Source organism: Mizuhopecten yessoensis, unplaced genomic scaffold (assembly GCF_002113885.1).
Source record: "Mizuhopecten yessoensis strain PY_sf001 unplaced genomic scaffold, ASM211388v2 scaffold8065, whole genome shotgun sequence".
Taxonomy (NCBI): Eukaryota; Metazoa; Mollusca; class Bivalvia; order Pectinida; family Pectinidae; genus Mizuhopecten; species Mizuhopecten yessoensis.
In genome coordinates, this window is record NW_018407361.1 from 253,786 (window position 1) to 318,257 (window position 64,472).

The window sequence follows — 64,472 nt, forward strand, 5'->3', positions numbered from 1 at the left end:
TTAGAAAGCCTTTTTATAAGATCGTCCGTCAACAGTCGACATATATTACAGAATTCATGATATGTAAAGATGGTAGATTAGGAAAGCAGAGACAAATACATAATATACATTAGCTTCAGCACAAATGGACAATTTATACCACAACATAAACACAGAAGAATACATTGACACATAGGGTAAACATATATCACAGACTTAACCTAGGGTGAAATGTTAATACGTATTGAACATATACACAACATGATTGACATAAAACATTATAACACATTGTCAAACATTTATTTGTGTTTTTTTTCGTTTTGTTATGGAAATATCTAGCCTGTCTTTTCCTACATAGGTAATGACAGCTTACACGCACTAATATTGGGAAAAATCACAGTGACGTCATCACTTGATACAGCGTTGCCAGGTTCGCGTACACTTCCGAAACATCTGGTCTTGATATCCTTGTACTTTTTGAAAGGTATCGATGTAAATCTTTCATTAGTTCATTTTTTCCCTATTTTTTCCCGCCAAGTGATGAAGACGAATAAATCGCTGTCAATGTCCAAACCCATAGGCCTGGGACGTTTCTTCGTGAGGTTCTATGGTTGACGTTATGGCCCTCCAAATATTGATAACTGAACATGGGGAGAACGAAATATTTTCCGACACTGTTACAGATCTTGTTTGGGTTTCACAGAGACATATATATTACATCTCTGGGTTTCACGACCTGAACACGCGACGGTATGGCGTCGAAACGATATCGAGCGTCTGTAGCAATTTTGACTGAAACTAGCGTTCACATTTTTAAGCATCATCTTCTTTTGGTATTGCCTAACTAACCCCCTTTTCCCATCGCATAACCTCACAAAAATCTCCAACATTTGCCGGATGTTGACAGCAGACGACGTAAACAAAACAGCACGCGGCAAATAGCGCATAAAAAAGTCGTCCGGTCAAGGTTCATCCTCTCGACCAATCAAAACTACGGAAGATCGTATGTCACGTGTGATGTATAATACATATGTATTCAACAGTCTGCATGTTTATACAATGATCTGAGAGTGGAATACACACAGCGTATTGTGATAGAATAATGTGCTATTCTTTACTTGAATGTTATTATCCTACCTTGTTTTGCTGAAAACTTCAGATTGTTGTTCAGGCTATACGTTGACTGCCTGCAATATTGTAGATAACAGGTCATGCCCGCAGCGCGCATTGTCACCCCGTCACATCCCTCTGTCGTTTCACACATTTGGAAGCATTCGTTTTCGTCAGTCACCAGTAATGCTTCTTTGTGACTCCACGAACACGCATCACTCAAATTCGTCACAGGTTCAAAGTCGCATGCGACTCCTATAAAACAGCATGCCACACTTTTAAAACAGCATGCCAAACCTTTAAAACAGCATGCCACACCTATAAAACAGCATGTCACACGTATAAAACATCATGCAACATCTATAAAACATAATGCCACACCTATAAAACATCATGCCACATCTATAAAACAGCATGTCACACCTATAAAACATCATGCCACACCTATAAAACAGAATGCCAACCCTATAAAACAGTATGCCACACCTATAAAACATCATGCCACACCTATAAAACATCATGCAACACTTATAAAACAGCATGCCACACCTATAAAACATCATGCCACATCTATAAAACATCATGCCACACATATAAAACATCATGACACACCTGTTAAACAGCATGCCACACCTTAAAAACAGCATGCCACACCTATAAAACAGCATGTCACACCTATAAAACATCATGTCACACCTATAAAACATCATGCCACACCTATAAAACATCATGCCACACCTATAAAACAGCATGCCACACCTATAAAACATCATGCCACACCTATAAAACATCATGCCACACCTATAAAACATCATGCCACACCTATAAAACATCATGCCACACCTATAAAACATCATGCCACACCTATAAAACATCATGCCACACCTATAAAACATCATGCCACACCTATAAAACATCATGCCACACCTATAAAACATCATGCCACACCTATAAAACATCATGCCACACCTATAAAACATCATGCCACACCTATAAAACATCATGCCACACCTATAAAACATCATGCCACATCTATAAAACATCATGCCACACATATAAAACATCATGCCACACCTATAAAACATCATGCAACACCTATAAAACATCATGACACACCTATAAAACATCATGACACACCTATAAAACATCATGAAGGTATAGATGTTGTCGTGATTGATTGTTTATTATGAACTGGATATGTTAACCTGACAATAAAACAAACAACGCGTCAACACACAGGAATACACTTAGAAAGGGAACACCTCAATGGCAGTACTCACTGTGTTGGGTGCTGTTGTTTCCTGAAATACAAAGCATACACAAAATTAGCCAGTGCAAATTATTCACGGTTTCATATTCTATCAAATTGTCTTTTCAATTGCTCACATTGACAATGAAGATATACATTACTGCTACATTTTCAATCTTTCTGCCATTTATTGAGATGGTGGCCTGTGGGTCGAATATATCGAATGTGTTAGCCAGCAGTATTTTATAGGTAAAGGTACCAATATAAGTAGTAAAGGTACCAATATAAGTTAATGTCCCAATATAAGTAGTAAAGGTATCAATATATGTAAATGTACCAATACACGTAAAGGTAACAATATAAATAGTAAAGGTACCAATATAAGTTAAGGTAACAATATAAGTAGTAAAGTACCAATATAAGTTAAGGTACTAATATCAGTAGTAAAGGTACCAATATAAGTTAAGGTACCAATATAAGTAGTAATGTTACCAATATAAGTAAAGGTTCCAATATAAGTCAAGGTACCAATATAAGTAAAGGCACCACATTCCACACCTATAAAACATCATGCCACACCTATAAAACAGCATGCCACACCTATAAAACAGCATGCCACACCTTTAAAACAGCATGCCACACCTATAAAACAGCATGTCACACCTATAAAACATCATGCCACACCTATAAAACAGCATGCCACACCTTTGAAACAGCATGCCACACCTTTAAAACATCATGACACACCTATAAAACAGCATGTCACACCTATAAAACATCATTCCACACCTATAAAACATCATGCCACACCTATAAAACAGCATGCCACACCTTTAAAACAGCATGCCACACCTATAAAACAGCATGCCACACCTTTAAAACATCATGACACACCTATAAAACATCATGACACACCTATAAAACATCATGAAGGTATAGATGTTTTCGTGATTGATTGTTTATTGCGAACTGGATATGTTAACCTGAAAATAAAACAACCAACGCGTCAACACACAGGAATACACTTAGAAAGGGAACACCTCAATGGCAGTACTCACTGTGTTGGGTGCTGTTGTTTCCTGAAATACAAAGCATACACAAAATTAGCCAGTGCAAATTATTGACGGTTTCATATTCTATCAAATTGACTTTTCAATTGCTCACATTGACAATGAAGAGATACATTACTGCTACATTTTCAATCTTTCTGCCATTTATTGAGATAGTGGCCTGTGGGTCGAATATATCGAATGTGTTAGCCAGCAGTATTTTATAGGTAAAGGGACCAATATAAGTAGTAAAGGTACTAATATAAGTAAAGGTACAAATATAAGTAAAGGTACCAATATCAAGTAAGGGTACCAATATAAGTAAAGGTATCAATATAAGTAAAGGTACCAATATCAAGTAAGGGTACCAATATAAGTAAACGTACCAATATAAGTAAAAGTACCAATATAAGTAGTAAAGTTGCCAATATAAGTAAAGGTACCAATATCAAGTAAGGGTACCAATATAAGTAAAGGTCCCAATATAAATAAAGGTACCAATGTAAGTAAAGGTACCAATATAAGTCAAGATACCAATATAAGTAAAGGTACTAATATAAGTAAAGGTACAAATATAAGTAAAGGTACCAATATCAAGTAAAGGTTCCAGTATAAGTAAAGACACCAATATAAGTAAAAGTACCAGTAGCAAGTAAAGGTACCAATATAAGGTACCAATATAAGTAAAGGTCCCAATATAAATAAAGGTACCAATGTAAGTAAATGTACCAATATAAGTTAATGTACCAATATAAGGAGTAAAGGTACCAATATAAGTTAAGGTACCAATATAAGTAAAGACACCAATATAAGTAAAAGTACCAATATAACTTAAGGTATCAATATAAGTAAAGGTACCAATATAAATAAAGGTACCAATGTAAGTAAAGGTACCAATATAAATAAAGGTCCCAATATATTTTAAGGTACCAATATAAGTAAAGTGCCAATATAACTAAAGGTACCAATAAAAATAAAGGTGCCAATATAACTTAAGGTACCAATATCAGTTTAGGTAACAATATAACTTAAGGTATCAATATAAGTAAAGGTACCAATATTACTAAAGGTACCAATATAAGTAAAAGCACCAATATAAATAGTAAAGGTACCAATATAAGTTAATGTCCCAATATAAGTAGTAAAGGTATCAATATATGTAAATGTACCAATATAAGTAAAGGTACTCATATAAGTAGTAAAGTTACCAATATATGTAAAGGTAACAATATAAGTAAAGGTACCTATATAAGTAGTAAAGTTACTAATGTAAGTAGTACAGTTACCAATTTAAGTAGTAAAGGTACCAATATAAGTTAATGTCCCAATATAAGTAGTAAAGGTATCAATATATGTAAATGTACCAATATAAGTAGAAAAGGTGCCAATATAAGTAGTAAAGTTACAAATATAATTAAAGGTAGCAATATAAGTAAAAGTACCAATAGGAAGTAAAGGTACCAATATAAGGTACCAATATAAGTAAAGTGCCAATATAACTAAAGGTACCAATAAAAATAAAGGTGCCAATATAACTTAAGGTACCAATATAAGTTTAGGTAACAATATAACTTAAGGTATCAATATAAGTAAAGGTACCAATATCAAGTAAGGGTACCAATATAAGTAAAGGTCCCAATATAAATAAAGGTACCAATGTAAGTAAATGTACCAATATAAGTTAATGTACCAATATAAGGAGTAAAGGTACCAATATAAGTTAATGTACCAATATAAGGAGTAAAGGTACCAATATAAGTTAATGTACCAATATAAGGAGTAAAGGTACCAATATAAGTTAAGGTCCCAATATAAGTAAAGGTACCAATATCAAGTAAGGGTACCAATATAAGTAAAGGTATCAATATAAGTAAAGGTACCAGTATCAAGTAAGGGTATCAATATAAGTAGTAAATGTCCCAATATAAGTAAAGGTACCAATATCAAGTAAGGGTACCAATATAAGTAAAGGTACCAATATAAGTAAAAGTACCAATAGCAAGTAAAGGTACCAATATAAGTAAAGGCACCAATATAAGTAAAGGTACCAATATAAGTTAAGGTACCAATATATGTAGTAAAGTACCAATATAAGTTAAGGTACCAATATAAGTAGTAAAGTACCAATATAAGTTAAGGTACCAATATAAGTAGTAAAGGTACCAATATAATTTAAGGTACCAATATAAGTAAAGGTACCAATATAAGTAAAGGTACCAATATAAGTAAGAAGAAGCAGGAGGGTTCAACAGAACATCGTTCGGACAAAACAAATTACTGTTTAAAAGTTACAGTATATGGTGGCTGATACCTAGAAATGACCATGAATTACATTGCTAAGATCCCATCTTATTACGACGTTTCATTTTGTAGACCTTGCTTTATATTTGTTTGTGGATATTTAGGCATATCAACATATTGCGATACTATTCGGCAGGTATCAGTTGTAGACATATTTAAATATAATAAAGACTCATATTGGATCACATGATAATAACTTACCTTGTATTGGTGTTTCACTCGGTAGTACTTTGGCTAAAACAATATACGAATTAAAAGAATTAAAACATGTTTTATTCTGGGAACAACCTATTATACGTTTAATTCATTGGGAAAAAAATGGGAAAAACATATTTATTATTTTTAAATAAAACAATTTGACAAGAAATTTTGCTATTGTGCATCTCTTTTTAGCATTACCTTTAACTTTTTATAAAACAGTTAATATTAGTCTAACCTACAAATAGATGGCTATTCTATATGTTGCTATTTTACCTAAGATATATGATATCACCAAATAACCACTGGATGTGTTTCGACAATGACTTAATGGAAAGAAAACATAATTTCATTTTTAAAACATATATATATATATATATATTTATATGTTGTATTACATTTGCTAAAAAGTAGGTTTCTTCTACAAAGATGTCTCGTTATAGACACGGACTTCTGTAGTGTGAAGACTGACCGCTGCGCCTGGCGACTGAAAGGTAGTCAATCTACATAAATTCTATTATCTGATTATTATAACATCCTTCATTTGATTAAGACGTCAAATAAAATACATGTTAAATCCCGTACACTATTTATTTGTTTACTTATTATATTTTAACGTAAAACAATGAAAACAGTGCTGCATCAAAACAAGCAATAAAACTCGTATTTAATACCGCGATTAGAACGCCAGACATTAATGAAGTCACGCCTGACAACAAGGCTGTGCGCCATTTCGAATTGGCTGCTCAGCGTACTTTTATCATTTTCTTGCTATTTGCAGGTCGTTTCAAAGGTTGATTTCCGTTTTCATGTATTTCGACGTATACTTTAATCGAGTATAACCGACTAGGCCAAGATTTACGGTTTTTACGTGATATTTTTCTAGAAGATTTTCACTCAGACAAATGCATTACTGAGATAAATTTACTTTTTATCAGGAAAAAATAAGAAAGGAATCCGACCATTTAAATTTATATAAAATGGAAATGAACGTCTTTTTTCAAAACCCTTTTTAAAAGATACAGCTAGCAATTCAGTTTTTTGAGTAGCCGTTCTAACTGCAAAATTCTTCTTACAAATGTTTCATTACAACAGACCGATAGGCTTTGCTCAAAATCAATCTGTATCGTAAGTTTTATTTGTTAATCAGGCTTTATCGATCCGTAACGACGGTTTGGTCTTTACCTTTATCGCTTTCATTGATTTTGGAAATATGATAATCTATTCTTCTTTAAGAGTACCCGTAGATAAGTTGTTACCATTACCCACCATCCAAGACCTGTCTAATCAATTCGCTCTCATTCTGCTCTCAATAATTTCTCGTGGTATTGATTTCAACAGTAATATCGTTCAAATTAAATTCTAAAAACATTTTCCGCATTGTCACGTGACCTATCATACCTGACGTATTTGATGCGGGAACTTCCGTAGTGTTCGATATCCTGGAGTAAAATGTAAAATGGTGATATCTAGTCATATTCACATAGGTACCACAGGAATGTAGCCTGCACGTCAGTCTCTGTTGTATGTAGGCAAATCCCTGGCATTCGATCTCACTATTTAAACACAGCTCAGCACATTCCGAGGTGGTCACCCGGTTAGCTGGTTCTTTCGCAGAACATCCGCCGATCCTAGACGAACCGTGTTCGATGAAGTTGGTACCTTTACAACAGATGAAAAATAACAGTTTTATATTAAAGACATTTTTTTGCAGAAAATCAAGAATTAGTCCATAAATGTGAGTGACTATCATTTTAACTAAAAACTGTTAGAATTTAAATATTTTCAGGTCAGGTATATTTGATATAAAGTACGTAAGTCTAGGTTAATGTCATACATGTATTGCCCTTGCTGTAGGGACACTCATTCTGTTTTTCCGAAATATACATATTTCACGAGGGCGAAGCCCTTGTTTAAATCAATCAATCAAGGAGAAACACATAATCCCACAACAAGGTTCTTAGCTAAGAACAAATATCATGTTGACTGCAATACTTTTTTGCTATTATTAAAAAGTAAACTTTCGAAAGCTGATCCGTTGCATTTTTTTATAAAGTAAAAATATCAACTTGTACAAACGAGATAAAATATTGCATGTACGAGAAAAAAAATCGTATGAACAAAATAAAAAGTCGACTTTTAACTTGCACGTACAACTTTTTATCACATACTATTTTGTTTTACTTCCTAAAAATGGCATTAATCAGTTTCTTTACAAACAAATAGAAATTTTCGAAATATTTAATTATCAACAAATATTTATTGAACGTAAAGTGCATGGGATTCCAATATGACTATATCAAAATCGAAATTCACCGGAACACCAGTCTTCATGTTTTTAACAACTGGTCACAGGTGTAAGATTGAACCGATGTGTTTGTGAGAAATTACCAAATACATAAGAAGTAATATATATCTAGCAAACCTCTATAGATATACAGTTCATGTAAAACGTTTTCTTTAACTCTACGTGCTGCAGTAACATTATTACGGATACATTATATTAAATATACACAAAATACATATGTTACATATCATTTTACACCCCAGCAAAGATATGCACTATAATCAAAGTACACATACAAAGATATTAAACACGTAAATATAACATATTCTTCACAACAGCGCGCGCTCCAGTCACACTCTTACGTCACGTAATCATTACGTATGCGGTAAAGATGGTCCCTACAACGACGAAACTACTGGTGACAAATCGTTGGCACCATACTATCAACACGTCGTGCCTGACCACATGCTGTATCTGACATTTAAATTGAACACTCAATTCTGATTGTTATTTGTAAAGATGTACAACACAACCATTTGTAGCCGTCGCCCCACCTCTACTTCATCTGAACAGAAAACTTTGCGACTTTGCATGTAATGAAAACAAAGAGTTCAGATATGTCATTATAGTGGATATCTGCACACTGTGACAGACAGGCATATTACTTGTTGATAGTTGTCACAGTGTGAAACATATAACTTTTTCAAGATGATAATATGCAATATCTCTTTTGGTAAAATATAATATATTGAGCGTAATAAGTGGTTTCCATATGAATACCATATTAATTTCACGGGTATTTTCCCCCTTTTCTTCGAGTGCGTTCCAATCATAGTGTGCTGTCATTTTACAGAGATAGTAAACATGTATAGTATTCTTTATATCTACACAATAGTGCTCCAACCACATTATACCATCTTATTATCATAATACATAGTATACACACATATATATAACGCATTCTATAAAATACAGCGGGATATGCGATTGATGTTAAAGATCACGTCACGTTATATATAATTGTTGTCTTGTCATAGGGGGCTCGCGATGAAAAAAAAAGTTTAATTCAAACAAAATAATACCTGTATAATTTTTGGAGTAGAAAGAAATAGTTGTATCGTCAAAAGGGATAGATTCATTGCATGCCTGTAGGAGACAGACTCCGTTAAAGCTGGGTGTGACAGTAACTCCGTGACAACCTGTTTGTCGGGAACAAGCAATCAGGCAGTCTAGGTGTGTCGTAACAAAGATCCTATATCGCCTCCGCCACCATGTACAGGTGGCACTTGTCTTCGGTCCAACGGTAACGAATTGGTTACCAGGCTCTTTGTTAAAATATAAAAAATATGAAATATTACCGATCGAAACATTTTCAGCAGCGAAAACTCTTTTCATAACAAATGGTAAACATTCCTGATAATAGAGAATATGATATATAGGCCTTATCTATTTTACAACAATTATGAAAATAGTTATTTCAACATATATAATTCACATTTGTTGTCCCGGATGTTAGCGCGTGATGGCCTTCATAAAGAGTATTTAGATAACCCGGATGTTAGCGCGTGATGGCCTTCATAAAGAGTATTTAGATAACCCGGATGTTAGCGCGTGATGGCCTTCATAAAGAGTATTTAGATAACCCGGATGTTAGCGCGTGATGGCCTCCATAAAGAGTATTTAGATAACCCGGATGTTAGCGCGTGATGGCCTTCATAAAGAGTATTTAGATAACCCGAATGTTAGCGCGTGATGGCCTTCATAAATAGTATTTAGATAACCCGGATGTTAGCGGGCTGTGGCCTTTATAGAGATTGTTTATATGTTATGTATTCTCATGTCCTGTACATGTCTGTCGATATCTAAAGGTTTTCTAAAAAAATCATTCAAAGGTAAAGATATCTAAATATAGGTCAAATACACCACCAGCCCTCAAGGAACCAACAACATTACAAACCACATCGTCTTGCGTGGAAAGATGTTAAGGTATCATTTCCAGACAGGTAGCTGTCAGAACACGTGTGTAGGGAGCAGTTCTGTGGGTAGTGCCTACGTAACGTTATCCCTTGACAGCCAACTGTAGAATCACAGGCATTTTGACATAAAGTTAGGGTCGTGTTCTGGTACACTTGCTCACTGACATCGCCACTGCAGGATCCACTGGTACCGAGGCCGAGGTCTTCATAATAGCAGACCGGAGTAAATGTTGAGACTGAAAGGTCAATAAGTGTCATTAAGGTCAGTTTCTATAGAGATATTGTAGTTAACAAAACAATGAAAGGGCTCAACGCATGGATTTAAATCGTTCATCTTTTCATGTTAAACATTTGACAAATTGGTAGGTAGTTGTTCAGGCTCATGTGTGTGATGTGAAGTATCCTGCAAGACGATTGCGATTGATTGTTACATGATATGTCATCTTATATACAAATAAATAGGGCATTTAGTGTATTTACGTCCGTAATGAGTCATGTTACATTGTTCGTTGTGTAAATAGAATAAACTGACTTTCTAATACATGAATGTATACCTATGTATACTATGATAACACCGAGGCCATGTGTAGCTAAATCATTGATTTTTCATTGGTTATGAAACAACATGTGACCATATATCAATGTTTTAATGTGATTCCAGTACTTACGTTGATACCACATGAAGGGGAGCATCCATGTTTCTGAAACATTATACATATTCAGTGGATGACCAAAATTCGTTTTTTTTTTTTCTGACAGCAAACGTCACCCAGTACGCCCTCACACCTGATTACTATGTACATTTTTGTGTTTGGGAAAAGGTCGAAATGTGTAGTCTATAAACTGATAAGTTTGTTAAGTCAAATCCGACATGACTAAAACAAGTTGACGCAAAGATCTGGAGTATTTTCTGTTAAAGGTTATGTTATACTTTATAAAATTATTTTATAAAAACATTATTTTCTCAGTGTTCAAATTGACGTAAATCATCCCAATAAGGTAAAAGTGTCGATTGGTCATTAATGTGTTGGAGAAGCTGTAATTAAAAGGACCAGTTTGCATTTTATTTAATATTATCAGCTTTATGTTAGAAAGCGATGATTTTGACCATTGTAGTTTTGTGAAATGTAATTATTTAAAATGATGTCACTTTACAACATCGAAGTTGCAAAGAATCATATTGAAAATACTCACTTTAGGCTGTACAATACACTATAACACCAGGAGCTATTTTGGCTGTACAATGCATTTTCGCCATTATAATGCTGGTATATTTAACGATATTGACGGATTAACTAGGACATAATTAAGAGCGACATTTTACCAATGCATTCAAGGATGTAGAATGATTTGGAGTAAGTCGGGTAGTCTAAGGCAACGGACGTAGTACAGTTGAACAATAAACACAGCGGTTGTTGTTCCAGAGTAACAGCTTCACAGTCACTTCGTTCTGTACAGGCTAGAAGACATTCGTCATACGACACCACGTACAGCCCCGGAAGTGGAAACGTACAGTTACCCACCAGACCACTGCCTTCTTCGTCCATATAGCAAGAATCGCCTTCAATGATTAATTAACCCCATACAATAGGCATTTTGAAACGTGAAAGAAAAGCTTAAATCTTCAATAATCTTACCCATTTTTCAAGATTATGATTCCTGAGCTGAGTTTACACTTCTGCAAACTAGTAAAATTTCACTGTTTTATTTATTAGGATTTAGGCTCGATTAAACCATGCGAGTGTGTCTTATGGGATGTTTGAAAAAGAAGGCGTGAATTCCAAAGTAAGTTTTGTGCAGTCATTAAAATATCTAGAATTATTTTTTAATTTTAACACATTTCCATACGATATCTATGACAAAATACTTATATCGACAGATTAAAACAGCTGGTATCCTTGTCCAGTTTCGTAGGAAATTATTACTTTGTTTTCAATTAACATTTTTTTTTGAATTTATTGTCAATAAACACAGACTGTTTGTGCATGTCATACATCAATATTTAGTCAGTTCAGAATCAACCAAATGATAGCCAATAACAAGTTATTTTGATTTGCTTCGGATGCCATAGTGTGCTCTACTGAATTAGATACGTTCTTATTTGAAATTTTAGCAGACGAATATTCTGATTATTTTAGTATGAACATTTATATAAGTTTAAAACAATGTGCTATATTTTTTCGTTTCCGATATTTACTCGTCATTAAAAGGTTTATCACATTTATCATTTAGAAAATAAATAAATCCGGAAATCAGGCAATCAAAGAAAAGACATCCGATTTACGCTCAAAAACAATTTGACGTCAACATGTTATGGTAATGCTATGACGACAATGGTGATGAAAAGGATGATGCTAAAGAGATGATAATGATGATGATGATGATGATGATGATGATACATTGTCTGTACTTATAATCACCTACCTGAGCAAACTTTTCTGTAATAGGTATTGTACGTGTCGTTTGAAGCACCAAAGTCCTGACACTGATGTAAATGACAAAAATATTGATCCAGGTCGTGGGTGAAGCTCTCACATCCAGCAGTGCGTTTACATTCATTGAAACATTGCCCAATATACCACCTAATGGTGCCGTTTTCAATCATAGCAGGACAATCTCCGGTTCTACCACGATGTCTTATTGTATCACACGTGTCTAAAAATGACAACATTGTTACAAGGTACATTGGTAAACAAAACAATATTTTGATTCACCTGTTTGATTGTGATAAATGTTATTACTAAAACAATAGTAATCCATTCAATATGTTGAGTGTTGAAAATGTATATCTATTACCTTTTGATTACATGTACGTTAGAAAATGATGTCTCTCCTAGTCTATCTACATGTTTATGCTCTATACTTAAACAAGTTGATTGTTAATTTGATTAAAGATTTCACGGTATCATCCAGGATCTCGATAATCTCACCCACTCGTGACTGTTGTGACATTGTTGAAAATATAGATAAATAAATATAAAAACAAATGTAATGTCAAAATAGGTACCACTGCGACATGTAAACACCATAGGTTGGGGAGCAGGGATGTTAATATTCATCAAGAAAGGGAAAGTTCATTATCAGAAAATCGACATAGTCACCTCATCGTTCATGTACAGCTTAGAAGTATCCCGCCCTTATTGGTTGTGTTTTAAGCAAAGATCGTGGAAAGCGGTTGGTGAAAGATAGCATGGACTGCCCTTGATTTGATAGCATTGTGTATCCCTTCTGAAAGAGTGACAATGCATCTCTAACATGTGTAGAGCTACAGCAATAGGGGTAAGGAGACCATGTTTTGAAAACGGGGATAAAACAGAAGTATAGGTTTAAGTTTCCACGACGATTTGATAGACTATACGAAACGTTATATATCTACCTGTTTGATTCGATGTAGTGCCAAGGACAATTGAAGCTACTACCTGAAATAACATAAATTATTTCTTATAATAACAGACATCAATTATACTTCAATTTTCAGTATTTCTAATGCTACTGCATGTATCGACCCTCTTGGTGCTTACTTAACGATAACGAATTGCGTTTACATATCTTTCATGAGAATATTGTATTCCATAACTCCAAAAAGTATATTTTACTTTGATTAAATTAAAATAAGAATCAGAATCATTTACTGCTACACAAAATTATTAAAGATAACATTCAATCAATAATTAAATAGATTTGAGCATCAACAGAAAAGGACAACATTTATACGATACACAACGACAGAAATAAGGAAATGCCGAAACAAAAGGAAAACAAATAAGTTATATTAAAATAACGGATGTGTTTCCTTCACATAATGGGGTACCCATCGAGATGTATTGCGTCACATAAATTATAAGAGATTCCCCTACATTATGCGGGGCGCCCACAGGATGTATGGCATCCGAACCAAGATGGCCTGTCCGTCCCTAGCGATCTAAGACACAGCATCGTTAACAAGGTAGATACTGATACCTCATCCTCAGAAGAAGGTCTAGACCATACACTACTAAAGTCACTCAACTTTAACATTGCAATTGATGATTTATTGGCCGACAGAAATCCAGCGAACTCCCGATATCAAGACCAGATCAAACAGATCCTGAAGTCAAGTATTATGTGTGGACTGCATAAGTAGGAAGCCGGTACAATGTGTGTCATTGTTTTGTCAATCAAACGTAACCATCGTGAAACAATGCAACAATAATAAGAAAATTCGGTCGTGAGGTGATCATAACTGTATGACAATAAATATTAGAAAGATTATCTCCCTTGTCAACACTAGTTTATGTAGATGCATTGATATCAACCGATAATTTACATTATTCAAACATTGTTTGGTAATAAAACTTCTGTTTATCGCTTTTATTCTATAATTGGTGTAGATACTTACGGTGTCGTTATTGATAAGCTATGTAAGACATGTCCGGTTTGCAAAACACTGTTATTAAGTTATTTAACACCATGAACCTGATTACCATTATGAACATAATACCCACTTTGGACCTACTTCCCGCTGTGGACCTTCTAAACGCAATGAACATATACATTTGTATGACTTTGCCTTAATAATGCCTGTTTACCCATTCACAACTCCAAACCTACTCAACGATCAAGCCCTTTCACATTAGTAATCCACTTATGTTAGAAACCTACTAAATAATTTGCACCTACTAACACTACGAACTAACAAGGCGGTTGAACTCACACAACAACATACACTAACACACGTTCAGCACAAACCCGCTTATTGCAAACTGATTCTGGTTCGGTCTTATTTTAACACTAAAGTATGAACCCTATTTCCAAAATCGGATGTCACACCAGACTGCAGTGATCTCGACCGTCACCAAAATTCTCCCGGGGACAACTGTCATGATCCGCTACTTGCTTTTTTATTCTTTGTACGATAACTGAACACAGATAGTTGTGTTTTTCCTAATGACAATATAGGTGTTGGGTTATTTATGCGACGTAACTTTATATGCTTTGAACGTGATATAATCAGACTTATGAGTACAGTAATTATGTGTTGATGGCAATCAACATGTTGAGTTGAGACTGAGGCTGCTGAGGTCGAGGTCACCATGGCGGATTTCGTCAACATCGAATGTGATGCTATTAACACGACGGAGATGACCTATAGTGAAGTTGTGTACATGTAGGATGTAGTCAATGTTTCTAACAGCATGAACGAGGAGAAAGTGGAGAATGAGGGAGCGGAGATAGATTCGGTCGTCAGTGTCGCTAGGGCGTGTGCTGATATCAACAATAATGCACTTGATACTCAATTGGAGATCGTGGTCGGTACCGGTGCAGTCTCGTCGACGTGACAAGTTACAACAAAAAGACATAACAGACTTTTTCAAATGAGCTTCAAGCTGAGTACATTGTGTTCATATACATATATATTAAGATAGATTTAAATATTCCCCTGTATGTTTGTTTACTTTGTTTATATACATTTTCATATAGCGATGTTTTTTTGAAAATAACTATATATTCGCTATATACATAATAGGAAGTAACTTTATAACAAACTGATTAAGCAGGTCCCTTCGGATTCGTTATTACCGGGCTTTACTGTAACATGAACATTATATTCAGTATAATTCTTAACACTTGAACTGTTTGGAACATTGAGAACCTCATGTGTACTAAGCGTCTGACAACCAACTAGTATTAATATAACAACCTTTGCGGAACTACCCATCAAATTAAGTCTTCCGACCACAATAAAAAAATACCACCAGTGTTAACGACCAGCAAGTACGTATATAGCATCCAATCTGAATTAAATTACCCACCAGAATAAACATCCCACCAGTATTAACCTACCAGAATAAACAACCAATCAGTATTAACCTACCAGCTAGTACGTATATAGCATCCAATCTGAATAAAATTACCCACCAGAATAAACATCCCAACAGTATTAACCTACCAGCTAGCACGAACAACCATCCGATCTGAATTATATTACCCGCCACAATAAACATCCCACCAGTATTAACCTCCCAGCTAGTATGTATATAGCATCCAATCAGAATGATATTACCCACCAGAATAAACAACCAATCAGTATTAACCTACCAGCTAGTACGACCAGCAAGTACGTATATAGCATCCAATCTGAATTACATTACCCAGCAGAATAAACATCCCACCAGTATTGACCTACCAGCTAGTATGTATATAGCAACCAATCAGAATTGTATTACCCTCAAGAATAAACATCCCACCAGTATTAACCTACCTGCTAGTATGTATATAGCATCCAATCTGAATTAAAGTACCCACCAGAATAAACATCCCAACAGTATTAACCTACCAGCTAGTACGACCAGCAAGTACGTATATAGCATCCAATCTGAATTAAATTCCCCACCAGAATAAACACCCCGCCCGTATTAACCTACCAGCTAGTACGACCAGCAAGTACGTATATAGCATCCAATCTGAATTAAATTCCCCACCAGAATAAACACCCCGCCCGTATTAACCTACCAGCTAGTACGACCAGCAAGTACGTATATAGCATCCAATCTGAATTACATTACCCAGCAGAATAAACATCCGACCATTATTCACCTACAAGCTAGTACGTATATAGCATCCAATCAGAATTGTATCACCCATCAGAATAAACATCCCACCAGTATTAACCTACCTGCTAGTATGTATATATCATCCAATCTGAATTATATTACCCAGCAGAATAACCATCCCACCAGTATTAACCTACCTGCTAGTATGTATATAGCATCCAATCTGAATTAAATTACCCACCAGAATAAACATCCCAACAGTATTAACCTACCAGCTAGTATGTATGTAGCATCCAATCAGAATTGTATTACCCACCAGAATAAACATCACACCAGTATTAACCTACCAGCTAGTTTGTATATAGCATTCAATCAGAATTGTATCACCCACCAGAATAAACATCCCCCCAGTATTAACCTACCAGCTAGTACGACCAGCAAGTACGTATATAGCATCCAATCTGAATTAAAGTACCCACCAGAATAAACATCCCAACAGCATTAACCTACCAGCTAGTACGAACAAGCATCCAATCTGTATTATATTACCCGCCACAATAAATATCCCACGAGTATTAACCTACCAGCAAGTACGTACAGGCATCCAATCTGAATTATATTACCCAGCAGAATAACCATCCCACCAGTATTAACCTACCAGCTAGTACGTATATAGCATCCAATCTGAATTATATTGCCCCCCAGAATAAACAACCAATCAGTATTAACCTACCAGCTAGTACGAACAAGCATCCAATCTGAATTATATTACCCGCCACAATAAATATCCCACCAGTATTAACCTACCAGCTAGTTTGTATATAGCATCCAATCAGAATTGTATCACCCACCAGAATAAACATCCCACCAGTATTAACCTACCAGCTAGTACGTATATAGCATCCAATCAGAATTTTATCACCCACCAGAATAAACATCCCAACAGTATTAACCTAGCAGCTAGTACGAACAAGCCTCCAATCTGAATTATATTCCCCGCCACAATAAATATCCCACGAGTATTAACCTACCAGCTAGTACGTATATAGCATCAAATCAGAATTGTATTACCCACAAGAATAAACATCCCACCAGTATTAACCTACCAGCTAGTACGTACAAGCATCCAATCTGAATTATATTACCCGCCACAATAAACATCACACCAGTATTAACCTACCAGCTAGTACGTATATAGCATCCAATCAGAATTATATTACCCACCAGAATAAACAACCAATCAGTATTAACCTGCCAGCTAGTGCGTATATAGCATCCAATGAGAATTATATTACCCGCCACAATAAACATCCCACCAGTGTTAACCTACCAGCTAGTACGTATATAGCATCCAATCAGAATTATATTACCCGCCACAATAAACATCCCACCAGTATTAACCTACCAGCTAGTACGTATGTAGCATCCAATCAGAATTATATTACCCACCAGAATAAACAACCAATCAGTATTATCCTACCAGCTAGTACGTATAAACATCCAACCAGTATGAAGTTGCCCGTCATGATGAACGTTTTCACTACTTCAAAACCTATTACAATTCTAATTTTATAGGTAACCTTCTTAAAATTGCAATTTATTAAAACGTGGCAGCTTTCCAAGATAGTATATAATCAATTAAAAATATCACATATGACAATAAAAAATAATTATAGCGAAGATTACAACTGCGATAGATATGATACAGGAGCTCATTTACTTACCACAAGAAATATTGAGATCCATGTAGACCACATCATGTAGAAGTACAGCGACCGGCTGATCATTTCAGATACCTGATTGTTAAACGTGGCTTATAAAATATATATTTACTAATTATCATATTCAGCGTAGTAAATGGCATTTAGTCTGTGGTTGAGTATGTGCTTGTCCCATTCTACTGAAAATTATTGATTTCCTCTAGAATTGGTTTTGTTATAGTGGGAAACAAACATGTGTGCACCTTTCCTAACTTAAACCTACTTATTACCTAGAGTATACTGGGGCACAATGAATACTTATATGCTAAACGGTAATTAAAAATGGTTGATTAACTGTATATGTTATTCATAAAGTTATCGTTCAATAATTGTATATCAGGCCGTAATACGTTCTTTTCAATTTTCAAACAGCTGGAATTATTTGATCAAACGTTTATTTCTTAATTTATTTCATCGGAAACAGTACTTTATAATTATTTTCTTGGTACATTATCGATACTTTTCTTTTCGATTTTTCAATAGATCCACATTCTGTCGGATACCATACGTTTAATGACCGTTATCACTTCAAACATTTGTAGGAAAGCTTCCATGGATTTGCGAGGACAATTTTGTGTGTTGAATGTAAAAAGGAACATAATGTAAAGTATTTTGAAGAATTGGTAAGACTAGAAAAAAAATCATTATTTGTCCTAGAGAATGGGCGAACTTGGAAAGAACATCTAAGTTTGTGTTGGAGAAAGGACTTAAAGGCAATACTATTATATGTTGTGTCCTTGTGAATGGGTTACATTGGCGGGAACATTTAATGATGTGTTTTATAGAATTGGCCAGACGTCAGTTCGATCCAAATAATTCTAGATATCATAGTTCTCAGATTATCTTGCCTTAGTTGTCGATTGCTGACAGAAAAAACTTATAACTCATGGTTTCAAAAGATGTAGACACAGGGATATAAAGGACACGTGTTATGGTCGGCATCACGACATCGCAGGGAAAATGTTATTTCATTGGGTGATATTAAGATCGATGTTTTTGATTATACTCATTAGAGTTCGTTTTGTTGTCACTACCCGGGTTCTCGAATCGAGGACGTGATATAACTTATGTTCGACTTATATTTGTATGGTGGGTGTCATCGATTAAGCAGAATGCCCTTACTCTTCCGGAACACCTCGGCCCGTATTCATGAAGTCGTTCTTATGCTCAAGCATGGATTTTGTGCTCAAACGAACATTCTTGTTACTCACTTAAATCATGTAAAACGATCAAAACGTCAAATGAAAATATTGAAAACAGTATCCGACTTTAAGTCTCTTTTAAGTTTTTGCAAATCATTGACAAAATAAAATTGTATTATCAAGTTATATCCGGAACAAGAAATCAGACTTGAGCACAAAATCCATGCTTGAGCACGAGAATGGTTTCATGAAGACGAGCCCCGGTCTTGGTCTCCTTGTACGTTTTCAATTGTCTCCATGTAATTGTTTCCTTTGTTAATATTTTGTCCTAATTTTCTGAGTTCTCCTTTTGTCTTTTTTTTATTCTCATGTTGGAAGTAAGATACAGACGTGATGTTAAATGAAGCAAAACCGTTATTAACAGAGTCCACAGTGTATATTTGTCTGTTATTATATTGTATTCAAGTACAATTTCACGTAGACTTCAAATAGGAATGAAGTACATGAAGCAAGGCATTTAATCTCTAAGATGAAAAATGAGAATTCCGTAGAACAAACCTTCGTTTTACATAGAGAGTGCAAACCAATAACTTAAGAAAAACATCAGCTATTATTTATGTTTATGCATATAAACAAATGGATCTGATTTGCAGGCTAGTCCGAATTCGACGCAAAATGGATGCGTTGAGAAATGTACAATTAAATCAACATACATTTATTCATTTAGTTGAAAAATTGTAATTTTCCTGTGATATTAAGTACAAGTAAATACCCAGAGGTTTGTTCATAATGAGTAAAGTATTAATATTTTGTTGGTGTTTGAACTAACTAGATATACATGTATGATTTGAAGTTAATACAATTGTATAATTTGTAAGAGCATATTAGGAAGGGTTATGCCGCCTACAGCAACAGGAATATCTGACACATTGACATCACCTTCCTTATTGCCTACTTTATTGTGTTGAAATAAATCAGCAAAACAGAAGTAAGGTATGAACTAATTAACACCTGATTATTTGTCCTAATTGATTGTAAAGAGAGAGGCTAGGCTAAAAGGAACATGAAGTGTGTTGTCGTAGTTTGTTTAACAATAAGTATCGAGAGGCACTGTAGTATTGACAAACGTAACAAAACAAAAAGAAATCACCAACGATGTCAAACAGTATAAAAATGTAGTTAAAGCAGGCAGAGAAAGTAACTGTTCAAAGAAGCATATAAAAGAAGGCTTCTATATACACGGAAAAGGTTAATTTGAATTTGGAATCGAGAGAAGAGGCCTCGTAGACATTCAATTGTATTATTATCTCGCCCATAGTTAACAAGCTCTACTGGACATTTGTCTTAAGAAGGTAACAAAGCACACCTTGTTCTCGTCATTGGAATGTCCAATCATCACTGGTTAACCAATAAATAAAGATGGAAGACAAATATTCAACCATTAAACCTTTTAATATATTAAAAATAAATATACGCATACTTTGTTCAAAACGCAAAAGTAACAAAACAACGGTCAAATCCTTTAAAGTTCCCACTTAAGAGAAATGCGGGCCAACAGGTGGTATCAGTAAGACCAGTTGGGTCATTATCTGAAGGGAGCGATAAGATAGGACTTTCCCACTGTCGGGAATGTGGGCGGCAGGTGGTATCAGTAAGACCAGCTGGGTCATTATCTGAAGGGAGCGGTAAGATAGGACTTTCCCACAGTCGGGAATGTGGGCGGCAGTCCGCCTGTGTAGATGTCATCTTGATATATCATTGTGTCCTGTCGTCCGTACTGCGAGCCCGGCTGAGCGATGTCCATATAGTTACCGCTATACCCGCCCATCGATAGGTGGCTGGCTACGGCTGTAACACAAAAGCTGATTGGTAAAAAGTGAAAGACACAATCTGTAACATATACGTTAATTGGTCAAAGGCAATAATCATTGTTGTCGTCATTTTAAGACGAATGTCAATAATGGATAAAAACAATGTCTTGCAATTATTGCATTTGAAATACTAAGGCCTATCAAAAGGTAATAACAGTGAAAATTTGTCATATGATCTGTCCATGAATATAACAACTCGTAATATGTTTTCAATAATTTCAGATCAGATAATTTATCTTGCTTTATTTCCCATATTCCACTTATTAGTGAATTATTAGTATTGAACAAACCTTGGAGATTGTCATGGGTAGGCCGGTAGTGGTAACTCCGAGAGGATTCGAACCGTGACCTGTTTAAAGCGTCCTGGTAGTGTCCACTAGGTATAAAGGAACTCTTATTGTAAGTATCGTAGGTGGATGGGAACTTATTGTAGCTGTATGGATAAGTGTCATGAATGGCAGCGTGTGTTCTTCCATCCGTCCAGTATGAACTCATGGGCTGTTGAACATTATTATTAAATGGTACTGATCCAAACGCTTGTGCGTGGGTATCACTGAACGAGGCAATCCTGGTGGTTGCTAAAGAGGACGCACCATTCACGTAATCTCCGTACGAACCGTGGATGCCGTACTGCGGCAGATATGTAGGCCTGTCGTACGGCCCTGTGTTAATGGAAGGGTAAGGCTTCAGAGGAGACAGCGGCAGTGATGCATGAGCCACATTTGACCGACAAGTGTCATCTGTTATTGAGAAATGAGACGATTCGCGGTTATTAGGTGTCGGTCTGCTAAACGCTGTTATATTAGAAGGCGTGTAGACTTCAGGAACATCCGGTTGATTTTCGTCAGCTGCCGTAGAGGGTTCTCCTTCATCTGATTCAGAATATAAAATAACGTTTTAAACAAAATGATAATTACCAGCTGTATTTGATAAATGCAAAAGCAAACGTTTTCCCTTGTTTAATACCATCCCTCAATGTGAATACGTGAGTAACGAATAGGACATCGAAGTTGGAATACGAACCGCTTATGTTAAACTAATGGTCCATTGCGTTAAAGGTATTTTTCGCCCCCAGCAGTTAAATGGATTATACATTACTTAATGCAGTATCCACACTTAGTTGTACGTTAACAATATCTTTCTCAATACATGACAAGATGTAATACATGTTAAATAAATCTCTCAAATACCCGTTGCATCAAAATGATCCTCGTTCATCTTCTCCTTTTTGTTGTGTCGGTTGTGATGAGATTTTGTCGAGGGTGTTCTAACTTTTGCATTCATGTTGATTTCTTCTGTAAAACATATAAAATATGCCAAGCTTATAGTGTTGCCAATATATTTAAGCATTGAGAGGAAACACAACACTTTGTTGTACTATAACACGCAAACAATGTTTTAGCGGTGAAGCTCCATTGAAACAACATTAAGCGATATATTTATAGTAACAAAAAGCATGTTGTCGAACAACCTTTCGTTGTTGATTTTCTGTGTCAATATCCCCAACATTCCAAGGACTGATGCAGTAGCATTATTATAAGTATAAACTTTACCTGCATTTTTCATGTGTCGTTGTACATTTCGTTGTAGTATATCCTCCTTAGCCTGGTCTTGCTGTGTTTCCATCACTAAGAAAACGTACTCGTCGAACATCATGTGGACCAGGTGAAATACTCCTATAAGATATGTTAATGTATCTGTATGTCTCTGCTTTACACAAGTATACTAAGTTCTACGCACATTTCAGGTAATCGTTTTGTACTTAACCCTAACTTTTCAGTATGACCCTACATGTATACTGTTCTGCGGTTTTCCCCCCCATTCAATTGTCATTCCGATTCATTACACCATTTTTTCAAAAACGTTTGAAAATAGTTTCAGAAGAATGTGATTTTTTTTTTTTTTGTAGAAAGGGGAACATTTTAATAAGTAAACTAATATATTTGTGGAATNGGTGAGTGAGTGGACGTTTATGTTGTTGTTGTTTTATATATCAATAAAACTTGCGAAAAAATAAAAAAGAAAAGAAAAAAAGGGCCATAATGATGATGGTGTTGATGATTGAGTTTAAATAATGGTGCAGATGATGAGTGTTATACTTAAACACGAGTAGTTTTAATTGTTTGTGCGAGTGTATGTACATGTATATGTCACGTTGATGTATGAAAAAAAGGCTTGAACAATAAAATCAATCATGCCAAACAAATAGTTATTTGGTGTTTTTTTTAGTTTTTTTTTTTAAATTTGAAGTATGTAGTTCAATATTGGTTGATACTACTAGCTTAATAAATGCGTTACATCAATGCGCATCAGCAAACGTCTTATAGGAACATTAAAATACATTCCACAGGAGAGAAGCATTGAAGATAAGTAACATCAAATCATAGATAAAAAATTACTCACCGAAGCTGGCCGCACTTCTCAGTGTAAGATCTCGCATGAACAGAGAACCGAATATTGCCCATTGCAGCAGGAATTTGGACGCCCTCTCACGAAACTTTTTCCCGTTGTCCTTCTTTGGCTGAAACAAACAGATATATGGAAATAGAAGTGATGGCAATAGTGCATTAACAGCAATAAGTCGTACTATTCCATGGTGTCATTCAAACATCCTGTTAAATCTTGTGATTTATCAATTTTATACTATTTTATAACATGTTTTAGAAAACATTTCTTGAAAAATCAGAAGTTCTGTTCCCGTTGACGTACCTGTAGTACACACTTGTCTATGATAGTGTCCATCCATTCCGTAAAGGCCTCTATTGGAGCTTGTTTACTCAACAAACTTTGAAATTCTTCGTAAACTAAAAACAAACAAACAATCGAATCTGAAGACATTTAATAAAATATGACATTTATGTAGCATGATGGTAATTTGATCGAATTACAAGTTAACTTACAGTACTGAAATGCTACCGTTTTTCAACTAATTTCATGAATTCATTGAGGTCGAAATGATATCAGAAGATTGCGTTTATAGACAGTTTACAGGTAAGGGGAGGAAACCCACACATATCCAATATTGCTTTCAAATAATTGATTATCAATTCAACGTTACACAATCATCGTATATATCGTATCACATACTTGGTTATCAATCCAACGTTACACAATCGTCGTATATATCATATCACATACTTGGTTATTGAAAATAAGTCACATTAATCAAGTTATCATCTGTAACCATGGAAATTGAAATGCAAAATTAATGGTTTACATATTTCATAAGCAATATATATCATTAACTGATAACGAAAATACCACAATGCTATGGTTATAGATTAAAAAATTGGAAACTCACATTCCATTATGTCGTCTTTGAACGTAGATGCGGTTGATGGCTCTATGAAGCCCGCTCTGCAACAAATCTCTGTAAAATTGATATCCGTGACGTCATCAATTATCTGATTGACTACGTCATGATTAAGGAGAGCCGTCCTCGCCGTCTGAAAAAAAGTCACATTTTTGCTGTAAACACATTTCCTTTGTAATTGATAAAATGAGTCCCAGGAATGTTTATATTTCATTAGAATACTAAATAGAATGACAGATGAAAAAAGGTAATAATTCTTAATAACATAAATTGTTCTTTGAAAAAAATAGTCAAATAGATAAATACACCTTAAAAGATATAATGTGTTATCATCATTCAACATATAGTGGCAAAAGAACAACAAAAACAAAAACAAACAAACGAAACGAAACACGACAAAAACAATATAGGAATGTAATGTATTACTGCGACGTAAACCAGGACTTAAACTACAAACAGTCATTCCAACAATTCCTCTCTCTCGACAGTTATCTATATCATTGCGGTAGTGTATTCCACTTACCTGCGCCAGGTGCACAAAGGATGTTTGGCGGACAATACTCTGAATAAACCCTTTTACCACTGAAGAAGTAAAAGGATGCAAATAGTTAAGGGATATGATAAAAATAGTATTAAATTTAGTTCAGTTATTTAATATGTAAAACATGTAGTAATATTTATCATTCGAAAACCCATAGTACGCTTTCGACAAATATTAATCAACTACGACTGAAAAGAAATTATTCATAAGGTAGATGTTGTTCCTTAATGTAAAAATGGCAGATGTCGGGGGAGCATTATCCCCCCTTTTAGGAACTCTCGACAACAATATGTAATGAATGATATTAATGGATTGAATTACGCTAGCTGCTGCTAGGTAATCTGTTTTTGGTTGATTTTAACCAAGTCTTTTCTGAAGATATTTAGATATTTATATCAGAAGCCTTGGAATATTGACATTATATACGTTATATTGATCAGAACATAATACGACGTAACATTGGTCTATTCTACACACCTTCAAGTTTCTTTTGGCGAAGACCTTCTGGAATGTTGTCTAGGGCGTTATCTAGCCAGTGAGGTAGTCGTTTTACAAACAGCTTTATCTCCGACCCTAAACTGTCAATAAAAACAACTCTGTCAAAGACTTACAACAATCACACGATCTAAGGTGATGCAGTTTTGGATTAGTGGATGGAATTTTTGCTAATGAATGTCTAAGACAAACTCCCAGATTTGTTCTATTTTTATGTATTGCTTCCCTCCAGCCCTCTCCTGTTGGTAATGTTATAAGTGTTTTAATAATATTTTGTTCGTCACTACTGTACACAGCAAACACTGAACTAAGTACACATATTTGATGTAACATTATTTTGCGTTTCATTTAAAGTGTATATCTATATAAGAATTATGGTTAAAATGGCAATCGATGTTTTAAGGAAAAAATTCTTTCTCTAATTAAGCTATAGTATACACTGTCGTTATTGCATACTGTCACTATTTTAACGATTAGTAACACATATTTACCTGTCTGGGAGGTCCTGTATCGTGGACGGGATCAATACGTCTACCAGTACCTAACCCGAAATAAATACACAGTAACTTAACAACATCGGATACTGGGATAAAGTTCGTCCAATTAACTTAATACAACAATTTGTATATATTGTACTTCAATATCCTTTCTATATTACTAACTTTCACGAAACGTGTTGGACTGTTTAATATCGATACTGCACTCTGACATGTGTTGATACCGGTGAATGAATAGTTACACTTATATATATAACATAATGCAATCAGTTATAATTTTCTACAATTAGTAACAATTTTATAAGTGCAACAGATTCATCCACAATTTACTTGAAGTATAGTTATATTAGATTTGTAGAATAAAACCCTCAGGATTGTCTTTGCTACGCTACACTTAAACAGCAGTTTACAGAATTGTGAAAAATCGTTAAAATTGATAGATGATGCAGTCCGATGTCCCCTTCCTCGTTGATTATAATGTGTTACTTAAATATTTTATTACTTTGTACAGACTATCATAAGTAAAGACAATGGCAAAGGATATTTTCCTATTTGTTGTTGCAGTACAAATCACTGATTAGATAAGAAAATAGTAAAGTCTTCTAATGTTTTAAGCTATTTCATAGCTTTTGCGTCTTTTAGTCAGCCATTTCCAAACATAAATGATCTTCATCATTTGATATTACACAGTTGCCTTTCAGTGTATAACGTTGACAGTTTTAACACTGCACAGTACGGAACTCTGCTTAAACAGACCGTTCAAACGGTACAGAAGCTATCAAGTACATCAAATTATATACTGACCGTCCAAACGGCTCTTTAACCTATCAAGTACAGCATAGTGCATATCATAGAGTTTCAGTACAGTATTTCTGTCAAGACACTGGACATTTAATTCGTCATTAGCAATATATACTAACCTTGTATAATATAGAATCGCACAAACCAACGATGTCTACTATCATGTCGGCATCTAGTAAATGTATAAGGTGTTCAGGCATTCCTTGCCAGAAATGAAGCAGGAAATTCTGTACCTGAAAAATAGCAAAGGTGAAGGTATATGAACCAACAATGGATTGCTTTACCTGATGCTACTTTAAGCCGAGAACATTATAAACGAATGTTCTACCTTTCCTACTTTGTGTGGCGACATAAAAAAAGTCGAGCTTGTACTAAACGCTTCGACAGTCATAATTGCAAAACATTTCGGACAAGGGGAGTTTGGATTTTGAAATGCTTGATGGCCCCTTACAATGTACATGTACCAAATAAGACAACACTAATGGCGCAAGGTGCCATTTAATCAGCCAAGCGTACTTGTCATTTCAGAGGTCTTTACAGTAAAAAAGAAATAACGCATACGCTTACCACGATGTTTATTTTCCAAATAAAAATTCTGTTCCCTGATAGTTGTAAAATAAAACAACAATGTATCACTTCTTTTGTCTATACTGTCATTACGGAACAAAATGCGCAAAGCATTTTCATATTTCTCTAGTATTTTTATTCTTTAGTTTGACCACCGTATTACTTATAATTATTGTACTTAAACTGTAGACAAAATCAGCAGCTAAAATAGTTAAAAACATGTGCTGTACCTACGGCGAAACGGCATAACCAACGGAAACATGATGGGTATTCAATTAGATCGTCCAAACGTAGTTTTAAAGTATGTAACTATGTTTAAATATTTACAATGAAGAGATATAAATACATTTGTATGTTAAGCAATAAGTAGATACCACGTTTGCAAATTTATATTATATAAAAAAATGAAGCACAGTCAGAATACAGGACAAGTGTGAAGTGATTGACTATAGAAATGATCATACATTTACTTATTTGTTTTCAAATGTGTAAAGTAAAGGTGATGTTTTCTTGACGATTACTCCTTTGTTGTTATTGTTATCTATCATTAATAAGAGTTCTTTATTATGAATCGCTCCTTAAAATAAGGAAACGATTAACATAAACGTAAAAATCAAATATCTTGTGAAAATTTTAATGAAATGTAGACTCATTGCACGTCAAGTTAATTTCCTCTAATTGTAAAGGGTAATAAACCAATGATTTATATGATTACGCATTACATCACTTCCAATATAGAGTTACGCTATGATATTTTATATGATAAAGGTAGAGACATCTCAGTGAATACGATTTACAATGTTCGATATGTTGTTGTTATCTTGTGTTACAATCGTCACTGGTCAACTGACCTCCTCAAAGTTAGCGCTGATCACCGTGTCTAAGATCCTTTGGCAGTGGGTTCGGTACATCATGATAAATGTTTGCATCTGTGGAAAGAATGTAACAACTATTGGCTAAAGAGTTACAAAACAAGGTAATCACACAAAGCAATCTCGTGCAAAAGAACAAATTAGAATCATAAACAAACATTATTGTAAATATATAATTGTAATTAACATACAATAATGATGTGTCTTGCTACCATGATAATAAAATAAAATATTTTTTAGTCATATTGATACCTTTTCTCGTGTAATGTTCTCAGGTAAAATCAAATTGTTTGCATCAGGAAATTCCGGAAGCAGTGTCCCTGTCTTTGAGCTCAGAGAGTATTTCCTATTTGAACCCTGTAAATTAAACAATAACAATGTGTTTTTACGTTTATCTTTTATTCCCCGGTATATGAATGCGCATATTTCATAATATGCGAAATATTTAACAGTCCATTTACAAAAATAATGTATGCATGCGTTACAATGTGTCTCCAACCCTCCATAAAAGTTTGTTTGTATCGATTACAATATTTCTGCACTTTAACCCTTATATCTATAAACAGTGGTGGAATTGTTACCATCTTTCACTTATTACACGTCATATTTTACTATCTACAGGCATAACCATATATAACTTATCCTTCATATCTATATGAATGTCTGATTGCATCACAATATGTTAAACCTCCAACCTTGTTATATGTATCGATTGATACGTATTCTACTGTCGTTAGGCATTGAAATATATACAGTATGACCTCTTACATTTTATATGTATACATGTCTGTATAAATGTCTATTTTTTTGTATATTCTCTAACCCTCCATTTGTGCTTGTAACATGCTGATCTATACTACAACTGATTATGAAAAATGTTTGTCGCCAATATAAAGCACTACAGAGTTGTAAATAGACAAATGTATGTACAAGTTTAATGTTTAAGTACTACAACGTTTTAACGGCAAACTACTTTCTACAACTTCAAAAGTACTGTACTACAACATTCAAATTGGCAGGCGTTTAAAATAAACACTTAACGTCCATATTTTAACAAGCAGTGGGACATAATATATAATACTATTGCTACAAATAAAATAAAATAAATATAGAAAAAAATAAAATAATCGCTGAACAAAGGCAAACAAAGTAAATATCTTTAGCATCAAACGGTCATTTCTGTTATTTAGGAATCATCAGACATAATAAAAGTCAAAAAGTGAAACAACTAAAGTGATCCCACATGTATTACACGTTCACAATTAAAAAAATTGTATCTTACAGAGCTTACAGTTTATGAGCGCGTGCTTACGTCCTAAGCTATATTCTATTATTTTTAAATCGTACATAAATACGCATATACAATTTATTATAAACAAATTATTAGATATATCAATATGTAATCGGTGTATAGATCAGAGTTTACTTTAACACTATCGAGCTACTTATACAGATTATACACACTATTTTCTGACTCCTTGTGGTAATATTTTTAGCGGATGAATATTGAGAAGCTTTGACACTTTCGAGCCGAAACGTACACAGCATTCCTCGGTGACATCGCCGTCACTCATGACACAGCTATGTCCATTGCACCCGGTGATCTAGGTCACTTAGATACGGTCGTGGCACTAGTTATCAAATCAGTACAAAAACGTCCGAAATATTTTAAAGTAATGACAAACATGTACGTTATTACACCAAAGAGGAGATAAAGGATAGTATGGACAATATTGTGCTAACATTCACAATCGTCTTTCTGGTGCCAAAGTTTTCATCATCAGAACTGAAAAGCGACGTTCAGTACAGCTTTATAATTAAAACAATAATTACATCAATATTGTACAACAATGCCTTTGCTATTTGTATAATTCATTATTACGTGTCAAAAGCATAGCTTTCGTTAATGGCAACAAGCTTTCGTGGTATAATTACATATTTTAGGGTGGGATAGTCACCGTATTTTTAGTCAATATTATTTGCATCTCATATATTGTTTACCACAACGTTACTCTGCTATAGAAATGTAACATGTATAACTGTATATCTTAGACAAGACAACATGGCTTTTGTGCAATACCGTTCAATATGCTTCCACGGAAGACAAAACTGACTTCAATATGAAATATTTCCTTTGTTTTAAGTAAATTCACCACAGGAAATAAGTAGTCACTATAAAGTCGGCTATCACAACGAGGTAAGTACACCAACATACCCTGTTTCTGGCACACATACCAAATGCATTCACAAACAACACACATGGAGGCATGTCCTTACATGACCTTAGCTGTTTATAGGACGTTAAACAATATATACCCAAACCAAATCAATAAGTTGTACGCTGCACAGAACCATATGAACGAATTCGGCCGGTAGTGCTACATATGTTAGGTTAACAAGAATTTTAATCCACGTTTACTGTGTTCCAATACTCTTAAAATACAGCAAAACAGGTGTCGTCAAAAATCCCTTTGGATTTTTATAAATGTACAACTACGTTTCTACGTTTCCTCCTCCATACTCTACTTCGTACCGTGAAGACAACAGAAGTAACACCTTTGCCGCCTATGTTATAATCAAAGGATCTATGAGTATAGCTCCCGATCTAAAACGACATATCCACATATTGCATGCTTATTAATACAGTATACCGCCTGTAAACGGTAACGTCAACGTTAAATATATGACATCACAGTATAATGAAGTAACAATCACCGGAAAGAAGGCTACTGGATTTGTTTTGTAACCTCGAGACAGAACGGGAATACTCCTATGTAATTATATGGTAAAACGAGAATTTTCTTTCTAGCTGAAAAAAAAGAAATGGGTTTTATCTAAAGAAAATAATTGCTGATAATATCGTTAAGTATTTCCACTGAGGAATTCCGCGAATGCACGTATTCATAACCTCTAAGGGATTTACAGTATTTTGAGAATATGTCTCCTTTGTCTGACTAAACTAACCATACCCGAGCACCTACGCCCTATCAACTAACCAGGATGCGTCATCCTGATCAATGGCCCCAGCTGGGCCGAATACTCGGGTGCCTCAGTAGTGAATCAACTTCAAACACAGCAGACAACTCTGTGTCTAAAGTACCCTTGGCCGTTCCTCTTTAATTGTCACACTTAGTGGAAAAACAAGAGGATGTTCACAAGCGATAAAAGTAAAAGAGGTCATCAACGATCACCTTGTTTACGGCAGTGGTAAATGTACAGGGGAATGTTTCCGTTACTGACTTAGTCAAAGATAAGGGGCCATGATAAACTAGATGGGAATACGTTGTATTTATACAGAGATTAAAACAAAGTTCAGAATCGTTAATTCACATCCTACTTTATATATGACTGGTACGATTTCTATACATCTGCATTACATTGACGTCCATGTTGATGCAGAACGTTTTAACTAAGTCCCATTTGTTTCAGTTGCAACACGCTAATCGCAATGTAATTCAATATTGCAGTCAAAATTATGTATATTGCAATAAATTAAATATAATACATTGATAAATTCAAACAGAATATTGCTTATATGAAAATCATAAAATCCACTATTTTTAAAGTAGTACATTTGATACATTAGTGTATACCCCCGTAGATTACATTTAGGCTATACATTTCATTTGTAATATATTAATTTACGATTGATGTTCTTTATATTCCTATTGTAATTTCAAAAGATGTAATTATCATATTTTCCTTGGTTTCAAATGACTGACATAGTGTACATGTATAACCGCGCTAGGCAGACCGCCTCTACAACGTTACACCTTTAGGTTTGAACAGATTAAATGGACGGCAGCAGATACACCTTGATCGATATCCACCTGGGTTTCCAAGCTATGCTCCCACTTCGGCCCTGTGTAACGCGCGTTATGTTTGCCTAACTGCTATATCCGTTCCTCCAATTTATCATATTCATCGACATAAGGGGTCTTATTTAAACAGAAAAATACTTGTTTCGCTTAGGGATGCTACAATGATCTAGCCGTGGTCGGGTTTGTCTAAGCCTCTAATACAGGAGATAGGTGGATCCTTTTAAAAAGTGAAAATCACAATACCTCTGTCTTTATCTTGATCCCAGAAAATCTGCAAAACGTAGGAAAATAGAGATCAAATAAGTTACGGGTTTATAAAGCATTAATCATGTCATAAATACCAAGGATTCACACGGTAAGATGCAAAATAAATTATCTCACTGCCTTTATTTATATATATTTCTAAGATAAATATTTGCAAATGTAGCTCATATCTTTGTAAATTGGCAAAGGTACAATTAATTTTAATCAGAGGTAAGTTAAACATGAATATCGATATTCGTTTGCTAACGACGTGCATTTCTATCTTTGTTAGTTGAAACAAAAGGAGATCATTTATCAGAATTCTAAAATTTACTGAACATTAAACAAAGAATATATGACAAACAATAAAAGTGTTAATAAACTTTTTTAGAAATATTGAAAGCAAGTTTAGTCGCAATAAACAATATTGTATATTCAAATTTCTCAACGATATCAAAGGTAACTCAAGTGGCATAAAGCCGTAAAGTGTAATTCCTCGAAACAAAACAGCTTCACATGCCATTCATTTATATGTAAAAGTCTATGACGACAGACTGATTGTCACAGTGTAATATGTAATAGTGTTTACCCTGAGATTGATTACTGATTATCACAGTGTAATATATAATAGTGTTATATTAGAGGCTGATAGGTAATAACTAAGGATTGAAAACTGATTATCTCAGTGTTATCTGAAATAGTGTATTATTAGAGATTGATAACTGATTATCACAGTGTAATCTGTAATAGTGTATTACAAGAGATTGATAACTGATTATCCAGTGTAATTTGTAATAGTGTATTACAAGAGATTGATAACTGATTATCCAGTGTAATTTGTAATAGTGTATTACAAGAGATTTATAACTGATTCTCTCATTGTTATCTGTAATAGTGTATTACTAGAGATTGATAACTGATTATAACAGTGAAGTCTGTAATAGTGTATTATTAGAGATTGATAACTCATTATCTCAGTGTAGTCTGTAATAGTGTAAACCTAGAGATTAATAACTCATTATCTCAATGTAGTCTGTAATAGTGTGAACCTAGGGATTGATAACTGATTATCTTAGTGTAGTCTGTAATAGGGTATTACTAGAGATTAATAACTGATTATCTCAGAGTAGTCTGTAATAGTGTAAAACTAGAGATTGATAACTGATTATCTCAGTGTAGTCTGTAATAGTGTAAAACTAGAGATTGATAACTGATTCTCTCATTGTTATCTGTAATACTGTATTACTAGAGATTGATAACTGATTATAACAGTGAAGTCTGTAATAGTGTAAAACTAGAGATTGATAACTGATTATCTTAGTGTAGTCTGTAATAGTGTATAACTAGAGATTGATAACTGATTATAACAGTGAAGTCTGTAATAGTGTAAAACTAGAGATTGATAACTGATTATAACAGTGAAGTCTGTAATAGTGTAAACCTAGAGATTGATAACTGATTATTTCAGTGTAGTCTGTAATAGTGTATTACTAGAGATTGATTACTGGTTATCTCATTGTTATCTGTAATACTGTATTACTAGAGATTAAGTACTGATTATAAGTGTAGTCTGTAATAGTGTATTACTAGAGATTGATAACAGATTATCTCAGTGCTATCTGTGACAGTGTAAAACTAGAGACTTTTAACTGATTAAAACAGTGTAGTCAGTAATAGTGTATTACTAGAGATTAATAATTGATTATCTCAGGACATGGTATAAAAATAGGAACTTCAAATTATAGTTATACTAACACGTGACTCTTTCTCTTATATGTTGTATTCGATAATTTTGACATTGGTATAAAGCTATGCTCTGCCTATCAAGTGCACAAGGAGGGACTCTGACGTTGAATGAAGGGCAATATTGACAAGTATATCCCCCACACCAAGACCGACGTGTCACCTATTAGTCTAATAAACTGTACACGTGAGAGGTTTGTAAATTAATACACACATCTAGTTGATCTTCCAATCCAGAAACCATATAGGCGTATGTTGTGTTTGCCAATATCTTAACACGTTTGGTATCGATTTTACGGTAATTACGAAATTTGTTTTCCATGTATCATCCTTGTTTAGGACAATCTGTCACTATTCATTGATGTGATATCAACCCACCGTGAGACTTTAAGCGGACGGTTTTGTCAGAATTTGTCGAAAGCTTTTAACCCTGTTCCATGCATGCATACACTGAGATTGTCGATATCCAAACCAAATACGGTCGAAACATCACAGGTAGGCTGATAAACAAAGAGAGATTAGGTTTGGTCCTAAACGCCATCCTCGGATAGGTCCACAACACATTCGATATACATGACGTACCCTATGCGAACATACATTATAATGATGCCTCTCAATTTCCCCAAACCTGAACGACTATTTAGTATGACTTTCTATTATGTCGGTAGCAAATATACATTTCTCTAATGTTGTCATTTCTCTAATGTTTTCTTTATTTATTGTTTTAATTCAAAATTAGCGTTTACATTTCGTGTAGAATCTAAACTGAAACAAAGCTTTATTAATCGACAGATTTACATACATGACATATTCTTTTCCAATCCCCTTGTGAAATCCGTGTTATGGAATCGTATACACCTATGGTACACACTAATTAGTATGAGTTATCAGTAAAGCCACGTATCCGCCTGCACAATATAAATTACCAGTACAATCATCACCCCTTTGTCACACACTGCAAGGTTATGGTGTTGAAAGTACACATCCTTCAGAAGGCAGTGAATGTAGGAACATGTTTATAACAGGGTTCAACTCAATTCGAACGGTTTAGGAAAGTATTACTGTTAAAGAGTAGCCACATTCTTAGACGTTATAGCATTAACTAAGGGAGAGCGGCGTGTTCTCACTAAACTTGTACACATAATATAGTGTGTGTTACTGGATGACTTGTCGGGGTGCTAGTTACCTTGTCAGACCTTTGCCTGAGTACACGGAATGGTAGTAGATTGAGCTTTCCTTGATTCCGATCCCGTAGTAGTGATACCTAGATCAAAGTATACACACGAGCGGCGTAAAGACGTGCTATTGAAAGGCATCTCATTGACGACCAAACAAATTAAAGCTGTATATCATGTAAAGGAGTCTAAAAACTAAATGAGTCAAAAACATATTAATCATGTGAACACATAACTAAATCAAATGACAAAGGGCATATTAATTAGATGAATATATAACTGAGCCTGAAACGAATTGCATATCAATTAGGTTAACAAAATCCAGTCTACATGCATTTGGTTGAAATATAAGCATACATGTATTTATAGCATTTTATGTATAAAAGATTAGATGCTAGTAACACAACGATAGCCATTATTTGAAACAAAATAAATAGTGAAATTCCCTATATTGATGATAGGCTTAGATATTTATATAGTCAAAGATAAGAAATGGAGATTGTTTTTAAATAACTTGTTTAATAAATATTCACTGCGTAAAATCATTCAATTTGAAATAACCCAAAATACGTGAACATTGTAAATGGTTTGTCTCATCAATAAAAGGAGGAATAACTTGAAAAACATTGTAAAGTCGCGAATAGAAGTTAATAAATAAACAGAAGATTAGTTTATGTTAATGCAGGACTATACAAAACTAAAATTCACTTCAGTAGCGTCATTCCGTATTAAGATAATCACTATATAATAAACTGGACTTACTTTGACTGCCCTCTTGTTCCCAGCCTTCTCGTCGTAAGTTTAGGGAATTTCTGACGGATGATCTGATTCGATTCAAAAATTACCTTTTATTAGTTTATAAATCCCGTCATGTCAAAACGGTACATAATTTAGAAATGATTTAAAGCATATGCAATCGTAATAAATATATATAAATAATGTATGCTCCTTTATTTAAATAATCGCATTTCTTCATTTTTAGGATAATAATATGGTTGACATTTTATTATATATAGTCCGATACAAATGCATAATGGATATTAAAATGAAAATGTATGACATAAACATGAGAGTATTAAAGGTAATGAAATGAAGCGAGAGGAGCCAAAACTGCTAAAGATAGGATTGAAACTAAATTGAAATATAGAGTAACAAGTATCTCGCTACCTTGCCAAATGTTGCCGCCCCAGCCGGTGTGAATTTCATCTTCTTACAAAAGTCAAGGTAGTGTGTATAGAGGACACACCTTGGCAGACACACCCCTTCCGCTCGCTCGTAGTTCTCCGTCAGCCTTACAAAATCACAGATACATGTCAATAATAAACTTCATTTCAAAACTGATTTATGATGGTGTAGGAAGTGAACAATAACCGTTATGTTGAAACTAAATACATCATTTTTATATACATGAAGTATGATAAGTGATAATCTTGCTTCAGTTTTTTTTTTAAATGAGACAAAATTGAAAACTAAAGTAAGCTGTCAATTCAATGGGTTAACAACAGGACTTTACATTCTATACTTACAATACGTACAATTTCAGGAAAAAATTAGAATATTTTAGCATCGATTTGTTTTTAAATGTAATCCTTGCATTGTCTTCTCTGTTTGTACTACACTAGTATAGCTTTATACAGCAGTAATAAAGTCGTAAAATAAAATGGTATACCTTACGTTGTGTACATATGGAGAAATAAGTTGATCATTGTTACTCAAATTTGATAAAAATGTATTAAATATAAATGTCAATGTCAGTATTTTGTATTAAAATGATATTCGTTCAAATAAACAATGGACTGGACAAATATTAGGACCACTGTATCGTCACTAAAAAGAGGACAACTTTTCAAGCAAACATCTATATAGTCGTTTCTCAATAAGGTCCCTTTCGCCGGCAAACGAATTTTCCAACTTGCCACTTCTGATTTTAGCCTCTTTAATCACATGCTCTGATATTTATAATATTTTGTAAACCTAAGAGCGTGTCAATACTGATGTTAGTTCCTCACATAATTTTACTTTTATTTGTAATGCTTTCTACCCACAAATAACTGTAATAGCAATAAATGTCATTGTTTTATAAGACAATTACAGCCCTAGTCGATTACGTATACCCTGAACGATGAATGTCTAATTCATACAGTTAAAGCACAGCTGATATCAGCCGACATGCATGTAGTCATTATGGTAGAAGTCATAAGTCTCATACAAACTGTCCTATACATATTGTGTATCAAGGAGGGTGAGGCATCCGTACACATTTTATGTAACGCTTCGGACGTAATTAAAAAGCAGGTTTGAAATACAAAGCTTGAGAGAAAATAATCATTGATTAATTCATCGCAGTCTGATTACAATACGACACCATGTCATGTCAGAGTATTAAATATTTAATACAATATTGCGAACATTTCTTGTTGCTATATTGCTTCTTTTACTATTTTAATTAAAAGGGAAATATCTTTTAGTAACTTTTCAACCAAAGCAAACAATAAATAACGGTCGATAATATCGTTCTTATCATGCAATATAGTTATTTACTCTTAATACTAAAAAATACCCAACTTGTTTTTGGTGCAAATATTTATCCGATTGATTTAAAAAGACATTTTCTGTAATTTAATTGTTTGCAATCAAAAGGATCATTTTATTTTTCCAACGTGGATTACAAACGTAGGAACATGTACAATTTAACAGCACGGTAAACCTGACAGAGAACAAAGATACAGTAACTAAGGAAACGCTTAATTGGGTTTTAAAACAATTCTTAAATAAAACAGTGAACAGTTTTATCTTCAGTTCTAGATATAGGCTCTGTTATGATTATTGTGTATTTTTCATGAAACACCTGCATAATTAAATGACGCATATGACAAAGTGGCATTAATATACAAATTGCTCACACGAACTCAGCACACTGGCCAATATGACGCACGTTTATAACATAACAAGGATTACGAAAGCTTGGAGAAGTGACAGATTTCCTCTTGACATTGGAAGAGGCCAGGCAATATTTGAGAAGGAGAGGATGTCTATGTGACAGACGTTCCCTGTAAATAGTAACCTCCATCTGTCAATATATTAAATACTCGTGTTCGAATGCATTCAAAACCTAGCATTTCAAATTTTAAAAAAACCGACTAAATTCCATCACCGAAGATCTTTTTAGGCAAATCTTACATGACTTATATGAAAAAGGGGGTACAAAATATACCAAATCATATAAAAACCCGATCTAATACTATTTAGGGAAGAATTTGAAAAAAACAACAACATGTTTTTGCCGACATTATATTAAACATTGGTCGCATATCATCGATTTATTTTTTAATAAACATAAGCAATGGATTGTAATAAACACACATACTATACATAATATTTCTGTGTGTTTAAAGAACATTTCAATTATAAGTATGTAGTTTTTCATAGTGAAAGCACTATTTATTTGAATATTTCCAAATAAAAAAGGTATAATTGTTAAATTAAAACGGACATTTCTATTAAAATATATTAGAAGTACATTTAAAACTGAACAGATGGCTTACCAACCGCAACCGTTCAAACACAATTTACATAGGAAATGCATAATGTATCATTTGAATATGAGAATATCAAAAAGCCCCGTAACAAAATCTTATGAGAATTCCTCCTTCAATTTATTAAAGAATATGTAAAAACCAAAAGAAATATTTGTACAATTTACTAAGGCAGAGTGTATTTTGATATAAAATATAACAATGTAAAGCAAAGGCAAAGAATACATTCGTCCATCAACAGCAAATCCCGTTCGTCATGTGATCAATACACTATTAGATAATGAGTGAATTCCAATACTGTACTGCGACTATTTTAGATATAACTAAATGTGCCTATAAACCAGTTTATGCATACATGTATATACACCATTATTTTAAAGAGTGACAAAATCTTATTAAGCAGTAAGGTAAGTTTTGAAAGCTTAAAATGCTAAACTCCGTTCTTGCTGGATAGTTGATTATTTCGTAAATGGGGTATGTTTAAGATCAATTGATTTTCAATTGTCTGCACTATAGCAAAACAAAAACAAAACAAAAAAGAAACCGATTCAAAAGAAATGATATATATAAACTCACCATTTCAATGTTGAAGCCACTTGAGATTGTTTTTGTGAAGTTTGCTCACTTGAAGGTTTCTCAAACTCCTTCGTATCCCTTGCATCCTCTATCCAATCTTCAACATTAAGAAAACAATTTCGTTAGTTAAGGGCGGATCAATTCTCTGTTAGTTTTGAATGAAAATTAATACATACATGTAAAATATTAGATTTGTAAAAAATGGGACATTTCCAAAACCAATATAAAACAATACACAAAACAAAGTAGCAATGGGTAACATTTTACGCTATATCTAGAAGCGGTCCATTTGGCACGAGTTACATTTAAGGCGAGGTCAATATCTTAACAGTTTACTAATATAGAGTTATTGTTAATCGAATTCCATTATGGCCCAGTTATTAAGCTGGGGTCTGTCATATTGTCCTGAGGTCGCAGGCCGAGGGCTAATGCGACAGATCGGGCCTTAATTAACTTTCTAAAATAACAAAAACAAAATGTAAAATCATATTAATAAGCATAAGCATGTGCACTAATGGCGGCATATCAAAACTGCATCAGTCAGTATAAGTGTTGCTGGTGACATATTAAATTCATACTAATATGTGTTACCCTTCCGGAACCCCTTGTTATGTTGTCCTGGTACTTTTTCAATGGTATCTATGTAATCTTCCCTTTGTTCATATGTTGCCTTGCTTTTATCAATTTTGAGTTAGAATTGTTGTTTTGTTGACACTTCGGTATTTTCTTGTTTTGTTTTACTACTTATAGCATATTTAAATCATTTTAATAGGTATCAGTACTGCAGGATTCTCTTGTTTTGTTTTACTGCTTATAGCATATTAAAATCATATTAATAGGTATTAGTACTGCAGGATTCTCTTGTTTTGTTTTATTACTGATAGTATATTAAAATCATATTAATAGGTATCAGTACTGCAGCATTCTCTTGTTTTGTTTTACTACTTATAGCATATTTAAATCATTTTAATAGGTATCAGTACTGCAGGATTCTCTTGTTTTGTTTTACTACTTATAGCATATCAAAATCATATTAATAGANTTTGTTTTATTACTGATAGTATATTAAAATCATATTAATAGGTATCAGTACTGCAGGATTCTCTTGTTTTGTTTTACTACTTATAGCATATTTAAATAATATTATTAGGTATTAGTACTGCAGGATTCTCTTGTTTTGTTTTACTACTTATAGCATATAAAATCATATTAATAGGTATCAGTACTGCAGGATTCTCTTGTTTTGTTTTACTACCTATAGTACTAATACCTATTAGTATGATTTAGATATGCTACTAGTATTGTTTTGTTTTACTACTTATAGCATATTTAAATCATATTAATAGGTAATAGTACTGCACTTGTTTTGTTTTACTACTGGTAGCTTATTTAAATAATTTTAATGGGTATTAGTACTGCAGGATATCTTGTTTTGTTTTACTGCTTATAGCATATTAAAATCATATTGATATGTACTAGTACTGCAGGCTTCTCTTGTTTTGTTTTACTATTTATATCTTATTTAAATCATATTAATAGGTACTCGTACTGCAGGATTCTCTTGATTTTTTTATTACTTATATCACATCAAAATCATATTAATAGGTGTCAGTACTGCAGGAGTCTCTTGTTTTGTTTTACTACATATAGCATATTTTAATCATATTAATAGGTACTCGTACTGCAGGATTCTCTTGGTTTTTTTTATTACTTATATCACATCAAAATCATATTAATAGGTATCAGTACTGCAGGATTCTCATGTTTTGTTTTACTACTTATAGTATATTAAGATCATATTAATAGGTATTGGTACTGCAGGATTCTCTTGATTTTTTTATTACTTATATCACATCAAAATCATATTAATAGGCATTAGTACTGCAGGATTCTCTTGGTTTTTTTTATTACTTATATCACATCNCATATTAAAATCATATTAATAGGTATAAGTACTGCAGGATTCTCTTAATTTGCTTTTTTACTAGTAGCATATTTAAATCATATTAATAGGTATTGGTACTGCAGGATTCTCTTGATTTGCTTAACTACTAGTAGCATATTAAAACCATATTAGTAGGTATTAGAACTGCAGGATTCCCTTGATTCGTTTTACTACTTATAGCATATTAAGATCATATTAATAGGTATTAGTACTGCAGGTTTCTCTTGTTTTGTTTTACTACTTATAGTATATTAAGATCATATTAATAGGTATTAGTACTGCAGGATTCTCTTTTTTTGTTTTACTACTTATAACATATTATATCATACTAATAGGTATTAGTACTGCAGGATTCTCTTGTTTTGTTTTATAACTTATATCATATTAAAATCATATTAATAGGTATTAGTACTGCAGGATTCTCTTGTTTTGTTTTATTACTGATAGTATATTAAAATCATAGTAATAGGTATTAGAACTGCAGGATTCTCTTGTTTTGTTTTACTACTTATAGCATATTAAAATCATATTAATAGGTATTAGTACTGCAGGATTCTCTTGTTTTAATTTACTATTTATAGCATATTAAATCATATTAATAGGTATTAGTACTGTAGGATTCTCTTGTTTTGTTTTACTACTGGTAGCATATTCAAATAATTTTAATAGGTATTAGTACTGCAGGATTCTCTTGATTTTTTTATTACTTATAGCATATTCAAATCATATTAAAAGGTATTAGTACTGCAGGATTCTCTTGTTTTAATTTACTATTTATAGCATATTAAATCATATTAATAGGTATTAGTACTGCAGGATTCTCTTGTTTTAATTTACTATTTATAGCATATTAAATCATATTAATAGGTATTAGTACTGCAGGATTCTCTTGTTTTGTTTTACTACTTATAGCATATAGAAATCATATTAATAGGTATTAGTACTGCAGGATTCTCCTCGATTGTTTTACTACTTATAACATATTATATCATATTTATAGGTAATAGTACTGCAGGATTCTCTTGTTTTGTTTTACTACTTAGAGCATATTAAGATCATATTAACAGGTATTAGTACTGCATGATTCTCTTGTTTTGTTTTATTACTTACAGCATATTAAAATCATATTAATAGGTATAAGTACTGCAGGATTCCCTTGTTTTTTACTACTTATAGCATATTAAAATCATATTAATAGGTATTAGTACTGCAGGATTCTCTTGGTTTTTTTATTACTTATATCATATTATTAATAGGTAATAGTACTGCAGGATTCTCTTGTTTTTTTTATTACTTATATCGTATTAAAATCATATTAATAGGTATTAGTACTGCAGGATTCTCTTGTTTTGTTTTACTACTGATAGCATATTAAAATCATATTAATAGGTAATAGTTCTGCAGGATTCTCTTGTTTTTTTATTACTTATATCATATTAAAATCATATTAATAGGTATTAGTACTGCAGGATTCTCTTGTTTTGTTTTACTACTGATAGCATATTAAAATCATATTAATAGGTAATAGTACTGCAGGATTCTCTCGTTTCGTTTTAATACTGATAGCATATTAAAATCATATTAATAGGTAATAGTACTTCAGGATTCTCTTGTTTTGTTTTATTACTGATAGTATATTAAAATTATATTAATAGGTACTAGCACTGCAGGATTCTCTCGTTTCGTTTTAATACTGATAGCATATTAAAATCATATTAATAGGTACTAGTACTGCAGGATTCTCTTGTTTTGTTTTACTACTTATAGCATATTTAAATCATATTAATTAATAGGTATTAGTACTGCAGGATTCTCTTGTTTTGTTTTACTATTTATAACATATCTAAATCATATGAATAGGTATTAGTACTGAAGGATTCTTTTGTTTTGTTTTGCTACTTATAGCATATTAAGATCATATTAATAGGTATTAGTACTGTAGGATTCTCTTGTTTTGTTTTACNTACTACATATAGCATATTTAAATCATATTAATAGGTATTAGTACTGAAGGATTCTCTTGTTTTGTTTTAATACTGATAGCATATTAAAATCATAGTAATAGGTATAAGTACTGCAGGAAACATATTCAAACTACATTAATCAGTATAAGAGTTGCTGGTGGCATCTTAAACTGACACCAATTAATGTAATTATTAGTTCATCTTCTGCTGTAATGTGAAAGCCTCCATTTGTATTAATCGTTGTAACGTTAAATTTCCTAGTGTATTACACGCTGTAACGTTAAATGTCCTAGTGTATTGCACGCTGTAACGTTAAATGTCCTAGTGTATTACACGCTGTAACGTTTAATGTCCTAGTGTATTACACGCTGTAACGTTAAATGTCTTAGTGTATTACACGCTGTAACGTTAAATGTCCTAGTGTATTACACGCTGTAACGTTAAATGTCTTAGTGTATTACACGCTGTGACGTTAAATGTCCTAGTGTATTACACGCTGTAACGTTAAATGTCCTAGGGGATTGCCCGCTGTAACGTTAAATGTCCTAGGGGATTGCCCGCTGTAACGTTAAATGTACTAGTGTATTACACGCTATAACGTTAAATGTCTTAGTGTACTACACGCTGTGACGTTAAATGTCCTAGTGAATTACACACTGTAACGTTAAATGTCTTAGTGTATTACACGCTGTGACGTTAAATGTCCTAGTGCATTACACGCTGTAACGTTTAATGTCCTAGTGTATTACACGATGTAACGTCAAGCCCTAGTACAAATACCTACTGTAATGACGAATATTACCTGCTCATAACTCGCTGTAATAAACAACAAAACTTACAGAAATCAATACTGATATTTAATAAAGCTCTATCGATATTCTCATCTGTCTAGTATTTAAGACCACACCATTTATTGTATGCCCTTTTTTCTACTGACGTTTGATATTGTGTTTCATGCTTTAGCTAGCCATTACCAGATTAGGTGTATCCTTCAATATCCGGGTTTTATATTGATAATACAACTGATCGCTAGTCAAACAATGAAGTCTATTGAAAAACCATAACGATACAAACGTCTCAAGGATGGTGATCTGTTGCTAGGGAATGAATGATAATGCGCTTTAAAAGATAACTCGTTGTCAGTGGATACACTCGCTCTTATTTAGTCATATTTTACAAAGAAGTGGTTGTCACCAGTTTTTCGTATTTAAATTGTAAAAATAAAATGATGTTGAAAGCTCAGCTAAGATTTAGAAATAAATGCGATACATGATAATATATTTCGCCACAGTGGATACTTCTGACGACTTAACCAACACGTGTACTTCTTTAACCTGCAAATGTGTCTAAATAATTGGCCAATTCAACACGAATCGGATTGGCGACGTTATCATCGCATTACTAAGTTATGTTTTGTCATTACTGTAAATCGTGGCTTCACCATTACACTTCAACGGGACTTGCTAGTAATAATTCACTAATTGGCTTAATCCTTTTAGTACAATACATCGCCGATATATACAAACGTCTGACTGATGTTTATCTGATGCTGTTGAATGCTTGATAATGCGTTTGAACAGATAAATCATTGCAAGTAGAAGCATTTACTCTTGATATATAATGATATACAAAGTAGTTTTATCGTCAGCCAATATTGTTTATATTGAAAAATACAAATGGTGTCGAAATTTAGGCGATGCTAATAAGTAATTTCTTCTCATATACATATTAATTGGGGTCGATTTCTTCAATGACACTTAATACACTTTGACGTTTATGATCTTTACAAGCTAAAGTTACTTACATGTGATGGTTAGAAATCAAGCAAAGAAGATACATTTCATTTTTGTATAAAAAAAAAATCGGATTTTTTTAAGGAATCAATATATAAATATATATTAACACACTAACTGTGTTCATTCGGTATATCTTAATCATTGATTAAAAATCATATGTACGTGGCTACAGATTTATATATGTATAATGCATTCTTCATCAATCTCATTCTTTTGATTTTGCTTACATCCTTATTTCAATTTCTGGACAATTCTTTCCCCAAATGTGTCAAAAATGATAATACCTTAATAATTTTGACAACAGGTATTAATTTTAGGGTATTATTCTGGATTTAAATAGATCCCGATAGAGGCGTTACTTCTGGTGACACAGTGGCAGTAGATACACCATGTGGTGTGCTAGTCGACGAGAGAACGAGGACGACTCATGGCGGTAGCGGAGGACATCTTATCGGAGGAAACCTACCCAAATAGTTCCTTTACTACGCTGATAATGTTAAAATTAACGGCTTTTGGTCCGATATCATACATAATGATGGTTCGCGGACAAACTATCTGTTTAATATTGGAGGTCGGCTATCGGTGATCACACTTAGTTTACGTAACGCGTCCATTGTTAACACACGGACGCTTGTCGGAGTGTTTGACTTTAGGGAACTGTATGAACAGAGCGGAGGACTGATTAGATAGCTAGACAATAACCATTACAATAACTATCTCTTAATTGAAGATTGGGAAACGGTGTCAAAAGCGAATCACTTATAACATGGGGACACCATTAACATTTTAGTACAACCACAGTTCAAGTCTGATGATTAGGGGGATGTGTAATTAAACAGTTCAAGTCTGATGATTAGGGGGATGTGTAATTAAACAGTTCAAGTCTGATGATTAGGAAGATGTGTAATTAAACAGTTCAAGGCTGATGATTAGGAGGATGTGTAATTAANTAGGTATAAGTACTGCAGGATTCTCTTGTTTTGTTTTATTACTTATAGCATATTAAAATCATATTAATAGGTATTAGTACTCCAGGATTTTCTTGTTTCGTTTTAATACTGATAGCATATTAAAATCATATTAATAGGTATTGGTACTGCAGAATTCTCTTGTTTTGTTTTATTACTTATAGCATATTAAGATCATATTAATAGGTATTAGTACTGCAGAATTCTCTTCTTTTGTTTTATTACTGATAGTATATTAAAATCGTATTAATAGGTACTAGTACTGCAGGATCTCTTGTGTTGTTTTATTACGGATAGCATATTAAAATCATGTTAATAGGGACTAGTACTGCAGGATCTCTTGTTTTGTTTTATTACTGATAGTATATTAAAATCATATTAATAGGTATTGGTACTGCAGAATTCTCTTGTTTTGTTTTATTACTTATAGCATATTTAAATCATATTAATAGGTATTAGTACTGCAGGATCTCTTGTTTTGTTTATTACTGATAGTATATTAAAATCATATTAATAGGTACTAGTACTGCAGGATCTCGTTTTGTTTTATTACTGATAGTATATTAAAATCATGTTAATAGGTACTAGTAATGCAGGATTCTCTTGTTTTGTTTTATTTCTGATAGTTTATTAAAATCATATTAATAGGGACTAGTACTGCAGGATTCTCTTGTTTTGTTTTATTACTGATAGCATCTTAAAATCATATTAATAGGTTCTAGTAAAGCAGGATTCTCTTGTTTTGTTTTACTACTGGTAGCATATTAAAATCATATTAATAGGGACTAGTAATGCAGGATTCTCTTGTTTTGTTTTACTACTAGTAGCATATTAAAATCATATTAATAGGGACTAGTAATGCAGGATTCTCTTGTTTTGTGTTATTTCTGATAGTTTATTAAAATCATATTAATAGTACTCCAGGATTTTCTTGTTTCGTTTTAATACTGATAGCATATTAAAATCATATTAATAGGTATTAGTACTGCAGGATTCTCTTGTTTTGTTTTACTACTTATAGCATGTTAAAATCATATTAATAGGTACTAGTACTGCAAGATCTCTTGTGTTGTTTTATTACTGGTAGCATATTAAAATCATGTTAATAGGTTCTAGTACTGCAGGATTCTCTTGTTTTGGTTTATTACTGATAGTATATTAAAATCATATTAATAGGTACTAGTACTGCAGGATCTCTTGTTTTGTTTTATTACGGATAGTATATTAAAATAATATTAATAGGTACTGGTACTGTAGGATCTCTTGTTTTGTTTTATTACCNAGTTCAAGTCTGATGATTAGGGGGATGTGTAATTAAACAGTTCAAGCCTGATGATTGGGAGGGTGTGTAATTAAACAGTACAAGCCTGATGATTGGGAGGATGCGTAATTAAACAGTTCAAGCCTGACGATTGGGAGGTTGCGTAATTAAACAGTTCAAGTCTGATGATTAGGAGGGTGTGTAATTAAACAGTTTAAGTCTGATGATTAGGGGGATGTGTAATTGAACAGTACACAATCTGTAAGCATCAATGATGATATTTTATAATACTATTGTATACTGGAAATATTAAGTGACATAATCAATATGTACAAATATGTAAGCATATTGAAAACATTACATCAAATACGCTGTATAATACATTTATCTATTTTTAGATGGGATACACTGATAGTATCTTACTGTTATAGATACTGCAGAGTAGCGTTTCGTTGTATAAAATAAAATATGCATAACTTCAATCTTGCTTGTTTCTCAAATACAATGATTGTATTTTCTTTTCCAAACATTGTGTAGTGTTGTTTTTTGGTTTGTGTGTTTGTTTTCCTCTTATATCAAAAACATCGTATTGTTGTATGTATAGCATTGTGTTTTTTTTCTCTCTTAGTGTTTTAAAATTGATGAAAATGTCTTATCAAAAAATATTTGTTTAATACGCGTGTATTTATTATTGCTATTTTATATGTAGTAAAAATCCGTAAATACTATATTTATTATTATATGAAAATAATAATGCGCGTTATACGTATACTGTTTATCAATTACAAATATATGTTTGCATGATATAAAACATTCAAACGTCTACATCGTAACTTTTAACTCACCAACATTAAAGTAAAGCTTAAAGGTATTGACGACATCCTCATCAAATAGAACCAACAATTACCAGCATCCACAGGTCAAAGTTTATTGTTTGCTAAATATACAAAAATAAACAAAAGTTGCCACTGAAAGTAAAGTTCAGTGAATCGGCCGTAGCCAGGAGTCTCAACTATCAATACTGAGATTTTATACCTAGGTAAAATACATATCTCGATGTTAGTATGAAGTCAACAATCGATATATCTACATAGATGCACAAATGATATTCAAGTACTAGTAGCTGGATATATGTTGAAAATATTCATGCAATGGCAATTAATCAATGTGTTATATTCCTTACACAAATTGTCAAAAAACACTAACTTTATAACAATAATAGTTATGTAAGACGAATTAACAACCTTTCCCTATTTTCTCGCGCTTTCCGTCTCCAATTGCACAAACATTTAACCTATAGTGTTTAATTGTGCATTTGATACTCCCGTTAAGTAATTATCCTTACTATGTGTGCTTAGGGAAGACGATGCAAATAAACTTCCTGCTGTATGAACTGTTATAACTTGCCATTGTACGTACTAGGAGATGGTTGTATATATGAATATAACTTGTAACCATAGGTACTTGAAGAGGACTATATGAAATATATGTAAATATATCTTGTTACCGTATGTACTAAAAGAGAAATGTATAAATCATCATAAATTATTAATGTTTGTATTTTGCGGTCATTATTTTAACTCAAATAAACTCTATTTTATAACGTACGAAGAGATAAGGATCGTATAAAGGATTTCTCAACCTAAACAGTTCACTCCGTACATAGATTATAATCATCCCAGTGAATCGTGTGTAGTTTATATATGGATAAATGTGATCTTGTCAAGTACAAGAAATACGGACAAAAGCAGCGGTCTCTGAATGAAGAGAGGAATAGGAGGGCGAGCAGATAGACTGGCAGAAAGACGAAAAATGGCAGAACAAAAAATGCAGACAGACAGCTATAACCTAGACGTCTGGTTATCACGTAATAAGATATAAATTAATGCATTTTGAATTGCGTCAACGAATGGTAATTAATAAGTGTCGAACTAATTTATATCACATAACTTCCCTATTACAGCGTCATGACATCCATTTCATATTATGTGGTATAAGATTAAACAACTAAAATGACACCTAGTTGCGATTGGCTGTAGGTTCCAATGGTTTCAAATGTGACGTAATAACTTAATTAATACGAAAGATGTAGACATTTTAAAATTCTGGTCAGCTTTTTTATACGTTCGGGTATTATCAGAATCTTACATTTGTTTTCATTGTATATTTAACAACGATGATTTTTATTAATGAAACTCGTAACGGTTTTTTATTGTCAGTCGCCAGAGGCTGTTTACGATTAAACATTCTTTGACTCGGTTCAGAAATCTCAAAAGATCCTCCATATCTTTCCTTATAGTAATGTTGTTATATCACACAGATAAAAACTATATCATCATAGTTCAAACTATTATGAAATATTTAACAAAAACATTTAAATTACATATTTATTGTATTACGTAGCATGTACGTTATGAGAAAAAACTACATGAGAATACCGACGTGTCAATAAAACCACGACTCGAACTCAGAGTCGGTAAAACAAGGGTAAATCATGGACAAGGGAAAGATTACAGTGAGATCGTTGAAAAAGAAACAGGATAACAAGACAATATGTCCCGGAAGGGTAAGCGTCTTCTGTCTCCTCTTCGACGACACCAGCCTGTAAATCTAGGTCAAATCTAAATTATGTCACAGGTAGTAGTGACAACACGATCAAAATCAACGACCGTCATATCAGACAAAGACATACCACATTTCCCTGCGATGTCCTGATGGCGACCATAAAAAACCACCATGGTGTTCATCAAACCCTGTGTGGTAAGTTTTGCTGTCAGTAGTCGACATCTTTCACGGAAGTCATGTTTCGGTGCAAGGATATAACTGTCTCATTCATAAGATAATAATGAAGTTTCTTAAACTTGATGAGTGTAAGCATGGTGTGGTATTTTTAATTGATATTTGAAAATTGTTACGTTTTTATGAAAATAATATAATTCAAATTTGTATATCGTCGGGTCCAAAGGTTAAATTCACAATCACGGATTTTAATTATATTCTTAAGTTAAAATGGTGTAATTGAAATATCAGGTAATTTTGCTTTCTTTAAGTGTTTTCTTTAATTTATGGACTTTTCTTCTCTACGTCCAGACCATAGTTTTTTGTACGGATGATATACTCTTTTCAATCGTTGTGATTAGTACACAGGTGAAAATTCGCACATATCTGTCATATCAGTATACTTTAGATGCTCTTCCTGGCCTATGTTTTAATAGTATTTTGCTTTTCGACATCTGCTTGCTCATATACCAAAGCTTTATTTTCAAAACGAAAACAAGAAAACAATTTGCTTCGATGTATAGATACTTGCAAAAAGTGCTCTGGGTTCACTTATGTTTCGGTCTAGTTATTACTTCATAATGGAAACTGTTTATGGCATCGCTATAAATGGATCCGATAGAGTTGATGTGTCACGTCCAATACTGTTGTGATCATTTTAAAAAGACCTCTACTGATGATGTACTGATGAAGACAACATTTAAATGTTCCATTAATATTGCAATACTGTTTACATCAAACTGAACGTCACGACAGTTATTAAGGCACTGCCATAACCCCTTAAGAGTTTGATGGACACTAACACACTAAATAAAAACTAAACCAACATTCGATAGCATTAGTGCTAAACATTTGTATGTACATGTGTTTTGTCATTCCTTTAATACATGCGTGAATGATAAGACATCTAATGTAAAATGTAAATACCACGCCGATCTCGATTCCGAACCCTCCCAAATCATATCTGATTGACGTCAATTCAATCCAGTGATTACTAAAGCGTATTCCCTCTCATTAGTTATATCAACAACATCTTATCCGTGCGTCACAAGCATCCCCCCAAGCACCTGTCCTTATATACCCCTGATGTACGCTGATATATGTTCGTTATTTTGATTATTTTTCAAAATGGTATGTTACATCAATTAAAAAATAATAATCCATTTATACATTCAACCAACGGAGGAATAACTAGCGCTACTTCTAAAGCTTACATATTCACGACTAAATCCGACACATATGTGACTATCGCAGATACACGTCCTATATGCTGTCTTTCTTTGTCTGTGCATTTTCCAATCTCTATATACCAAAACAATGTCATAATTTTTACAATATTCTTATAAGTCTGCCTTGGCAATGGAATGAGTTGAAATAAGACAATTAACGACCCATTATGTATCTTCCTTTCTTACTAATCCACACACTGTATGTCGATATTTAGACTCTACTAACCTCCCCTATCCATCCCCTACTCGTCACACTTCAGACTCCACTAACTTCACCTTTTTTTCTTACAGTAATTGAGCCAGAGTCCTGTCCCGTGTGTGTAGTTTAAATAGAACCTTGTTCATTTAAGTATGCAATTGGAATACGATCAACATTTCTAGTAAAGGAGGCAGAAACAAGTGTCTTAGATACTTATATAGTGGAAACTGACAGATACGCCAAACCTGTGATTCCACTATACAGGAACGTTTGTGTAAGATATGTACAAATGTCAATAATTGTACAGAAGATGAATAGCACTTTTTAATTGAATGCAATGTTTGTAATGACATCAGATCGTCCTTATTTAATTTAGTAACTAACATTATTAATGATTCTACAGGTAAAAAAGCAGATAAATTTAATTTATAATGTCTTCTGAAGAATTACACATTCCACCTACAAATCACGTGTACAATGTGTAAAGAAGACGTAGTAGTCTACGCAATTGATAAATAGATACGATTTTCAAAGGTGTCTTGTAAGCCAGGTTCGGCTGAATATCACATCAAATTACATTTCCTATTTTTAGGTGTTACTTTTGGTACCAGGGGTCAGTAGGGAACTCTTTTTATTGAAAGCAGTCTTCTCTCTCGCCTCCATTATTCCTATCCTTACATGTCTGTTGATCATAATTGTAATAATCTACTAAGTAGTGTGCACTCCCCTACCCTCGGTAACCTGAATTACATTACTAAGTAGAACTAGAATATTTTATTATTATAACTTTTACTTCTCAAGCCGTTTTAATGCATTAAATGCAGAAGAAAAAATTGTATCTGTCATTTTGTACGACATCAAGAAAGCTTGTGATGAAGGGGCTGTTCCGATCACTTCCTCCCTGGACTGATATCTGTGATGATTTGGGTCAATTTATTAATATCTGACATATCATACCTGTTTTAAAAATATTATATATATGAGATGACTGATCCCTGCTATGTTTCTTTATGCTTTCATGCCATGTAACTGTATACTGTTCAAATGTATTAATTTAATTGTGATATATGACACTCAAATACACAATGTTGACTAGACCTAACTTGACTGAGAGTGAAACCAACATTATATAGAATATGGAAAAGATTGAGAGAGACTTTTTCTCTATCAACAGCATTACGTAATTAGTTCATTTGTTATGTTATTTATTTTAAATCTGCTTATAGATAGCACACATACATATATAACTATTAAACACATGCAAGACAAGCATATGCTATGGACATATTTGTTATGACGATAAAACAAACTAATGTTGAAAAAACGCGCCCAAATTCTTTGTTTATTATTGATCAATATATCTTTAAATAAAAATGACTGAAAACTTACAATGGAATGTATTCTGTTGTTTAGTTATTCTCTAGCGCACATAACATAATGTAAGTTTGTCATCACCAATATTTTTAAAATACGCTCCGCATGTACAACGCATTGTTTGTATGTCTATACATGCTACGTGATGCTATGTACTATCAATTAATATATGTTGACTATTTCATGTTATATAAATATAATTATAGTTTTGTTGCAATCTTAAAATGACCATTAAAGAAATTGTATCATCGTCAAAATCGGTATTATAAGTGCATATCTGCGGATTAATTACTCATACGGTACAGTCGTATTGTGAAAATTTGGGTTACAAACAAAAGATGCATGTTCATGCTTATATTCAAGTTCTTTATTACCCGGAGTCGTTTTTAATTACTAACTGAACGTATGGTAACCTATTACATGTACGTGTACGTATCTGTTGTTTTTCTTCCATTTGGAGGATATAAAGAAATAATAGCAATATATCTGGGAGAAGGCGTTGATAAGTTGTAATAACTTTGTTTACTTTTGGCAATAAACGTGTTCAAACATATATATATATATCTTATAATAAATAAAACTAACCAAGAAGACACGTGTTTTGATTTATTTATATTTTTACCGTCACGTGGACATTTAAAACTATTTATCGCTATATCTTATTATATATGATAAAATTATCATGCAAACTGTCAAATAATAATTATTCTTTATAAGCAGATCAAGAGAATATATCTTCCTCTTTAGTGTGTAACAAATTTTCATGAGAATTGTGTACAATACTTCTTATACAATACAATTACATTTGACCCAATTATATAAAACATAACAATATTTAAGTAAAAAAAAAAAAAAACCCAATAAATTTCTTTTTACATAATTCATAAAAGAACTTTAGTGATTAGATATGATACTATAATGTGTGTAAATGTGTTTAATTTCTGTATCTTAATTTTTTCTGCACTGTTATTTATTAAGCAATACACCTGGCTCACTTAATAAGAAATCCTGCTACTCCCTAAATTCTTAAACTTGAACGTTTAGAAATCCTGTTAGCATATATTTACTATGGAAAGCTAGGTCATACACAGTCTTTATGATTATATAAGAACAATTTATATATGATATAATATCGTTAAATTTGATGTATTTCATATTTTTTTTTTAAATAGGATGCAAAGCACTGACTGTTTGCGTCATTTTTCGTTTAACAAAAATTTGATTTTATGTATCTTACATTAATATATTTTAGTCAAATTTTTATATGAATTTCTTGGCTATGTTTACAAAGGTTGTTTCGATAAATTCACACATATTATCCATGCCTTAAATGAATTCTTCTATATAATATAATCTTTGGTTGATATACATTATTAGTACAATAAAATATTGTATTATTGAAAAGAAGTAATCAAGTGTAGACATAAATTACTCTTCTTTTCTAATAAAAAGAATAATCGGATATTTTTAATTTAAACACATAAAAACCCATTATACGTCCCTGGTTTAAGAAAGGTATTTTTATTCTTTTTGTAATCATTCTCGCACTAGAGGTATCACATTTATATGGTATATTTATGGCATATATTGTATCAGGCGTTCCTAGTTATTTTCAATCAAGTATATCTCTAAATCGTGATAACTCGACAAATTACGAGTTTGATATCAACCTACACGACTCCTATCCGTAACTAACAATTAATGTTACACCATCATTTGACAACTTCTATTTCCTAATCCTCATTTTCTTTCCCTCAATCAACAAGACTCGTATGATATTCTGGATGATGTCCAAGATTTCCAACATGAAAATATGAAGCTATTTCATCTATTATTGTAAACATGTCGACTCAAAGAATACTAGAAAGTAATACCTGATATTTCCGGAAGTTCAATTTCATTTTTTTCTGGAGATATCCGGTGTCCCTGTGTATGTCCAGGCGTCCGATTTTCCAATGATGTCATTGTCGGATGCACAGACAATTGACAAGTTCTGTCCTCCCTAGTGCTATGCCACAGGGGTGCGGCGTAGTGGTACCCGTGGGACTGGGCGTGCCCTGAGGGTACGTCGTAAAGTCCGTCTGAAAGCCCGGAGGCCAGGGTCATTGTCTCCATCATCGTGTACGAGTATACGTCAGCACTGCTTAAGCACCTTCAGAAATCTCTTATTCAGATTAAAAAATGGATTCACCGATACACAAATATTTCTATTGTGCATCTGTTATGAAATTACAAGCGTAAATAAAAAAAGTTTTTCAAATAGGCAGCACTTATGATATATCACATACTGTTTTAACACTCCATTGTAAATCCTGTCATTACAAACACGTCGATGAACCAGACATAATGTTGTACTTTACTCGAGAGCAGCTGTCAACAGCAAATATGGCTCGTCTACTGAACCTGGAGGTTCGATCCTTGATTTATCAGAGGTAAAGATAGGTCGTGGTTTGTCAAGTCTTATCACTCGATCTAACTCCGAATAAGGGCTATCGAGAGTCCTTTCCTCCTCTCGAGATGTCACATATCGTTTCTCCGTAGCTTCAAAGTAAACTTAATGTCCTATGGTGTGTGAAGTATCCCAACACAGAATACGTGAACGTGTTTGGGGGTTTTCTTATTTCATAGGCTAAACATATATCAGAAATAGACTATGTCAATATTTGCTATAAACAGTGATAGGAGGATGGCCCACCCTTTGTGCATTGTTAACCAATTACGTGTGTTAGTGCAAACCTAGGTTAATCCCCCCTGGCTTTATTGACACACAGCCCTGGGCACTTCACAGTCAGCACTGATAAACACGGGGGTCTTCGGGGAAGTCACAGGTTCAAAGGGAGGCACGTTTGACGAAGGGGTAGACGTAGGCACCGGTTCATGCGGAGGAAAGTTTGGTGAGGGAGAGTAGATAAAGGGGCCTCTTGTGTGGCACCGGTTCATAGGGAGGAGAGCTTAGAGAGCTTAGACTGAGAGGTCCCTTGTGAGGCACCGTTTCATAGGGAGGAGAGCTTAGAGAGGTTAGACATAGAGGCCTCTTGTGAGGCACCGGTTCATAGGGAGGAGAGCTTAGAGAGCTTAGACATAGAGGCCCCTTGTGAGGCACCGGTTCATAGGGAGGAGAGCTAAGAGAGGTCAGACATAGAGGCCTCTTGTAAGGCATCGGTTCATAGAGAGGGGAGATTGGCGAGGGAGGTGTAGACGTCGGGCCCTTTTGTGAGGCACCGGTTCATAGGGAGGAGAGCTTAGAGAGCTTAGACATAGAGGCCCCTTGTGAGGCACCGGTTCATAGGGAGGAGAGCTAAGAGAGGTTAGACATAGAGGCCTCTTGTAAGCCACCGGTTCATAGGGAGGAGAGGTAAGAGAGGTCAGACATAGAGGCCTCTTGTAAGCCACCGGTTCATAGGGAGGAGAGCTAAGAGAGGTCAGACATAGAGGCCTCTTGTAAGCCACCGGTTCATAGGGAGGAGAGGTAAGAGAGGTCAGACATAGAGGCCTCTTGTGCGGCACCGGTTCATAGGGAGGGGAGCTAAGAGAGGTCAGACATAGAGGCCTCTTGTAAGCCACCGGTTCATAGGGAGGAGAGCTAAGAGAGGTTAGACATAGAGGCCTCTTGTAAGCCACCGGTTCATAGGGAGGAGAGGTAAGAGAGGTCAGACATAGAGGCCTCTGGTAAGGCATCGGTTCATAGAGAGGCGAGATTGGCGAGGGAGGTGTAGACGTAGGGCCCTTTTGTGAGACAGCGGTTCATAGAGAGGGGCGATTGGCGAGGGAGGTGTAGAAGTCGGGCCCTTTTGTGAGACCCCGGTTCATAGAGAGGGAGGATGGGCGAGGGAGGTGTAGATGTCGGGCCCCTCTGTGAGACACCGGTTCAGAGGGAGGGGAGATTGGCGAGGGAGGTGTAGACGTAGGGCCCTTTTGTGAGACCCCGGTTCATAGAGAGGGAGGATGGGCGAGGGAGGTGTAGACGTAGGGCCCTTTTGTGAGACACCGGTTCCTAGAGAGGGGAGATTGGCGAGTGAGGAGTAGACGTCGGGCCCTTCTGTGAGACACCGGTTCAGAGAGAGGGGAGGTTGGCGAGGGAGGAGTAGACATCAGGCCCTTTTGTGAGACAACGGTTCATAGAGAGGGGCGATTGGCGAGGGAGGTGTAGAAGTCGGGCCCTTTTGTGAGCCACCGGTTCAGAGAGAGGGGAGGTTGGCGAGGGAGGAGTAGACGTCAGGCCCTTTTGTGAGACATCGGTTCATAGAGAGGCGAGATTGGCGAGGGAGGTGTAGACGTCGGGCCCTTTTGTGAGACATCGGTTCATAGAGAGGGGAGCTGTCGTTGGGGAACAGGAAGATCGACATATGGACCTTTAATAAGGAATGCATTGCTGCTTTATTTGGAGGAATGGATCAAATTGGACGTTAGCTATATATATAGTGTATCAATATTATAAAAATAGTACATATTGCGTCGTCGGGGCAGAGGAGGCCGGGTATTAATATTATTACTAGGTAACAGTGGACGTAGGGCGTAGGGAGGGAAAATATCGGGAGAGGTATCTGTTGTGTTAGGAAGCCCCATGCAGTAATGTGAAACATTTATCGTGCGGTTTCTGGTTCATAGGTTCCCTAACTAGGGTCTAGTTAAGTGTATAGAGAGGGAAACAAAAAGAATGATGGGGGTCTCATCACTGGTATTGGGACAAATTACGGGTTTTAAATAGTAATTAGGGAATCTGAAGGAGAATGTACTTGTGGTGGGCTTTACCGCGAGTGGGACTGTTCGAGGGGATCCTATTTGCAAATTGTGGCTATATGATCCCAAGTCAAGTGTTGGAGGTGTGTATTTCATACCCTGTTTGGGAATAGACTCTCTCAAACATCTGAACCCAGTCCCGCCTCCTGCTTCTTCCCTTATCCCCCCCCCCCTCTCTCTCTCTCTCTCTCTCTCTCTCTCTCTCTCTCTCTCTCTCTCTCAACTTGTCTTTGTCATTGTCAATGAATACAATACATTAATAACATATTTATTTTCTTACCATCATGTGACGATTGTGTATTATTATATGTGTCTGCATGTATTACGAGAGAAGTCAATAAATAAGTTGGAAAAACTTCCCGACTAATCCCTCTGTCTATATGATTTCAATAAAATATGTTTAAACTGATTAAAACCTCAAAATCTAAATAAACAGACAAGTACATATTGCATTTAAAATTGTTACAAAGGTGAAAATAATCGATCACAAAATTAAATAAGATAACATAAAGCGCGTACCTGACCTAACATGACGTAGCATAAATTACCTTGCCAATTCACGCACCTCTGGCCTACCTATCAGGTTAGGTCCCAGCTCTTATCTTAAATCTATAGTCATGTTTAGTTAGGCAAAATTGACTTTCAACTATTAGTCCCCTTAACAAAACGTGTCCTGGTATATCACTGTCCTGGTATATCACTGAATTGATAAAGGCATACAGATTCAATCAGTGTGTAATCGAAGCTTAATAATTCTAGTAATTAACAAACCAACATCTGCTTGTCAAAATAGAACTGTAAATTTAATATTAACTAACACTCTACCATAACCCAAGCATTTATGGGGTGTTACCTGAACGCATACACCTGTGATTTTATAAAGAATAATGTCACCATCATCAGTGTGAAAGAAAACTAAGACATTAATATCAAGTTTAATATTTGTATTCGATAAATCAATACTTAATATCAATATGTTATTTACAATTGAATTTAAATAGAACAGTAATATACATAAATTTCAGTTATCATTCATATCATGTATTGGGAAAATATTACTTCTAAATACTCTGATGTATTCAAATATATTTTAAAAGATATTAAATAGTGAAACTTGATCAGTACATTGCAAAGTTGTTAGTTGTATGAAGGAGTTCACATAATAATAGGGGAAACTAGACTTCAACTTACTAATATAGAGCACTATGAATTATAAAAGATTTTATTTACATGAGGTACAATACTGTTATCTGCCTTATACTGGTGCAAATTAAATAAAAGTAAGATTAATGCTGTCTTATATAATGTTTGCTTCAATATTTTTGGTCAAATCATAAAAATGTAACATCTTCAAAACACTGAAAAGTGTCTCCTTGTATTTTTGAAGAAGAAGAAAATCAGAATAAAGAAAATGTTTGAAAAACAGTTAAATTTTCCTGTATCTGTGATAAATATATAGTCCCTAACCATTCCTTTATTATCTGATTTTGTTTTCAAAATAAGGATTAAAAGTTATTTAACTCTGTATATTCATTTGAAAGTCTAAGAACAAAATTTGTCGTGAGGGAAAATACATATATGACGAAGGCTGAAATGTTTTAGCTCTTGTAAAGCACAAATGAACGTTTAAAGTTAAAAGCCTGAAAAGTAATTTATAAAATGCCAAAAATAAAAGAAAATGAACTGAAAATGTAAAAACAAATACTTGAAATTAAAGAAAAAAATCTCAGATGAAAGGAAACTATGAGAAAAGAAAAAATCTTAAATTAAAGACAGGGAAAAGCTACTGGTTCCATGAAGAGACTCTGAGCTCATTCAAGATGAAGAAATGAAGCGACACCTGCACAGATTGACCTTTATGAGAGTTGTATAGATAAACTCCCAGTCCAAATATATACAAACAAATTCATTCCTTTTTAATCCTTTTTATTTCAGTAATTGTTGCGTTGTCTGTATTACTGTGTTTTAATTTAACTTTAATAGTTTTTTTATTTGATATAATTTTTGCTTTAAGGCCCAAAGTCCGTCACTAGTGGTCAATTTTGAGTAGCTCACATGATACATGCCTTTTTTGCATAAAGACTGGACTGCCAGATGTATAAACATACATGTTTCACTATAATCTGCATATTATGACTTTTTCACTTTCAAATAAACAATAATATTGTTTTTTCTTGATTCTTTAAAAATGTAATTTGATCACTTATACACCAGTAAGGTACTAATACGTTCCTACAGATTTAGTTTCCCAAGTAAGTTACTAAGATATATATATTAATGAGGGTGTTGTTAAATTTTGATTAACTTTGCTTTATGTAGATCAGCATGTTACTATTATCAAAAATATAAAACTGAAGAAAATTAAAAAGTAAAAACAATATATAAGAATATTTATATAAGCATATGTGCTTGAGTTCCAACAGTTAGGTTTTACATGTATATTCGCTTGTTGAAACTCAGACACTTTTTAAGAAAAAGACTATAATCCCTATCAAAACAGGTCGCCCTATAGGTAAGGGAATCAGCCGAAAATATGACGTACTGTATAGTGAGCGATTCAATTACAATGGTCGTTCTCAATATTGGATCGGTTTTTGGAAAGACCCAGAACGTTTCCTAGTCCTATCAATAATCCAGTCCAGTTTTACCAACAGGTCATTCAGGAACATCCTTTGTTAAGGTCTCCTTTCCGCGACACAATAAACATTTCAAATAAAACCGTTGATAGAAAGTACATTGACACTAATGCAGATTACAGAGGAAAACCTATGTCGAACCCTTACTTTTGTATGAAACGTTGCTAATGGTGAGCTATAGATGACAACTGTACGTCTAAGTCATGTCGTTATAGAGAGTCGCTTACACAGAACCTAACCAACGTCATGTCGTAATAAAGAGTCGCTTACACAGAACATAACCAACGTCATGTCGTTATAGAGAGTCACTAACACAGAATATAACCAACGTCATGTCGTTATAGAGAGTCGCTTACACAGATTCTAACCAACGTCATGTCGTTATAGAGAGTCGCTAACACAAAATATAACCAACGTCTTGTCGTTATAGAGAGTAGCTTACACAGATTCTAACCAACGTTATGTCGTTATAGAGAGTCGCTTACACAGATTCTAACCAACGTCATGTCGTTATAGAGAGTCGCTAACACAAAATATAACCAACGTCTTGTCGTTATAGAGAGTAGCTTACACAGATTCTAACCAACGTTATGTCGTTATAGAGAGTCGCTTACACAGATTCTAACCAACGTCATGTCGTTATAGAGAGTCGCTTACACATATTCTAACCAACGTTATGTCGTTATAGAGAGTCGCTTACACAGAACCTAACCAACGTTATCGCGTTATAGAGAGTCGCTTACACATATTCTAACCGACGTTATGTCGTTATAGAGAGTCGCTTACACAGATTCTAACCAACGTCATGTCGTTATAGAGAGTCGCTAACACAAAATATAACCAACGTCTTGTCGTTATAGAGAGTAGCTTACACAGATTCTAACCAACGTTATGTCGTTATAGAGAGTCGCTTACACAGATTCTAACCAACGTCATGTCGTTATAGAGAGTCGCTAACACAAAATATAACCAACGTCTTGTCGTTATAGAGAGTAGCTTACACAGATTCTAACCAACGTTATGTCGTTATAGAGAGTCGCTTACACAGATTCTAACCAACGTCATGTCGTTATAGAGAGTCGCTAACACAAAATATAACCAACGTCTTGTCGTTATAGAGAGTAGCTTACACAGATTCTAACCAACGTTATGTCGTTATAGAGAGTCGCTTACACAGATTCTAACCAACGTCATGTCGTTATAGAGAGTCGCTAACACAAAATATAACCAACGTCTTGTCGTTATAGAGAGTAGCTTACACAGATTCTAACCAACGTTATGTCGTTATAGAGAGTCGCTTACACAGATTCTAACCAACGTCATGTCGTTATAGAGAGTCGCTAACACAAAATATAACCAACGTCTTGTCGTTATAGAGAGTAGCTTACACAGATTCTAACCAACGTTATGTCGTTATAGAGAGTCGCTTACACAGATTCTAACCAACGTCATGTCGTTATAGAGAGTCGCTAACACAAAATATAACCAACGTCTTGTCGTTATAGAGAGTAGCTTACACAGATTCTAACCAACGTTATGTCGTTATAGAGAGTCGCTTACACAGATTCTAACCAACGTCATGTCGTTATAGAGAGTCGCTAACACAAAATATAACCAACGTCTTGTCGTTATAGAGAGTAGCTTACACAGATTCTAACCAACGTTATGTCGTTATAGAGAGTCGCTTACACAGATTCTAACCAACGTCATGTCGTTATAGAGAGTCGCTAACACAAAATATAACCAACGTCTTGTCGTTATAGAGAGTAGCTTACACAGATTCTAACCAACGTTATGTCGTTATAGAGAGTCGCTTACACAGATTCTAACCAACGTCATGTCGTTATAGAGAGTCGCTAACACAAAATATAACCAACGTCTTGTCGTTATAGAGAGTAGCTTACACAGATTCTAACCAACGTTATGTCGTTATAGAGAGTCGCTTACACAGATTCTAACCAACGTCATGTCGTTATAGAGAGTCGCTAACACAAAATATAACCAACGTCTTGTCGTTATAGAGAGTAGCTTACACAGATTCTAACCAACGTTATGTCGTTATAGAGAGTCGCTTACACAGATTCTAACCAACGTCATGTCGTTATAGAGAGTCGCTTACACAGATTCTAACCAACGTTATGTCGTTATAGAGAGTCGCTTACACAGATTCTAACCAACGTCATGTCGTTATAGAGAGTCGCTAACACAAAATATAACCAACGTCTTGTCGTTATAGAGAGTAGCTTACACAGATTCTAACCAACGTTATGTCGTTATAGAGAGTCGCTTACACAGATTCTAACCAACGTCATGTCGTTATAGAGAGTCGCTTACACAGATTCTAACCAACGTTATGTCGTTATAGAGAGTCGCTTACACAGATTCTAACCAACGTCATGTCGTTATAGAGAGTCGCTAACACAAAATATAACCAACGTCTTGTCGTTATAGAGAGTAGCTTACACAGATTCTAACCAACGTTATGTCGTTATAGAGAGTCGCTTACACAGATTATAACCAACGTCATGTCGTTATAGAGAGTCGCTTACACAGATTCTAACCAACGTCATGTCGTTATAGAGAGTCGCTAACACAAAATATAACCAACGTCTTGTCGTTATAGAGAATAGCTTACACAGATTCTAACCAACGTTATGTCGTTATAGAGAGTCGCTTACACAGATTCTAACCAACGTCATGTCGTTATAGAGAGTCGCTTACACAGATTCCAACCAACGTTATGTCCTTATAGAGAGTCGCTTACACAGAACCTAACCAACGTTATGTCGGTATAGAGAGTCGCTTACAAAGATTCTAACCAACGTCATGTCGTTATAAGGAGTGGCTTACACAGATTCTTACCAACGTTATGTCGTTATAGAGAGTCTCTTACACAGAACCTAACCAACGTCATGTCGCTAATTACGATATTACAGAGAACAACTTTGACTGTATCCTTGTTTTAAAGAAATATGCTGCATATAGCCCGGAATAATCCTCAACTCGTAATATCCTCTGACCATGACGCCAGCTAACTGGAGATATTTGCGTTGTCTAGTATCAAACAGTAGAACTGGAAACCTGCTGATGCCCACATCGTCTTTATAATTTATCTGTTCGAAGGATTGTTTACTTTAAAAAAATAAAAATGACATTTATTTTCCAGTTTTTATGTAAAGGATTGCCTACTTCATATCCTTACACTTCAAAAACCAGCTGACAAACTTTAGGTGATTACCTTAATCAATCTGTTGACAAATGACGAAAATAATATCTTGTACAAAAATCATACAGGATGAAACATGAAGTCGTATAAAATAAAGAAATAGAGACAACACACAACCCATTGACAGGTCGTTCTCTCCGATTCGCTGACGATCGTAGTTGAATGATCTTCTTTGCAGTAAGCCAAAGAAAGGTGATTTCGATTTACACACATATACAATGTATAGACTTTGGAATACAGATACGTTTTAAAAATAGAAAGCTATTTGTGTTTGTTACGCTGATTTTGCCATGCCAAATCGAAGAATGTGGCAAGGATAAAAGACAACTTTTTAGACTCACCAAAAACCTAATGGGACAGAAAGGTGAAATTATCCTACCAAGCTGTAATTCTGAAAAGCAAGTTCAGTGATAACTTTCTGAATAAAATCAGCTCAATCAGGAAAAATATTACCGAAGTGAACACCTTTGCTGACATTGACATCTCTGTCATGACTGCTGACATTGCATTTGATGGGGAACCATTGACAAAGCTCTCACCAACAACCCAGGACGAGTTGCGCAACATTATCATGACCTCGCAATCGAAGTCCTGTGAGCTTGATCCACTGCCTACAGACCTATTAAAGCAATGTCTTGAAGCACTGCTTCCTTTGATTACCGCAATCATGAATAAATCATTGGTTGAGTCAAAGGTTCCATTATGTTTCAAGAAGGCACAT

The 64,472-nt window shown here is 34.1% G+C and overlaps 1 protein-coding gene across 1 annotated transcript; it reads right to left on the reverse strand.

The window, feature by feature from the left end:
- Positions 1 to 21,219: 21,219 nt before the first annotated feature.
- LOC110454785 (DNA-binding protein RFX6-like) lies at positions 21,220 to 55,726 on the reverse strand. The gene is made up of 19 exons (XM_021504490.1): positions 55,024 to 55,726; positions 39,636 to 39,732; positions 36,691 to 36,814; positions 36,286 to 36,347; positions 35,535 to 35,612; positions 32,606 to 32,633; positions 28,794 to 28,898; positions 28,521 to 28,598; positions 27,222 to 27,335; positions 26,296 to 26,345; positions 25,787 to 25,887; positions 25,292 to 25,350; positions 24,757 to 24,901; positions 24,165 to 24,259; positions 23,859 to 23,976; positions 23,009 to 23,131; positions 22,646 to 22,750; positions 21,746 to 22,327; positions 21,220 to 21,432 (listed from the first exon to the last, which is right to left on the reverse strand). The coding sequence occupies exons 1-19, from the start codon at positions 55,265 to 55,267 to the stop codon at positions 21,254 to 21,256; spliced, it is 2,487 nt and encodes an 828-aa protein (XP_021360165.1). The 5' UTR covers positions 55,268 to 55,726; the 3' UTR covers positions 21,220 to 21,253.
- Between the last annotated feature and the right edge of the window lie 8,746 nt (positions 55,727 to 64,472).

Bases quoted from the DNA above. Each gene is read 5' to 3' on its own strand.
- LOC110454785 (XM_021504490.1), bottom strand. From the start codon at position 55,267: ATGATGGAGACAATGACCCTGGCCTCCGGGCTTTCAGACGGACTTTAC. The intron at 36,815-39,635 runs GTGAGTTTATAT...TGATTTTGTAAG, and splicing joins GTGGCTTCAACATTGAAATG to GCTGACGGAGAACTACGAGC. The intron at 36,348-36,690 runs GTAGCGAGATAC...GAATCGAATCAG, and splicing joins GGGCGGCAACATTTGGCAAG to ATCATCCGTCAGAAATTCCC.